Genomic DNA, 72089 nt, shown 5'->3' with positions numbered 1-72089 from the left:
AAGGTATTTGCATTCCCTGATAAACTAATATAGAGTTACCGATGATAACCTCAGAGACGTCTGAACGAACCCCAATGTGTTGATCCAATCGACCTAGGCCTTGATATTGACCTAACCCTCCCGCAAGGAGAGGTTACTGACCTAATCTAAAAGGGATACTTCAAAGCATAACTTGTACTTTACGTATGTATGTATTATTACTGTTTATCTAGCGCGCTTTTAATTAAAACACCGGTTATTGTTATAACTCTGCCTCTGGTCTACTATTCTTTTAATTGTGCATATTACTCCTCGTCGCATTCGAACCTAGAACTGTGCCCGTGGCAAACAGCTGTTACTGTTATTAACACAAGTGCTACATAAATTTGGCGAGCCAGCCAGGAGGAGTATATCACAGTTAACTGGATTATTAGCCTTTAAGGCAGAAGGTTAAAAAGCGGGTAGCGATGGAAGTAGTTCAAACTAGCAGCGTGAGACTCACTAATTCAATCATAGTCCGCGGTATAGACGATATTACCTCTGACACTAAATTGAATGAATATCTGATGGTTATTTGTACCCTTTAAATGCCAGTGTTTGTGATGGTATCACAAATTATTGTTAAAAAACAGGCTAGCATATGTATGATTAGCAACAACACAGATTTTTATGGATTTTCAGTTTTTTTGTAATTGATAAAAAATACAATCTTATTAAACTTCAGCCCTGATCATAACACCACATATTCATTTTATAATTCTAACCCTTTAAATGCCAGTGTGTGTGATGGCATATATTTGCAATATATCAAATGCAAAGTAGATTTTTCTGGGGGGGATTATTACAGGCTAGCATGTGTCAATGATTGGCAGTTCACACTCACATGCGGCTCCCTTGTGTGTGTGTGAGAGCAAGAGAGAGAGAGAGATAGTTCTCCAACTTGTGTGAGTTGCAGTGATCTCCTGGTTGTTCCCCACCTAGGTTATCTAACTATTGCGCTGGTGCAACTAGAAACACTGGCCTGGCCTGCTTCTAAGTTCAGTGGCCTGACTGCATAAAAAAAAATCTTTTTGTGATTTTTTCTTCTTCAAATCATCTGGCAACCCCCCCCCCCCCGTGCGCGCCGGCTCGCGACCCAACTGGGGGTCGCGATCCCGACTTTGGGAACCCCTGCAGTAGACAACAGTATCATCCGCATAAAGATGAGCCTGACAACCTGCTAGTGTTGAAAGACTAGAAACAATATGATTAATATAGATTGTAAAGAGGACCGGCTCCAATACCGAACCCTGTGGTACACCCTTAGACAATGGCAGGAAATCAGATTGAAAGTTACCTGCATTCCCAGATGTATACCCTATTGGTCATAGTATAAGTTACAATAAATATAGACAATATAAAATTTTGACTAAAAGTAAACAGTATACACAAAGGTGCAGATGATGGTCTGTCTATCAGGCATAATATGCGTTATAGTCCATGCAGGGTTTAGTGGTTAAGAGTCACACATTCCTAACGGTTCTCAAGTTCTGCAGCTGTTAGTTCTCCAGCTGCTGGCAGCAGTCTGTGCCCCTGGTTGTGGAGCCTGATGGCCACTGGCTTGAAGAACTGGCAGACGGGCACACAGACACACACACGTTGTTGACCTAGTAACGTTAGTGCCAGCTTGCTTGCTGTTGCTGTGGCCTGGTGTTTTGAAAAGCGCTCCAGTCCTTACCTAGCGGTGAGGAGGATCTGAGGGTGATCCGGGCTTGTTCAGTAGTGGTAGAAATCTGTTATCCAACTGTTGAATTATCTGTGGTGACCATCCATGGCTGTTCTTTTATATTATTATTAGCTGCGGCAGCCTCAGATATTGGCCCTTCATTAGCAAAATCCAGAACTAATGTTAGCTTAGCAGTGTTTCTCATTTGTTTATCTGACAAACATTATCATAGTTTAGCTTGGCTTAGGAGTCCATGGTAAAGTTGTATTATTTGCAGTTTACCAAACAATTATTTTCCAATCTTCTGTAGATGTCCATAGATATTGCATTTAGTTGTATTCTCATTTAATGTAGTGTACTTTCTGACATGTACGTGGTCTTAGTTCTCAATAAGCCTCTAGGCTTCTAACTTCTCCTTCACAATATGGTTATAACTTATTATGTATTTTTTTTAACTTTGGTTTAACTGTGTTAATAAATAAATACAAAAAAAATACAAAATACTTAGTTAGTTGGCCATCAAATGAAATGCAATATCATAGGCTTATATTCATAGATCAGAACTATAGCAGTGCATCTGTCTATATATACACCCATGTGTTTTCAGTTCTTATGTAAATCTTCCTGTCAGGATTTTCCTTCCTTTCCAATTTGTTAGCCTAGGAAAAGAGCGCTGCCTGTATAGCTGCATGAATGTAAAATGTACTGATATTTCTTTCCTTATTTTCCCCCCAAGATTCGTCTGAATATGACTACCCCTCATAGCCACTCACACCTTGGTTTGAGAGAACTGTCGGTCTGTTTGGAGGACTGCATGAAACCGTCCAGCTGTTTAGACTGCATGGAAACAAGTATGGACATTTTTACTTTAAGCTGTAAACATTATGACTTTATAAGTGTTGACTTTAACCTATTAAGCCAGACTCTAAATTCGCCTAAAATACATACCCAAGTAAAAGGAACATTGCTCCACTTCTTCCAGGTCCACTTGCATGTTCTTGGTATCTAGGGACATCTATGCACCTCAGGGAATGTATTCCCAGTGTCATAAATATTGTGTCTGTTACTATTCTTGAGTAAATTGTAATGAACCAAAGGAGAATATAATTTATTATTATTCGTTTATTTTTTTTTCATCTTTGAAGGTGAATAACACCATGCTAACATTGAAATAGTTGACATTGAAATAGTCTACCCATATAATAGATGTTAGCAAGATGTTTGGACCATCTGTGAAAAAATGTATTACCAATAGCTTTCTTCACCAAAGTGTTCCTATAGGTGTCTACTAACACCTCTCAATTTATTCAAACCCAAATCCTCTGGGAAAATTCTGGAGAGCCAATCAAAGTTAAGGAGCCCAGGGGGCTTGGGCGAAAAATATGAAAAAAATAAAAATCAAATATTAATGTGTGGGGTGACTAACTAGGGGTTTTCAGGGGTGCTGAATCTATTCCAACCATTCGTTTTGAGTAAAATTGGCTCCCTGGCCATAAAATATTGGTATACCCAGAGGGCTTGGGTGAAAAATATGAAAAATCAAATATTAACTTGTGGGGTGTCTAACTAGTGTTTTTCAGGGCCAAGACTCTGGACAGCAAGATGCCACAGAGACAGACAGCAGCAGCCAAGACTCTGGACAGCAAGATGCCACAGAGACAGACAGCAGCAGCCAAGACTCTGGACAGCAAGATGCCACAGAGAAAGGCAGCAGCAGCAGCCAAGACTCTGGACAGCAAGATGCCACAGAGACAGACAGCAGCAGCCAAGACTCTGGACAGCAAGAGAGCACCAAAGAGACAATTGCAGGGACCAAATGGTGGCCCACTGGCCAAGCACTGCAGAGGCAGGAAGGGACCAGTGGCAGAGGAAGGGGGTCCAGGGACCTCACGTGTCAGACCCAGGTTTGAGTCGCTGGAGTCCATCTCACCGGAGCAAGGTATCTTCGAACGTACGTAATCTCCGTCCGCCACCTGCCCCCCCTAGAGCTATTATTTTAACATTTATTTATTAAAAAGAAAAAATATTATAAACTAAACAATTTTTTAATTGATGGTGATTTCCTTCATATTTTCCTAGTGTTGCTAGTTCCACTTGTCTGTGTTGCACTGTATCTATCTGTGTCTGTGTCTTCCAGGCAGGCTACATATAGACGAGACCTCACTGTCATCAGACCTGTCGATTGATCTCAGCAAGATGCCACAGAGACAGACAGCAGCAGCAGCCAAGACTCTGGGCAGCAAGATGCCACAGAGAAAGACGGCAGCAGCCAAGACTCTGGGCAGCAAGATGCCACAGAGAAAGGCAGCAGCAGCCAAGACTCTGGGCAGCAATATGCCACAGAGAAAGGCAGCAGCAGCCAAGACTCTGGGCAGCAAGATGCCACAGAGAAAGGCAGCAGCAGCCAAGACTCTGGGCAGCAAGATGCCACAGAGAAAGGCAGCAGCCAAGACTCTGGACAGCAAGATGCCACAGAGAAAGGCAGCAGCAGCAGCCAAGACTCTGGGCAGCAAGATGCCACAGAGTAAGACAGCAGCAGCAGCAGCCAAGACTCTGGGCAGCAAGATGCCACAGAGAAAGGCAGCAGCCAAGACTCTGGACAGCAAGATGCCACAGAGAAAGGCAGCAGCAGCAGCCAAGACTCTGGACAGCAAGATGCCACAGAGACAGACAGCAGCAGCCAAGACTCTGGACAGCAAGATGCCACAGAGACAGACAGCAGCAGCCAAGACTCTGGACAGCAAGAGAGCACCAAAGAGACAATTGCAGGGACCAAATGGTGGCCCACTGGCCAAGCACTGCAGAGGCAGGAAGGGACCAGTGGCAGAGGAAGGGGGTCCAGGGACCTCACGTGTCAGACCCAGGTTTGAGTCGCTGGAGTCCATCTCACCGGAGCAAGGTATCTTCGAACGTACGTAATCTCCGTGCGCCACCTGCCCCCCCTAGAGCTATTATTTTAACATTTATTTATTAAAAAGAAAAAATATTATAAACTAAACAATTTTTTAATTGATGGTGATTTCCTTCATATTTTCCTAGTGTTGCTAGTTCCACTTGTCTGTGTTGCACTGTATCTATCTGTGTCTGTGTCTTCCAGGCAGGCTACATATAGACGAGACCTCACTGTCATCAGACCTGTCGATTGATCTCAGCCGCCAGGATGACCTGACCTCCCTCACCACACAGGAAGGAGGGGATGAGGAAGATGAGGAACTACCCAGTTTCCTAATACAGATGGACAAAGGTGAGAAATACTCAAGTTAACTGAATGTAAATTAGCCTGTACAGAATAGACGTGGATTTGCTTGGTTTCTGTGGGTTATTCTCGTGGTGCAGTCTTATTATTCTACCGCTGGGCGCCATGTACGCACGGTTTGAGCCGTGCGTAGATATACGCACATTCACACAATCTCAAGCACACGTTCAAGTTGATAAGTCCCACACTTTGCTTAGAAATGATCGTACGCACGGTTTACGCACATATCTGTGCGTACGCACCATTGATAAATGAGGGCCCTGGTGTTATCATAGGGAATGAGTCTGAGATCGCAAAAGTACAATACCGGCCGCATCCTACCAGGTGGCGGTATCGAGCACCCTTTGAAACCTTGTGTCTTGGGCTCTGCGTCGACTATATGGGTCCGGGTCGGCTATTTTCCTCCGGGCAAGACGAGCGGTTATAACGCTCGGATTGAGAAGAATCAAATGCTCCCGATGCATGTTGTGTGGTGGATTATGTTTGCGACGCGATGGACATCAATACTTGGAATGGCGATCAGATAATTGGAATATTATTTTTGTGGTACATCCAGTGATGCCAGTAACTAGTTACTCTAATCTGATTACTTTTTCAGTAAATAGTAATCTAATTTACTTACTTTTTACAAGCCAGTAATCTGATTACAGTTACTTTTCTAAGTGGCTGTGCATTACTATTTAGTTACTAATACTATCTCATAATGCTGATGATAAGAGAGCCACGGGTACAGACAGCTAGACCGGAGATGGGACGTGTGCTCGTGCACGCAGGCACACAGCCACATGATTTTAGAATGGCTTCAGCATGAAGTTAAATCAACTATCCAGTTCATTTTATAGTGTAATTTGGCTACTTGAGAGAGAGTGAGAGATGTTATGTGCGACTTGCAGAGTGGAGTACGCACTGAGTCCGTTGTCTCAGAATGGATTTGGTAGAGAGAGAGCAACAAAACTGTTCTCATTCTCATTCTTATGTTGTGGCAGCAGCAGGGGGGACGACGACCACTTCGTAACACAGTTACTTTGAAAGTAACTAAGTTACTTTGATAATCAAGTAATCAGTAAAGTAACTAGATTACTTTTTAAAGGAGTAATCAGTAATCAGATACCACGCTATAACTATACTTATATTTACCACGGTATAACACGTATGGATGGACACATTTATTCTTTTTCACATATTGAACGATCGATATTTGATGTCAAATGGGCCATAGTATTGTATCCATAGCTATAATATAGAATATAATATAGCCCTGCAAACAAGGTGACGAAGTCCTATGTTTTAATGCTTGGCCTAACTACCACGGGCCCAGACTAGTCCCTGGCGCAGAATGTTTTAATACTAGGGCTGGGACTTTATCGCATTCATTTCGATTAATTAACTACAGAAAGAATTAAAAGTAAAAAAAAATTATGCATTTAATCGCATGATGATTTTTCTTTATTGTGTAAGAATGTTACCTTTCGGGCGCTCCAGTAGCACACCACATAGGGCGCTGAGTCGCGAAGCGGTTGTCCCGGGTTAATTTCCCAGTCCCGGCGACCATTTGCATCTTCCCTGCCTCTCCTCCCGTTCTCCCTCTATCGGCCCTGCGTGGCCAGAAAAAGCTGAAAATGCTATAAATAAAAGTAAAAAAAAAAGAAAAAATTTTACCTTTCAAAGGAGACCAGACTCATGCATGTGCTATAAGTATAAAGTATAATAAATCGCTAATGACTTTTTTCTTAGTCTGGTTTGTTCATAAAAAAAATTAAATAAGAGAAATTGAGATCAATCAAGATTTTTATTTTTTCAATGGTCAACTGTTGTTGAAAGTACTGCGTTTTACTTTTACCTCAAGTGTTTGAGTTTACAAAAGGTCCTTTGCGCTATATATTAGGGCTGACCTTCAAAGCTTTTTTTGGCAATCGAAGCTTCAGGGCCAAGCTTAGATTTTAATTCGAAGCTTAGATTTTTTTTTTTTTTTCTTTAATTATAATATTTTTTTTATCTTATGTTGTGGCACTTGTACAGCACTTTCGTAAACTTTGTTGTTTTTAAATGTGCTCTATAAATAAAGTGGATTGGATTAATTAATTAAGTAGCCCCTTTCGTGACTGTGACGCAGCCAACAAGGTTTCACTCGGCTGCGCTGCCTGGGTGCAGTGGGGCTGCTCTCACAGCCAACGACATGACATTTAGGGATGGGTACCTTTCACATTTGAACCGATACCGATACCGGTACCTGTGAATCGATACCGGTACCCAACGGTACCTTTTTTCGGTACTTTAGTCTCAAGAAATTTAATTTACCTACCTCAGTCGTAAAAAAAAAAATCCAAACTTCAAATAACTACAATTTCGACAGTTTTCGGCTTGTCATTGCTCCAACTGCTTTGTTGTTGAATCAAGTCAAATCCTAGGTAAGCATATAATATTGTGCGTGTGAACGTTGTCATGAAAAAATTCGGTTTCTCACTTGATTCGATACTCGGTAGTACCGACGTGTTTCGGTTCGGTGCCTCAAAAGTACCGAATTCGGTACCCATCCCTAATGACATTACATAATTATGTTGCAACCTTCGTCTATCAAGCAAACAATTATATTATATTTAATTTATAATTTATAATTATATCAGACAATGCACCTACAAAAGCAGATGATTACAATTAAATTAGCCAACTTGGTAACACATTAGTCATAGCAGCATAGGCATAGCCTTATTAATGTTTTGTGTGGCATCGCCGTCGTGTACAACGATACTTACGTTTTTTAGGTGATTTGACAAAGTTGTTGTAGAGTTGTGATATGCCATTTTCTTCTGGCATATCTGGCACTCTGCTTTTTGGGCATTGTCTTTGCATATTTTAAAGTGTAACCACACGTCTGATGATTTCTTCGTCGACATGTCTGCTGCACATGTCCTTGTTGTTTTCAACACAGATAATCTCCATGTGCTTGTTGTAGAGAGGTGGAGTTGAGGCGCCGCTTACTTTCGTTTTAATTGGAATGGAGGCAAAAGAAATAAAGAAGCTTCGAAGTATTTAAGACAGCCCTACTATATATATATATTATTCCTAAAATTGCTGCACTTTGTTAAAAATTGCATTGATCTGTTGGTCTGGCTGTAGTAGCTAATACAGGATTTTGCTGCTTAAACGTATGTATAATGTATATCGCTGTGGATAACTGGAATGGCGATCAGATAATTGGATTTTTTGCATTACATCAGAGACCAGGTAAGGACTCTATATATCCAATCTTGCGTTTATCTGATATTTTTCTCTCCCGCGATTGAAGCTGACTGTGTGTGGCTGTTTACCGTTGGGTGCAGGAGGGGGGGGGGGGGAGTGCCGCGCTCCGGGGACCATTTCATGTATGCACGAGGAGACATAATAATGATAATCTAGCGTTGATTTCAGGAAGATTCGATAATCAGGTGAAAAATGACAACCTGATTAGTGGATTCCACTAAAACGCTATTTTCGCGTATTTTCCCTGGAATTAAAAAAGAAAAAATAATCAGTTTTTTGCACGTTGACCAGAAGCAACTCACTGACAATCAACGGTGTTATTAGATCCAGCCGCTAGTTCAGTGTCTTAGGTTTTTATTTGATTAAAAAGGTCTTAAAAGGTATCTTTTAATTAACTTGTTGAAACCTGCAGATTTGAGAGTTATATTTGAGAATGTATTTCTTATTTCTTTTAGGTCCTTCAGAGCCGCCCTCCATTACAGAAGGGATGTGTGTCTGGTGCAAGTTTAGAATGTATCCCTTTTGGCCTGCAGTGGTAAGTGGAGATATTTTGGTTGACTGAGTGTCGGTCTCATACTGTAACTTACACATACATGTTGACTGAGTGTGTCGGTCTCATACTGTAACTTACACATACATGTTGACTGAGTGTCGGTCTCATACTGTAACTTACACATACATGTTGACTGAGCGTGTCGGTCTCATACTGTAACTTACACATACATGTTGACTGAGTGTGTGTCTCATACTGTAACTTACACATACATCTCTGACTATTTCCTACTTTGTCGATTGGTAAGAATCCTTTGTCCAATCCTTATGTTCTCTTTTTTTGTTTTGTTTTATTATAATATTTTTTTCCATTTCATTGCTAGAGATCAATGATTTGTTTTTGTTTTATATTGTTTGTATTAGGGATGCTCGATATTGGCTTTTTTACCTATACCGATATTGTCCAACTCTTAATTTCCGATACCGATATCAACCGATACCGATATATGCAGGGTTTACCCCCCCAAAAAACGGAATAATTTCAGGTAATTAACATTACATATCTCTTGTTGTGGAATTAACACAACAGTATGCATACTTTTGACAATAAATAAAATCAGAATTTGTTCTTACTTGCTTGCCTGGGTAAATAAAGGTTATTATGTAAAAAAGAAATACCGATACCGATATTTTCCGATATCACATTTTAATGCAGATATCAGCCGATAATATCGGTAGGCCGATAATATCGGACATCCCTAGTTTGTATTTACATGTTCGAATTAAAGATACTTTTTTTGTATCTAATCAAATCCTTTCAAAGCACAATCCATGCCGTTTTTCATACTGGATACGTGCAGCTCCGTTTAGCTTGGATTAGATTCAATTGTATTGTCATCATACAGCACAACACTACAGTACAATTCAAATAAGTTTGGCATCTAACCAAAGTGCAAAACAGTAAAGTGAAATAGCAATATACAATGTACAGGTGATTAAACTGGATATAAATTAGGACTACTGAGTAATCATGGTGCTAATCAGATGTATGTACAGAGTTGTTGTATTTTGTGGGATATGTATAACTACAGATATAGTATCATACAAAAATGATTATATGCAGGTATGTACAGACAGATGTGGATATAGTAAGAATAAATATATACAGAATTATTGTACATGCTATCATATAGAGTTATATGCAGGTGTATAAGTAGTTATATAGAATAATTATATGCAGGTATATTTGGACAGATATCGATAGATGGGTATATTGGTTAGCCACAAACTAATGCAAAGTCAATGGGGACAGGCTCCTGTCTGTACAAGTTGACTGAAACTAAATGAAACCTGCTCCACTGCACACAAACCACATTTCAGTTAGTTTTGGTCAGCTTACTGGAGTTTCCCCCCATTGACTGCATTAGTTTAGTGGCTAGCTAAGTTGAGCTGCGAGTGTCTAGTATGAAGAACATCATGGATCGTGCTGAGAAAGGACTCTTTATCTGTGGACAACATCACTGGTGAGTAGGAAATACAATTGTTACTGTGGCGCTCTGCAGGTTGAAAGTGTGAACTATTCCTTTAAATATGTTACTGTGGCGCTCTGCAGGTGAAATGTGTGAACTATTCCTTTAAATATGTTACTGTGGTGCTCTGCAGGTGAAACATGTGAACTATTCCTTTAAATATGTTACTGTCGCGCTCTGCAGGTCGAAAGTGTGAACTATTCCTTTAAATATGTTACTGTGGCGCTCTGCAGGTCAAAAGTGTGAACTATTCCTTTAAATATGTTACTGTGGTGCTCTGCAGGTGAAACATGTGAACTATTCCTTTAAATATGTTACTGTGGCGCTCTGCAGGTCAAAAGTGTGAACTATTCAATTATCACAAAAACAAGGACACCTAGAGAAGGCATGTGTCAGTGGAGTGGGATGTTCTGAATCCAGATTGGAATTTGTAGATTAGATTATTTTCCCCGCAAGGTACTTTTCGACCTGTTCATAGACTATTTTTTCCATAATTGAAATGACGTACATTAGATATGACAGAAATAGTCAACAAAATCTGCCCGAAGGGGAGAAATGAATAAACGAGCCTTGGCTAGGCGTGTTATTGTTATGTCTTTCACACCAGATGCTCCTAACCTTGATTTGTCGTTAAAGAGACAGTCAGAACTGTAGCCTAGTGTCTGCTGTAGTCAGACTAGTTTACTAGTTGGTCGTATTAAACTAGTCAAGCTGTACAGAGATTTAAAGGTCCCCTGTCTTATAAATAGCCTTTTCCAGTGTTTAGCATTGTTTTCTAGCAATGTGGGGTTGTACCAAGCCTTTTCCAGTGTTTAGCATTGTTTTCTAGCAATGTGGGGTTGTACCAACACTGATTTGATGTGAAATCTCTAGCTGCTCCCGTTTCTTCAGTTCAGCTCAGACAAGAACCTCCCCCACTGAACCAAGCCATTCAGAATTGACTCGCTATCAGGGTTAGAAATAAACTTTTTTTTTTCTGGGCTTTTTTTGCCCCCCTTAACACTTTGATCGCCATGGTTCAAATTCATAATTTACCATCCCTAGCCAGCTCTATTTGTCTATGGAGAAGTTCCCCTTCTTTGCAGGGCTATAACTTTTTAAATTCTATTGCTAAATTGCCATTATTATGGCCCATTCAATGTCCTATATCCATTGTTCAGGGTGTAGCAACGATATACTTTTTCATTCACATATTCATACTAAAATATGGTCTAAAGTATAAGTATGTTTTTATCGTTTTCTGCAACTTTCTTCAGAACGTGATTTAAAGCCCCAAATGCATTATATGCATGATGAAATACAGTTTGATAGCGATCTGTGCCAGATAATAAATTTCAACTGGAGGTACTTCTAGAAGTTACTACGCATCATCTGACCGGATGGGCGGGGGGTCGTTTATAATTCCGTGGGCAGCGTTAGATGATTCATCCAGTGTGGTCATATGATCATCATAGCAGTTTATATGGAACACGTTAGAATATAACGCTGCAACTCACCGTGGCTTCCTCGCGCCGCTGGCAGATGAGCGTGGAACAGAATTTTTTCTATTATGGGATGGAGAAATGCCCGATCCATTTCCAGGTTGTATAATATTATATACGTCCAAATCATGTTGTTTTTTCGAGTTATTTGCACCGATCGATGTTCACTGTGTCAAGACGGAGTCTCTAACGATAGCGAGTGCCCGGACGACATATGGATGAGCACTTCCGGTTCGACGAGTCATTTCCTGTTGGCGATCTGCCGATCGGCCACCAGATGGCGCTCTTGAACCGCTAGAGAGTTGAGTGGAGCTTTGCAGTATATCTCAGGGCCCCGGAGGGAAAATATGATTTCGATCACAGATTTTTGAAATATTGATATCAAAGACGAGTTACGGCGTCTTCGGCAGAATGAGCATGGCTAGGAATGACGTCTAAACACGTCATCGGCGATTAAAGTGTTAATTAATTTTCGGGGGCTTTTTTTGTATTTCGGGGGCACTGAACTTTTATGATGAAAAAGGTTATTAAACATCCGTATCATTTAAAAAAATACAACCATTTTGTGGCTAAGGCTGTCCTGGTGGTGCAAAGCGCTGTATTTCTTTACAGTCTTCGTCCTGCCGACAAAAACATCCACGCAAACTGCTCCTTGCACACTACCAGCCAGGCAGATTTTTTACCAGCCAAAAATTCTAAAACTAATTTGTGTTGCATATATATAAAACATTTCAGTACATTTCAGGTAGATAAGGTATTACGTTCAAGTAGATAAAGAATACACACTTAAATAAGAGGCCAGAGTAACATTTTAAGCAAATTATTTTAATATATTGATTGATGATTGATTAATCAATACAAGTCAATCTTAAGTTTATTTGTAACCTAACCTAATCATCAGACTCCTCACTCTAGCCTCTTTGCAGGATTTAACAGAACATAATAAAATGTGAAGGTTTTGTAAACCTAACTTAAACCTCCTCTCAATCATGTCCTCATCACAGTCCACAATCTCATTGATTTACTACAGATGACTGTGGTGTTATGTTAATGTGTTTGCGTTATACAACAGAGTGTACAGGCCACCGTACTCGGGGTCAAGGGGCAGGTACGGGAGGGGCGATAGAGATACACCTGTGTGATGTTGCTACGGAGTTAAGCTAATAAAGGATACTCGTCACAACCACAGCAGCGGACTCACGTATTTGTACTGTGAAGTAACACGACAACGACAAACGTGGTGTTTCTGTTTTTCTTTTTTACATACTTACGGAACAAGTTAACAACTCACCACTGTCTACAGCCCCCGCATCATACTGTAGCCTAGCCAGTCTCTTGAAACTATCTTCAAACTTCCACTGCTCTGGAAACGTTCTTTTGTCAGGTGGTCCCACTCATCCTTTTCGTCTGAGAAAGCCGCGGTGGGTTTTCTTTTTATCGGCCGGCTTACTCCTTCCATATGGTTCCACATATTTATAACCCATTAACGTTATTAAGCTAACGTTAGCTAATCGGGCATAACGTTTACAGTGCAAGCAGTGTAAACAAGGAGAGATTGAGGGCTGCAAAAAAGGCGACTGTCCTTTAATTTACATGACTATTTTGTTCAAATCTGCCCGCCATTGGAGCTTTGCAGGTGCTTATTTTGTTCCCTGTATATATATATATAATTGGTAAACTGTCTGGGGCTTTTTTTGCCCCCCTTAACTGATTTTCGAGGGCATTTGGTAAATTTGAGGACATCCCAAGCCCCTGTTAATTTCGACCCCTGCTCGCTATCCTACGTAGCAAGGCGCTGATCTGGTTGTAGTCACCGCCCACAATCAACAATTCGCTCAACAACGGAGCAGTGGGAATAATGCGTAAGCGGTCTCCCTGTCCCTGACTCTCCCTCTCTCTCTCTCTCCCTCTCTTCACCTGCATTTTGCACACAATTGCGAGGAGCCGCTCACACATGCGCACGAGGCGATCTATCCTCTCTCTCTTCCTCTCTCCACCTGCATTTTACACACAATCGCGAGGAGCCGCTCACACAGCGCACTGGCGCGATCTATTCTTTCTCTCTCTCCACCTGCATTTTACACACAATCGCGAGGAGCTGCTCACACGCGCGCACGGAGCGATCTATCCTCTCTCTCTTGCTCGCTCGTTCTCTCTCTCGTATGTATCACGCTGTGTGGGTGACTGTCACTCAAAGCGCTTATGGGCGGAGCCCAGCCCAAAACAACTTGAAATCTTGAAGTGGAAAAATGCTGCTTTAGAGTACTTGATTAGAAATACAAAACAATGAATTTTTGTGAAAAAAACCTTACAGATGTGTTCCATAGACTCATGAATTGTGTAAAATTGCCCAAATAGTGAAAGGAATAGCAAAACATGGGACCTTTAACACAGATGGATTGGACATGTATAACATTTCCATTACACTATGTTACTGTGGCGCTATGCAGGTCAAAAGTGAACTATTCCTTTAAATATGTTACTGTGGTGCTCTGAAGGTCGAACGTGTGAACTATTCCTTTAAATATGTTACTGTGGCGCTCTACAGGTCAAACGTGTGAACTATTCCTTTAAATATGTTACTGTGGTGCTCTGCAGGTCAAACGTGTGAACTATTCCTTTAAATATGTTACTGTGGCGCTCTGCAGGTCAAACGTGTGAACTATTCCTTTAAATATGTTACTGTGGTGCTCTGCAGGTCAAACGTGTGAACTATTCCTTTAAATATGTTACTGTGGTGCTCTGCAGGTCAAACGTGTGAACTATTCCTTTAAATATGTTACTGTGGTGCTCTGCAGGTCAAACGTGTGAACTATTCCTTTAAATATGTTACTGTGGTGCTCTGCAGGTCAAACGTGTGAACTATTCCTTTAAATATGTTACTGTGGTGCTCTGCAGGTCAAACGTGTGAACTATTCCTTTAAATATGTTACTGTGGTGCTCTGCAGGTCAAACGTGTGAACTATTCCTTTAAATATGTTACTGTGGTGCTCTGCAGGTCAAACGTGTGAACCGCAAGCAGAAGAAAGCCAGCATTCTGTTCATGGAAGACCTGCTCTCCAACCAGAGCAGAAACGGGTATGCAAGCTTTGTTTCTCTCTCCTTGTCTTTAGTTAAATGAATCACCTGCACCTTGTCACATGTGAGACGAGGGGCTGCTGTAGGTCACCCTCTATATTGGAAGTTGGTGAACTGCTCCTCCCCCTCATCTTTTTATGCCCACACCAATGATCTTGTTCACTCAGACTTGGAGCCATGTACTGTGTTCCTCCTTAAAGGAAGTCACCATCATAAAACAACATAAATCTCAATCTAGTACAGCCTTAGGTCGCTTTCACATATAGTTTGGTGGACTCGGTGCGATTCGGGGGGGGGGTGAAGTTGCAACATTGTTGCATTCTTCATTTGGTTCGGTTTGCTTTCACACTGCAATTTGTCAAGTGCACCAAACTTTCTGAACAATGTCACACGATCGAAAAGGGCGCTCGTCTATTGGATATATAGAATCCCAAAAACAGGCTTTGGGGACAACTCTACAGTGCACACACACACACACCACATTATTCTGTGAAGCAGCCCAGCACACACACACACACACCACATTATTCTGCGAAGCAGCCCAGCACACATACACACACACCACATTATTCTGTGAAGCAGCCCAGCACACATACACACACACCACATTATTCTGCGAAGCAGCCCAGCACACATACACACACACCACATTATTCTGCGAAGCAGCCCAGCCCACATACACACACACCACATTATTCTGTGAAGCAGCCCAGCACACATACACACACACCACATTATTCTGCGAAGCAGCCCAGCACACATACACACACACCACATTATTCTGCGAAGCAGCCCAGCCCACATACACACACACCACATTATTCTGTGAAGCAGCCCAGCACACATACACACACACCACATTATTCTGCGAAGCAGCCCAGCACACATACACACACACCACATTATTCTGCGAAGCAGCCCAGCCCACATACACACACACCACATTATTCTGCGAAGCAGCCCAGCCCACATACACACACACCACATTATTCTGCGAAGCAGCCCAGCCCAGCCCAGCGCACACACACACACCACATTATTCTGCGAAGCAGCCCAGCCCAGCGCACACACATACACACACACACCACATTATTCTGCGACGCAGCCCAGCGCACACACATACACACTAGTGATGTTAAGATTCACCGATTCGCATCGGTGCACCGGCATAAACGTTCAAGATGAGAGTGCATCGGTGGAAAAAGTGCGCATCGGCTACAATTCAGGTTGAACTCGCGATGCATCTGTTGTAGCGCCTTTGCATCGGTCAAAACCCTGAATCGCATTATGTTGAATCAAATCGTATCGAACTGTAGCTCAACAGGGGTGAATCGCATCGCCCGGTGCTTCAAATGTATCGTTAATGTATCGTATCGTTGGCAACGTATCGAGATGCGCATCGCATCGGCCTCAGTGATGGAGATGCAGTCATATAATTTCCTCTCATCCACTTCTGTCAGCAGTGCACTGCACACAGCAGAGACTATCTTTGCTTTGCTACTACGGAAGGCGAGAGCCGTGTCACAGTTATCAACAAACAGGGAAGTCGAGGAGAAAGAGACACAGCGCACTGAAAAGTACACTACATACAAATCAAATGTTTGGCAATACTTCGGATTTTTCAAGAAAGACGGACAACTTGACAAATCGCAAGCAATTTGCGAACGATGCCGTGCCCCTATAAAGTACACAAGTAGTACGACAAACTTAGTGATGGACATAAACAGGCGACATGGTGTGGATACTACGTTTGCGGCTGCCTCCCCGGATTCAGCTGTAGCTAACCCGGCCAGCGGCAGCAAGACTGGTGAGCAACATATAGCAGCTTTTTTTTTTCACACTCCGCTGGCTAACAAGTCTACCCGTTCAAAATCAATAACAAACGCTATCGGAAAAACCTGAAAGTAAGACATATGAGTTAAATCACTCAGTGAGGTGTTATGTCCGTGAGAGTGGTGTTTAGTTTACAGCAGCCTATGAATGAATGAATTAATGAATGAGAACTTTATTTAACAGATTGTAGAATGGGTACAGTACAGCTCAATACACACAATTGTTAAGGGGATGCAGACCAGAGAAAGACGTTTGTCTTGTTTACATCAGGGTCCCCCATTTTCTATTTATATATGACTGCCAATAATAGTTTAAATGTCTTCCTTACAATTGTAAGCAGTTATGAAAGACCCGTTTGTGAAAGGCTATTTTTTATTGTTCATATAGAAATCACACCACTGCTTTCTGCTCACTGCTGAGTTAGTCTACCTGCTGAAAGAGTGTTAAGCACATCAGCCTGGCAGACAGTAGTATGGGCATTGCACTATGGTAATTGTATTTTTGCACATTGTTAATCCTGGGCAATGCATCCTTAAATTGTTCAACTGTGAGGTGTTATAAAAGTGTACTGGAGACGGAGAACAATTTTTAAGGTAAAAAAGAAACGGCATAATGGGATGTGCAGTCCTAGTACACTGTAAATAATGTGACTAGTGTTTACTTTAAAAAATTAAGGCAACAAAGGGACACGTCATATAATTGAATAGATTTTAATCACATACATTTGATTAAAATTGATTGAATAAGTGAACTGAATTTAAACCAAAAACTTCAAGTGCATGTTAATAATAATAACAGTTAAAATGTGTTGGATTTAGTAATAACATGCCAAATCATGAGTTAATATAGCCCAACATTTTAAGTAAATTAAAATCAATTTCCCTTGTGAAATTGAGTTGTACTTGCAAAAAGAAATTGGGCTATATTAACTCATGATTTGGCATGTTATTACTAAATCCAACACATTTTAACTGTTATTATTAATAACATGCACTTAAGTTTTTGGTTTAAATTTAGTTTAAACTTATGTGATTAAAATCTATTCAATTATATGAAGTTTCCCTTAGTTAACTTAATTTTTTTAAGTAAACACTACACAGTACATTTCGCAGAGTAAATTTTTCTCAAACTGAGTACATTTTACTCAGTTTGAGTAAAATGTACTCAGTTTGAGTAAAATTTACTCTGTGAAATTTACTGTGTATACACATTATTTACAACACATGGCAATTCTTATTTACCTGCTCTAATGAATAATGCAAATGTGTTTTAATTGGCATTATAGGACTTCAATAACACTGAATGTCACTGTTCCCATAATTTCTTAATTTCTATACCCAATATCATGTCTTCTTGCGGTGCATGGTTTACTTGAATTGGGTCAACAGATTACCATGCATATTAAAAAGAATACCAGGTAAACATGTATTTATGCAAAATCAAAACATTTTATTGCAAGTTTATTGCAAGTTTAAACATAAAAATTAAGCACAACATAACCCCACACCCCCCACTTGACCGTGCCTCCCCTCACCCCCACCCTTGACCTTTCTTAAGCCAGTAGCTTATTCTTGAGGTTGGTCACTTTTGGAGACAGCCTTGTCCAATCCAGCTCCAGGAAGAGTTTCTGGAAGACTTCGAATGTGTACCTGAGACCAAAGAGAGGAAGAAAACCAATGTCTGGTGCTTAAAATGAAATGGACAACAGTCTCACAACATTGTAAATGCCCCAACACTTGACCTTGCCTCACCCCACAAGGTAAAGTGTACACATGGTGCACATTATAAACAAACTGTTCTGTGCCAATATTCAAAACCATGAAGCCTCTCCGCTCAAATGAGTGACTATTTTGGACAAATCTGAGATGAAACAACTACTTACAGTAACCGGATCACTGAAACTCAAATTTAACCAGAACTTGAAGGAAACAATGTTATTTTTGACAGTGACTTTTCCCTTCACTCTGCAAGGGTCACCCTTTTAAGCCAGTAGCTTATTCTTGAGGTTGGTAACTTTTGGAGACAGCCTTGTACAATCCAGCTCCAGGAAGAGTTTCTGGAAGACTTCGAATGTGTACCTGAGACCAAAGAGAGGAAGAAAACCAATGTCTGGTGCTTAAAATGAAATGGACAACAGTCTCACAACATTGTAAATGCCCCAACACTTGACCTTGCCTCACCCCACAAGGTAAAGTGTACACATGGTGCACATTATAAACAAACTGTTCTGTGCCAATATTCAAAACCATGAAGCCTCTCCGCTCAAATGAGTGACTATTTTGGACAAATCTGAGATGAAACAACTACTTACAGTAACCGGATCACTGAAACTCAAATTTAACCAGAACTTGAAGGAAACAATGTTATTTTTGACAGTGACTTTTCCCTTCACTCTGCAAGGGTCACCTTTTTAAGCCAGTAGCTTATTCTTGAGGTTGGTAACTTTTGGAGACAGCCTTGTACAATCCAGCTCCAGGAAGAGTTTCTGGAAGACTTCGAATGTGTACCTGAGACCAAAGAGAGGAAGAAAACCAATGTCGGGTGCTTAAAATTAAATGGACAACAGTCTCACAACATTGTAAATGCCCCAACACTTGACCTTGCCTCACCCCGCAAGGTAAAGTGTACACAAGGTGCACATTTTTTTTTTTTTATTCTTTTTCCCCCTCCATTTTCCTCCGATTTTTCTCCCATCCCAATGTTAGTCGTTATGCCAATTCCCAATCCCCTTCCTGGTCGCTACGCACTTACCCCCCACAGTCGGTCTTGGAGAGTGGAGGCTATCACGTGCTTCCTCCGACACACGTCCAGCCAATCAACCGCTTCTTTTCACCTGGCAGCGCGGATTCTCATTGAGAGGGCGTAGCGTGTGGAAGGATCACACTATCCCACTCAAGTCCTATCCGCGCTTAGCAGGCGCCCCGACCGAACTGTAGGAGTTTACAACGACCCGGACCCACCCCGCCAGCTTCTCCCACCCTCTAATACTGCCAATTGTATTAGTGTGAACGGCCAGCCAAGCTGTTGACAACCCCGGAGCTGTGAGCTGGATTCGAACAGGCGAATCTAGCCGCTCCGGGGTTTGGTGACGAACGCAATCTCCGTTACGCCACCTGACCGCCCACAAGGTGCACATTATAAACAAACTGTTCTGTGCCAATATTCAAAACCATGAAGCCTCTCCGCTCAAATAAGTATGGCTATTTGGACAAATCTGAGATGAAACAACTACAGTAACCGGATCAATGAAACTCACATTTAACCAAAACTTGAAGGAAACGATGACTTTTCCCTTTCACTCCGCAAGGGTCACCTTTCTTACCAGTATCTTATTCTTGAGGTTGGTCACTTTTGGAGACAGCCTTGTACAATCCAGCTCCAGGAAGAGTTTCTGGAAGACTTCGAATGTGTACCTGAGACCAAAGAGAGGAAGAGAACCAAAGAAAATGGCATAAATAATACAGGTTCACTCAAGGTAGGTTAGAAAAATGTAAAGGCCTTTAATTCTGTGTACCTTAGTTCCTTGGGATAGGCAAGATTCACTGCATATGCCAACCCAACTAGCATGGAGCAAGCCCATGGGAAATTACCCAGAGCAGTCAGAACTTTCACGCCCTCTATGACGATACCGATGTCGTCGGGACCCTCTGATGTTTCCTTCTTGATCGTGTAGATTTTTGTTGTTTGTACAGCAAGGACCTGCGACACACCATCTCCATCAGCATCCTGAAAGGGCAAGAAACTTTAGACTGTACAGCCACAGGAGAAGGTCCTATAATTGAACATCTCCCAAATTCCTTCCTTCCAACCTTTGGACAAGAAAACCAATGGCCGTATTCACAAAACATCCTCAGGCTTAAAGTTGCCCCCAACCCTTTTCTCTCTTTTAACATGTGCTTCAACTTACATCATACTCCTTTAAGAGCTGATCTGTAGATTCCCCAAGGTACATCACCAAGCCCCGAATGGCAACATCTCTGGTGATGTTGATGCTCGGAGCCTGAAATGACACAAATAATCATTATTCTTCAGTATATTGCAGTGTGGAGGATGTGAGCAACTGCATCAACTGTGGGCCTATGGACGCCTTTACCTACTTCCTTACTGTTCATTGACTAGTTCAGCTTTTAACACCATAACCCCCCATACTAGTCACCAAACTCGGGGACATTCACATATTTTCAGAGTACATAATTATGAAATGAGTTTGTGTTTTGTCGCCTCACGCACACACACGTGTGTTGTGTGTAATTACCTTCCATGGTCCAGTAATTATTATTAGAACTCCGAGCACCAAAACTTTGCAATTGGTTATGAATCCAAACCAGTGGAGTTCTCAATAAGCTGGTCAAATAAGAGTCCATCTCAAAATAAACAGAAATTAACCAAATACAATTTGAAAACTATTTTCCAACCAGGTGCCCCACATTAACCAACCGCCAACTGTGTATTTAAAAGATCTGCAACTATTTCATACTCTGTTGTAGAGAGAATGACAAGCGAACAATACCTGCTGTATATTTCATATAAGCAATGATATTCCAGCAGTTTGACCACAACATCCCTGAAAATATTAGCAAACAGAAAAGTCATTGAAGAATACCTCAAGTAGGATAGCCTTCAACCTCATCCCCACGGCGCCACCCTTGGACTGGAAGAGGGCCAACAGCTTGGGAGTGTATTCATCCAGCTTGGACATGAACTGTGATTCAAGGTGCACCATTGTGATTCTTTGAAACTCATCCTGGAGCTGAAAGACAAAAAGGAACATTGAAGCCTCAAATGGTACAAGTACATTTCTAAAAACTGTATAACCATGAAATAAATAAAAACACAAAATCCATCCTCCTCACCATCACTGGCCTCTGGTAGGCCTACATCAGAATGGTCAACAGTCTGATTATGGTGACTCGCAAACACGTCTTGCTTAAAATCACTCAAAGAATAGCCTATATGGCTTCTGTTTTTGTGTTTGAGAAATGTATTGTATATATTTGTGCAAAAGTCACAACCTTTAAATACACAAGACAGTTTCGTGCCTCTTCAGATGCCTTCCAATATGCTGAAAGTAGTCCTTCACTGTAGGACAATGGCGACTGCAAACTAAACACTTAAAATTAATAATTCCTGGCCTTGAACTTTCTCCTGCTGCATGGTATCTGGATAAATGTGTGCGAAGGGCACCCTGTGTTTTGAATGTGCAAGGACAACCGTCATGTAGACATGGCTGGGGTTGTGCACTACCGAATGTTGCGTGTTGTAGTCTGTAATGCTTCAGTAGATTCCTCCTTGTAGTAGACAATGATTTGCAGATCTTACAGTTCCACCTCATAGTCCAAGCCTAAGATAAGGAAAAAAGTTATTCATTTACATACCCAAGTAAATGGAAGATTGTGCCACTTCTACAAGAAATATTCACAAAAAGAAAATAGGGAAATTACACCGTGTTGTGGCTGATAACGTTACAGCTTAGCTAGCACGATAGCTAGTTAGCAAGAACTGGTTGGCTAATATAGGCTAGCTAGCTAGCATGCGAGCCGACAGCATGGTGCCTGGCTGTTGCCACGTTTTAATCTTAACAGGTGGGTTACCGTGTCGGACCCGTGCACTGAACACACACACAAGTCGCGGCACTTTGCGAGCGTCTAGAGGCTCTGGTTGCATTTTTCGCCCAACATATAAATACTGTTCGAAAGATCTATTTTTTGCCGTTCTAATGCAACCTCACTCTACCAATTCCGTGCCTCGGTTCTCGTGTTACATGACTGTCAGCCGAGCGTCTTTTTAGCAAGAACTGGTTGGCTAGTATAGGCTAGCTAGCTAGCATGCGAGCCGACAGCATGGTGCCTGGCTGTTGCCACGTTTTAATCTTAACAGGTGGGTTACCGTGTCGGGCCCGCGCACTGAACACACATACAAGTCGCGGCACTTTGCGAGCGTCTAGAGGTTCTGGTTGCATTTTTCGCCCAACATATAAATACTGTTCGAAAGATCTATTTTTTGCCGTTCTAATGCAACCTCACTCTACCAATTCCGTGCCTCGGTTCTCGAGTTACATGACTGTCAGGCGAGCGTCTTTTTAGCAAGAACTGGTTGGCTAGTATAGGCTAGCTATAGCAAGCATGCAAGCCATGTAGACGCATTAGCGAACCAAGATAAGATAGTGAAGGGGGAGTCGGAATTGCATGCACTCTCCTACAACAGTCGGAAAAAAATTCTCCTGAAATGTAAAACTTAATGGGCTACTTTTAGCAGCATGTTACATGAATAAAAACAGTGGTACTGCATTAACTTGAGAACAGGCAACAGATTAAATGTACTCGTAATTATTACTCACCTGGGTCCGTGTGCATGTACCACACTCGCTGTCTTTGGATATAATGGCAATAGCATGATCCTTGCATGTGATTGGCCGCATCATCCACGTGGTGTCAAAATAAGGTCTCATTAGTTGGGCGAAAGTGCCAGGTGATTAAAACCAAAGACCTCCTAATGAGTAAAATCTATCAATTTTCTGCATCTCTGACATTGCTGATAAAATATAATTAAAATCGACTCAATGTATCACAGCTAATTTTATTCAACAAAAATTGTGTAAAATGCAATTAATAAATTGTTCAAATTCGTTGAATTCAGCCCAATTTTATTGCATACGGCAGTCTTTTTTATTATGTATAAGTTACTAATAATTATTTAATAAATATGAATTAACCCCAATCCCAGTTTTGAGTGTAGAGAGAACCAAATATGTAAATCCCTTTTTGTTAAATTATGATTTGCTGCATACCGTAATTCCTCTAATAGTGACCCGGGCTTGTATTTGCTTAAACTGTAGCGGGTACCAGGCTTTTATTAGGAGGAGGCATGTATAAGAGAGAGGCCTATATTTCTAATTTTCAAACTGATCATAATGAATAAATCAACATTTTGTGTCAGTTTGAACCCAGTAAAATGTACTGGGTTCATTTATTGAAACCAAGTACTGTATGAAATAGTAAACAGTGCAATTACAGGTGGTCACTGGTCATTTCAACATTTTCAAAGTGAAATCAAGTAACTTTACCTTAGCAGCTCAGTATGCAGCTCAGTATATTAGTAACCCGGCTTGTATTAGGTCGGCTTATAATTGCTTAGCTCAAGAGCGCACCCGGCCATTAATAGATACCCGGTTTGTAATTGAATACCGGTCACTATTAGAGGAATTACGGTATATAAGTTATAAAACCAAATCCTATGTCATACCATAGAATTGTATCATTATTTTGCATCGTGTTGAATCGCATCGTATCGCCCTGAATCGCATTATGTTGAATCAAATCGTATCGAACTATCAACAGGGGTGAATCGCATCGCATCGCCCGGTGCTTCAAATGTATCGTATCGTTGGCAACCAGGGCACGAAATTGGAGCCCGCCACCCACCATTGGCGGGCAGATTATTTTGAAAATCCTGTGTGGGTCTCATTTCCGCCCCAAGCGCAGCTCCAGTCATAATATCGATGGCTCCGGCAGTTAGCAACGTTCGGTTCATATGATACTCTTTGAAAACCCGTGGCAACGAGTCATATCCGCCCCAGTCCGTGCTTCTGCTCGCATCAACACAGAGGCTCCTATTGCCTCGGGCAGTCTGCTCTAGTCTAGTGTGGACCTCCGTGAGCTAACGTTACTGTTTAAACAATGACCCAGTCAACTATTCACTTTTAGTTTAATACATGAGGCATTGTCTAACGGTATCTAGCTGGCTAGCTACTGATAGCTGCTGATATCAACAAATTCTCCAGCAATAGTCGAGTGCATGATACCTCTGTTCGCTCGGTAGGCAACGTTAGCTCACGTTAGCTCTATATGTCCCAGTAAACTAAATAGTTCACTGAGGCGTTGTCTTAACGTTATCTAGCCGGCTAGCAGTAGCTACAGATAGCTCCTGATATCAATGTCTTATAACATTGATTCGATGTGTATTCCCAGCCCAGCACACACACATACCACATTATTCTGCGAAGCAGCCCAGCCCAGCACACACATTATTCTCATATTGCTGAAATGCTGACACAGTTTTTTTACTTTGTGACATTGGTCGATTGTTCGATTGAAGCTCATTGCCATCATTCTCTCGCTAAACAACTTGTACACCTCTTTGTTTTTGTGAGTGGCCACAAGCAGCTGTTTAATTAACTCGTCTGACCATATTTCTATCAGGGCTTTTACCTCCTCATTCGCCCACGTCTGTCCATGAGACATGTTCCACGCGTGCTTGTTTTGCAGTGCGCGCCGTGGTGTTTGTTTTGTTTCCTTCTACTCAAGATGCAGTTTATCGGGTCACTTCCTATATTTGGTCTTGCGTTTGGTCCGATGAGCATTCACACCACAAAAGTACGCACCAGGGTTCACTTGGAAGCGAACTGAGACCTAAGTTTTCAGGCGGACCAGAGTTAGCTTTTTTGGTCCGCACCAGAGTTTGAATGAGCTTTCACACCAGCCCAAACCAAGCGGACAATCCGAGGAAACGAACTCTGGTGCGTTTAAAGCGGACCAAACGGCTCTGGTGTGAATGCGACCATAGGCCAACACACATATGACACTTGTGAATGTAACATATCAACGGCACTGTAAATTTGTTTAACTACTCGGTGTATATATCGAGTATAAATGAAGATTGAATGAACATAATGTCAGTAGTACAGATTTGAAACGCACACGTTCACACACGACCCCCAAAAATATAAAAGATGAACTGAAACCTAAGGCTCTGTTTTCTAGGACCTCCACTAAGTAAGGGATAATGTATAGCTACGAGGTCATTGTCGCAAAATAATTTACCGACACAGAGTTTAAAATACCAAGGCGCAGCGCAGAGGTGTTTTAAACGTCAGTGAAGGTAAATTATTTTGTGACAATGATCGAGTATAGCTATACATTATCCCGCTTATTACATGGCTAACTTACTAACAATATACCGAATTCATTTTACATCGACAAGACGAGATCAAATGCAGACGCAGTTCTGTTCTGGCTCCGCTGTCATCATCAGACACTCCGCTGTCAGTGCAGCCAGCAGGTGTGTCTGATTGGCTGCACTGATGCAGTGTGTCAGTGGCCTTGATTGCGAACAGCTGCGCACAGCGGTCATTATTGTTCCACAGAGGTCCGTTATCGAGTAATATCGGACCTCTGACGAGCGCTGACGAGCGCTATTGACCAATCACAAGCAAGCATTTCGGCGAATGTGAAAACGCCATGTAATAACGACTACTAACGACCTCTTTCCTATGTTTTGTTGAAGCTTGACTGTGGCTTTAAAAACATTGAAGCCTTTCAACTGTGAAGACGCAGATCAGTTAGTGGTAAGAAACAAAAAAAAAGATTGCTTCTATAAGTATACACTACTCTTCCATATGGTGTACTGTACTCATGGACGTGTTTGTCATGTTGCAGAGTGAAGCCAAAGTGAAGTATAACGCTGCCATCAGCTGGTGTCTGGAGCTCATAGCAGACTACAGGATCCGTATTGGTGAGCACTGCCTTCCTACAGAGGGACTCCATACACCATTATTTAATTTTTAATTAATTCATGGGTGTGTGTATATATATATATATATATGGGATATTATGCTGTATTATACAACCTATAGTTTAATTTAATTTCAAACCTTTATTTAAACTCAAACTGAGCATTATTAAATTAAAACATGTACAACTTGATTGACAAAAGGTTGGGGAGAATCTGAACCTTTTTTAAGGGCTGTTGGCTGAGCTAGAGGGGCATCATGGCAAATGCAGATTTACCCTGTTCAGAGCAAATGGTGTTATTGGGGCCGTAGTGTCAGTTTGGATAACATGCTCATGGTGGACGTGGCTGATTATTGTGGCGGACCGTTGAAAATTAGGTTGAGGAAAGCTTGGAGTAACATATTGGTGTTTTGTATCAACTTTGCAGGATGCGGCTCGTTCACCGGCTCCTTCATCCAATACTTTGCCGGCGACATCAGTAAGTTCAAAATAGTAGAATTCTAACCAGTATCGTTATTTTCCCAACCTCCGCGAGAGCTCCTCCTGACCACCATGACACCTTATACTCTCTCCACCTCCTCTCCTCCAGGCTATCCCGTGAGGAGGATGTACCCCCGGGGCACCTCCGAGGAGCACGCCTTCCCCTGCAAGCTGATGATGGAGGACCAGCTTGAGCTCCAGGAGAGGGAGAGCGTCCGCGTCAAGTTCAGCCCCATCAAGTTTCTGCCCGACCCCGAGGAGCACGCCTTCCCCTGCAAGCTGATGATGGAGGACCAGCTTGAGCTCCAGGAGAGGGAGAGCGTCCGCGTCAAGTTCAGCCCCATCAAGTTTCTGCCCGACCGCACGCACGCCGTCCGCACACGCTTCAACGAGAAGCTGGTGCAGCACATCGTCAGGCGGCGCATGGTGGAGACTCACCTCCTGGTATGAACGACACGGATGCTCTCGACTGCTACCCAATACTATATAGCGCTCCACATGGCACACGTGTTCCACATAGACGGTCACTGGACAGAAATGATGATCTAATCCAGTTTTCACAATTTGAGAAGCATCTATCTGTGGGCCAGAAATGCAGAGGAACATTGCTTTGATTTGTGATATGATGCACGGATTGTATTTACTGTTGGATCATTGGTGTTGGGGAAATCATGGATATTCAGTTTTGAGCCTGGTAGCAGCCTGATATCTGATCTCATTGTTATTGACACATCCCTAGCTATTTGCACATGCTGGCATGGACTCTGCACAGACTGTTGCAAAGAATACATTTGTGATATGACACATGCCCTCTAGTGGTAGCTCTTAGAAATGCATGTGCCACACTAAAACAAATGGTAAATGAACTGCATTTTATATAGCGTTTTTATCCAAAGTGCTTTTGGCCAGGTCTTGCTCGAAAAAGAGATATTTGATCTCAAGCGACTACCTGGTAAAATAAAATAAAAGTGTCTTGCTCAAGGACACTTTGACGCGCTGCCGGGAGGAGCCAGAATCAAACCTTCTGATTACCAGATGACTGCTCTACCTCCTGAGCCACTGTTAGACATCCCATGATTGGCGGAAGTAAAGGGATGCACGATTAATAAAAAAGAAAAAAACAAGTCATAGACCTATGCAATCTCATTTCTAAATTATGACTATAAAAAATAATAATTACTTCGAAAATATTTTTTTACTTTTTACTTAACTTTTTTAAATGATGACAAAAAATAAGAATCGTGAGAGAATCGTGATCTCAATTCTTAAGAGAAAAAAAAATCATGATTCACATTTTAGCAAGAATCATGCAGCCCTAGCATCAATCGTAAGAAATCATAATAGGTTATGAAGGTATGCATCTTTTGCCTCCTACCTACTAGCCTCCCAGGTTGAGAACGACTCCTCGCTTTAGACCGTGCTTTTTACTAAAGACCTTGTCCTTCAGACTAGCTGTAGGGCAGTGCTGTCTCTAGTTACTATATTCACAAACTGTCCTCAGTTATAGGGATCTTCTTCTCCCTCCTTTCCTCTCGCTCTATTCTTGTCTCTGTCTCTCTCTCTCTCTCTCAGGCTGTGATCAGCGGTCAGCAGCAGTCCAGGTGGCTGCGCTCCTTCCTCCAGGCCAGCTGCAGGATGGTGAACGTGTACCTGGAGGACAACGGCCAGCTGGACCAGGTCTACTACTACCTGCAGGAGCTGTACAACACGGCGCCCGCCACCGCGCCCTCCCTGGCCACGGTGGACCACATCCGCTTCGTCCTGGAGGTGCTGCTGCCCGAGGTGAGCTCTATGGTTTTTTAATAAGCGTATTTTTTTTCTCTTGAAATCGCCGTCGGTTGTGTGATAGTAAAGGGTTAACCTTCTGTCGTGTGACAGTGAAAGGGTTAACCGACGTATTTTTTTTTATTGAAATCGCCGTCTGTTGTGTGATAGTAAAGGGTTAACCTTCTGTCGTGTGACAGTGAAAGGGTTAACCGGCTGTTGTGTGGCAGTGAAAGGGTTAACCGTTTTGGTAGTGCGACAGTGAAAGGGTTAACGACCGATGGAGAGAGAACCGTTGCTTACAGTACATGCCGTCATTACTCTCGTCAGTGTGGTGAGAGTTGCTCGTTGTCTTGCAGGCCGTTATCTACGCCATAGCTGGAGTGGACGCGTTGTCCATAAAAAAGGCAGAGGAAAAGTACCTGAAAGGTCCGCCTATAAGCAAAAGGTAAGTTCGTTCTGAGTGGACCTCTCTTCTGCTGAGTGATGTTGATTGTAGGTCTTATTTAGGGTGTGTCCTATTCAGCTCATTGAGTCTCCTAGATGTTAAATGAACCCTGTGTTCCAGAATATTGATGTTGGATTTGTGTTTTATTGCAGAGAAAGAAGAGATTTTGAGAGTAAGTACACGATTTATTTACTATTTGAAGTTACACTATTTTTACTTTTATCATGATTGTGGTGATGATCATTATGCTTATTACTGTTCTGTATTATTATTGCCATTGTTCAGGCACTTCAAAATGGTAGGGCCAAGAATTTGGCTTTGGGGGGGGGGGGGGGGGGGGGGGGGCTTCATGGGAGAATCATTCAAAATAGAGTACTTGATCTAACAAGCCAGTATGGTATTTCTTGACCAGTATCGGCACATTCTAAATGTGGAATTCTATCACTCTGACTCTACATGAAGGCTATTCCAAAACATGACATTATGATGATGGTTATTTGTTTATTAATTATGGACGTAATAAATAATTTTTTTTTGATGGATCATGATAACAATTTGCTTGCTGTCAAATGTCAGTATAAAACTCTGCACTCAAAATAGTCTTCCTTCTACTTACTTGTAATGCTTAGTTCACTTTGCAGGCTTTGTTTTTTACAATATAAAATATATAAACCAATCAACGTATGTGTGCAACATTCTGGACAGCAGTCTTAGTGAAAATGTAGTCCGTTTTAATCATGAGTTTGGTCCATGTGAAACCAACAGTGTTGTCGTCCTCATAAAGAGTGCTCGTCTTCTACAAGGTAAAGAGGTTCCCCCAAAAAAGTCACAAATTAGACAATCAAGTATTTTGTCCTGGTCCAGATTGGCACAAGCACAGTCCAGTAGGAATGTAGGCACAAGCACAGTCCAGTAGGAATGTAGAAGAGCCTATGATTGGCACAACGCACAGTCCAGTAGGAATGTAGAAGAGCCTATGATTGGCACAACGCACAGTCCAGTAGGAATGTAGAAGAGCCTATGATTGGCACAACGCACAGTCCAGTAGGAATGTAGAAGAGCCTATGATTGGCACAACGCACAGTCCAGTAGGAATGTAGAAGAGCCTATGATTGGCACAACGCACAGTCCAGTAGGAATGTAGAAGAGCCTATGATTGGCACAACGCACAGTCCAGTAGGAATGTAGAACAGCTTATGATTGGCACAACGCACAGTCCAGTAGGAATGTAGAACAGCTTATGATTGGCACAACGCACAGTCCAGTAGGAATGTAGAACAGCTTATGATTGGCACAACGCACAGTCCAGTAGGAATGTAGAAGAGTCTATGATTGGCACAACGCACAGTCCAGTAGGAATGTAGAACAGCCTATGACTCCTTCAGAGAGTTGATGTAGGCGCAGAGTATGAGGGCGGGCCCCAGTTTGAGGCTCATGGTGCTGACAAGGTGGTCCTCTGTGAGTAAGAGCAAAGCCTGTCCATCGATCTCCTGGGAGCGGAACTCCTCCGCTACCTGCTCACACCCTGGAGAGAGAGAGAGAGAGAGAGAGAGAGAGAGAGAGAGAGAGAGAGAGAGAGAGAGAGAGAGAGAGAGAGAGAGAGAGAGAGAGAGAGAGAGAGAGAGAGAGAATACTTTTTCAGTTATTTGTCAAATTAAAGTGAACTTTTTTCATATGGATGCCTCACACTCATACCAACCAAATTCTTCTCATTTTGAACAGTACAAAGTTAATAATTTACAATAATTTCTGTTATCTGGCTAAATTTGTAATTCTGGGTCTAGAAGTTGATCCAGGGTCCCTTATGTCTGTGCACTGTAGCAATGCATTTATGAAAGAAAGCTTATTACTGTATTCTGATGTATGTTGTCACAACTTCATCTCACCATATTGTATTTACTTAAAGGGATAGGTCTGCATTTTTTTTTTAACCATAGCCATGTTTCTTATTTACCGATGTTGATTGATATAGAGTAATTTCTCCTCATACAGTTGGCTAGTTAGCCACAAGCCAATGCAAAGTCTGTACAAGCTGACTGAAATCTCCTTTGTGTTCACTCTGGAGCTCAACTCCATTGACCTTGCATTGGTTTGACCAAAAAAAAACACTAACCTTCTTACCGTCTTATACTATCATGCACTCTTCCTATTTTACTAAATATGTCTCTACTCTCTACTACTATGCACTCAACACTGCAGGATAAAAAGCATCAGCTAAATGACAAAATGTCATTTGTTTGTGGCTAACTAGCCACAGCTAGTATGAAGAACAGCATGGATTGTGCTGAGGAAGGATTCGACCGAACATCATTGGTAAGTAAGGAATAGCAATAGGGTTTCCAACCTAATGTGGTCATTTGTCTGTTGTTTCAGTGGCATTACCTCGTAGAGAGTTGATGTAGGAGTAGACTTGCTCCACGCTCCACTGCGATGGATTGGGGAGGTCTCCCTTCTCCCCGTCAGAGCTGCTGTGTGTTTCAGTCACCCTCTGCTCCTCCTCCTCGCCCTCCCTCTCTCGCCTCCGGAGCCGTGTGATCATGGGGACATGGGGTTCGTCGTCCTCCTCCAACTCCTCCCCGCCCCTCAGTGAGCCTCTCTGGTTCTCCTCCTGGACCAATGAAGAAAAAGAACACGTCTGGTATCATGTGTAAATGAGGGCTTGTTTACCTTGTGATCGACTGAAGCCTAACGGACTCGCATCGCTCCTTGTCTGAATGGTTCAGTTAAGATTCAAAGTAGTACAGTGCAGCCCGGTAAGTTGTTGGACAAAGTTTTTTTTTTTGGGTCACTTGAAATTTTTTTTTTTTTTTTAAAGAAAGTTGTTTTTTTCCCAATGAAGGTAACATTAAATTAATCAGAAATACACTCTATACATTGTTAATGTGGTAAATGACTATTCTAACTGCAAACGTCTGGTTTTTAATGTAATATCTACATGGGTGTATAGAGGCCCATTTCCAGCAACCATCACTCCAGTGTTGGTACATTGTGTTTGCTAATCGTGTTAGAAAGCTAATGGATGATTATAAAAACCTTGAAAACCCTTGTGCAATTACGTTAGCACAGCTGAAAACGGGTTTGCTGGTCTATAAAACTGCCCTTCCTTTGAGCTAGTTGAGTATCTGGAGCATCACACTTGTGAGTTCGATTATACTCTCAAAATGGCCAGAAAAAGAGGACTTTCATATGAAACTCGACAGTCTATTCTTGTTATTAGAAATGAAGGCTATCCCATGTGAGAAATTGCCAAGAAACTGAACATTTCCTACAACGGTGTACTGTGTACTACTCCCTTCAGAGAACAGCACAAACGGGCTCTAATCAGTAGAAAGAGAAGTGGGAGGCCCCAGTGCACAACTAAGCAAGAAGACAAATACATAGTTTTTAGTTTGAGAAATAGACTCCTCACAGGTCCTGAACTGGCAGCTTCATTAACCTCTAACACCCGTGCAGTCCGGGGCCGGACCGCAAATGACATCGCGTCATAAATCAAGCTCTGCAGACTGTCTTGACATAATTATCGTTCTTTCCCCCCAAACGTATTCAAGAATAAACATAACCATGTCAGAACAGCAGTTATAATGTATATTTTCATCAATACGTTTGTTTACCATACCAATAGGTTAACGTGTTATTAGTGAGATTTTAGTTGAATGATGGAAAATGTAGTAATTTTGAGAACGAGGACATCCAGAGCTTTCAATTTTTCAAAACGACACTTCCCAAAGGCCTCTAGCTATCGGCAAGCAAATTACTTCCTGATAATTTATTTTTTATTTTTTTATTATTATTATGTTGTGGAAAATGTGTATACGAGGGTGGAGGTAGGAAAGGGGTTAGTCTTGACTAGTTTAATATAGGTCAACTAGCAGGGCTCAAAGACACTAGGGCGACAGTCTGGCTGATGTTCTTAAAACAGCCTCAAGATAGCAGATGGACATTTCAGTACATCATATCGTGTGCTCTAATCTTGTGTCTTTTCTCTCTTTCATACATACACAGCACACACACACAGACACAGCACACACACACAGACACACAGACACACACATACACAGCACACACACACAGGACACACAGACACAACATACACAGCACACACACACAGACACAGCACACACACACAGACACACAGACACACACAGTCACACGACACACACACACACACACACCAGCACACACAGTCGCACAGACATACACACCGACACACACACACACACACATTCCCTGTGTCACAATACACACATACAATACACACACGTCTGTACACAGACGCACACACACACAGACACACACACACAATACACACATACAATACACACACGTCTGTACACAGACGCACACACACAGACACACACACACATACACACACACACACACACAAACACACACACACACACACACATCTCACTCTCTCTTCGATGTTCTTAATGTTTTACATCATATCGTGTGTGTACATCATATCTTGTTTATCTCTCTTCGATGTTCTTAATGTTTTATCTAAATCTATGTTCTTCTTAATGTCTTTATCTCTCTTCATGTTCTTAATGTTTTTATCTCTCTCCGATGTTAAATCTACGTATCATCTTAATGTACGTCATGTCAGATCTGACATGATATGATACGTCATCATATCTGTCATGGGGGCAGGACTGAGAGGGGATTTAGGGGACAAGCAGAGGGATTGAGAGTGAGAGTGTTTTTTGTTCAAGCTGTGGTGATCCTCTGCTCGATCCATAGCTTTTGCTGTTAAGAACTTCTTTTCCTAAATAATTACCTACTTGTTACAATTGGAAATATCGTCTCCTGCTGGTTAAAACAACCATCAGCCACAACAATTACTCTGGATTATATACCACAAAACTGAACTTCATTGGCATATATTTGAGTGCAGTTAGTTTGTCTACCCCATTTTGATCATTTAGCAAACATACGATTGAAATCGGTTTCAAAATGGCGGAGCTCTGGCAAGAATAAGAAACCTACTTACATACAGTAGATTTCATTCTTTCTTATGCACGCCTGGTGATACTAAATCCAAATTGAACTCGGCCATTTGAAAGATAAGATTTGGCCCAATCCATAAATGTGCGAATTGGCTATAATAAAGTAATTTATAGGCTTGCTTGCTATTCTATAATATTATTTCAAATAGCATTGTCCGGATGGGAGAATTCAGTACTGTATCTACAAACCTTCTGTTAATCATCTTCCCTTTATTCATTTCCTTAGATGTCTTGTACACGTGATCTCAAGAAGGTACTGAACGAGTTCATTGGCAGTTTTTCATGTCTGGTCATTTTTAGCATGGTGTTATTCACTGTCAAAGATGCAAAGAAAAATCATTCATATTCTCCTTTGTTTCATCACAATTTAAGCAAGCCTAGTAATAGACACAATATTTCTGACACTGGGAATACATTCACTGAGGTCCATAGATGTCCCTAGATACCAAGAACAAGCAAATGGACTTGTAGAAGTGGAGCAATATTCCATTTACATATGTATTTTAGGTGGATTTTCTGAAAATAGGGCTCCGGGCTTAACACATTGGGTGCCAGCAACGAGAAATCTCGTTGTTGGCCGCTATGCGTTGAGTGCCAATGATGAGAAATCGTTATTTAATCGTTATTTCTTTTATTAGCGATATCCATAACATTTTCATCCATCCAGCCTCACGTTATCATTGGACTGTCTGAGCTCGAAAATGGCAAATACCGCCCCCTATCGTCTCCGGATGGTATTGCACCCATTGGAATGGACTCAATGGAATGCATGGGGGAAAAACTCTGTATTCCACATTTTACTACTCAGGCATGTAACCTGAGACTATTGCATTCATTGAGGGACTGGAAACAGCGTGGATTATGTGTTTCTGTATTAGACATAGTTCGCAAATATCCCCGTCCTCTCATTGACTAAAGCGCTGGCACTCAAGCGATTAAATAGGGAACCCCCTGCTGGCAATCAAAGTGTTAAAGGTTAAATTGTACCCGCAAACGCCAGTGTCAACGTCTACAGTGAAGAGGCGACTGGGATGCTGGCCTTCTAGGCAGAGTGGCAAAGAAAAAGCCATATCTGAGACTGCCAATAAAAGGAAAAGATTAATATGGGCAAAAGAAAGACATTGGACAGAGGAAGATTGGAAAAAAGTCTTATGGACAGACAAATCGAAGTTTGAGGTGTTTGGATCACAAGAACATTTGTGAGATGCAGAACAAGTGAAAAGATGCTGGAAGAGTGCCTGACGCCATCTGTCAAGCATGGTGGATGTAATGTGATGGTCTGGGGCTGCTTTGGTGCTGGTAAAGTTGGAGATTTGTACAAGATAAAAGGATTTTGAATAAGGAAGGTATCACTCAATTTTGCAACACCATGCCTGTGGACAGTGCTTGGTTGGAGCCAATTTCCTCCTACAACAGGACAATGACCCAAAGCACACCTCCAATTATGCAAGAACTATTTAGGGAAGAAGCAGGCAGCTGGTGTTCTGTCTGTAATGGAGTGGCCAGGCGCAGTCACCAGATCTCAACCCCATTGAGCTGTTGTGGGAGCAGCTTGACCGTATGGTATGCAAGAAGTTCCCATCAAGCCAATCCAATTTGTGGGAGGTGCTTCAGGAAGCGTGGGGTGAAATCTCTTCAGATTCCCTCAACAAATGAACAGCTAGAATGCCAAAGGTCTGCAATGCTGTAATTGCTGCAAAGGGAGCATTCTTTAACGAAAGCAAAGTTTGAAGGAAAAACCTTTCTAACCTTGTCAATGTCTTTTCCAAACAAATTTGATAAATAAGTGAGTTTTCATGGAAACACGAAATTGTCTGACCCCAAACTTTTGAACAGTAGTGTATATATTTGTTAATCCTCAATTAATTCTACAAAGAGCCAAAGGCAGTAGACTTGTACACCCATGTACAATACACAGTACTCTCCTAGTGTACCTGATGCAACTCTTCACATTCAAAATAAAAATGTCCCCTTTTGTATCAGTTATTGTATATCGGTTATTGTAGATACAATTCTAATAAAAGGTAAACATGGGGGGGAAAGATCTACATGTTTTCTTAAATTCATAGTTGGATTAAGGAAAATGTACATAAAACGAAGATTTTGTATCTGCACACACAAGCTATAAGATTAAAGGCTATCGTGGACTTGCCAGTTGTGATTGGAGGATCAAGACTAAAGAGGGCGGGGTTTGAGATGGGGCCATTATGTACTGCAAACAAAGCCTTTTTCTGATTATAGATTCTATTTCATAGGCATAAAATATGTAATTTTCCCCTATTTCCTTTTCTTAAATTGTAAACTAAATGCGCATTATAGTAACATGTTGTAACCTAATCATCAAATGAACGATGTTTAGCTGAGACACTCAGGGTAGTTTTATTTTATTAAACTTATCTGAGGAGCCTCGTATTGTGAGTTTCTTAAGTTGAGATGCTGCATCACATCTCTCAGCCAGAGTTCAGCTCGGTGGGGAGGAGATTTCCAGTGAAGCAGCTTAAAAAAATACTAGGGCTTTCAGTTATCGCGTTAATTAGATTAATTAATTACACAGCAGATTATCGCGTTATGAAAATTAACTCAAAATGAATTACAAAAAATTCAAATCTTTTTTAATTTTTTTTTTTATCTCATTCAAGAACGTAGAATACACATTTACAGACTTTTTTTTTATATGGTCATTTGCATGTTCTTGGTATCTGATTCTCGGGACATCTATGGATCTCAGGGAATGTATTCCCAGTGTCAGAAATACTGTGTCTGTTACTAGGCTTGAGTAAATTGTAATGAACCAAATGAGAATATCAATTACATTTCTTTCCTTGACTGAATAACACTATGCTCAAATGACCAGACCTGAAAAATCTAAGCAAATTAATAGATGGAAGATGATTAAACAGACGTTTTTGTAGATACAGTACTGAATTCTGCCATCTGGGACACATGCAATTTGAAATATGATTATAGAATATCGGGCATAAAATGGTTATGCGATTAATTAATTACAAATCCTGTAATTAAAAAAATCGCCTGACAGCACTAACAAATACACATGAGAAATATAGAAATGAGTAATGCGGATAAACAAAGTTAGGTTATATTGTGTTATGCAGTGTTGTATTGTATTTACTGCCGTCAGCGACTCAGGGTTTTTCTTTTTGTACTAAGTAAAAGTACATTATATAAGTATAATTATACTAAATGATGTTATATCAAGTCAAATTAATGGAAGAACAATGTAAATGTAAGGGGGTAGGGATCAATTGGCTTAGCTTCCATCTACATGTCAACTAACTTAAGTACATTGCTCTTGACTTTTTGTTTATAATTTCTTTTTCATTATGATTGTTCTGTTTTACGGAGCTTGATATTGTGATTGGAGGAATGTGGAGAATACATGTTACAAAATAAACGTTTCATTCATTCCACCGTTATTAATCTGCTCTTCACCATTTTGTTCCACTCACTAGCTTGGCAGTTATTTGCCCTTATTGTTCCCTGGTTTATTTGTTTCTGGCTGGAATCTGTTTGGTCCACGTCTATTCTTTTACCAACGGATTTCCAGTTCCGGGTTCGCGTTCTGCGATCTGATTGGCCACTGACGTACGCTAGTTCTGCCCCCCGGTAAGTTATCTACGCCAGTGCCAACTCTGCAGTAAACAGCTATGACTTTAAATTAGGGATGCTCGATATTGGCTTTTTACCTATACCGATATTGTCCAACTCTTAATTTCCGATACTGATATATGCAGGGTCCCCCCCCCCCCCCCCCCCCCCCCCCAAAAATTGAATAATTTCAGGTAATTAACATTACCATATCTCTTGTTCTGGAATTAACAACATTATGCATACTTTTGACAATAAATAAAATCAGAATTTGTTCTTACTTGCTTGTCTGGGTAAATAAAGGTTATAGAAATGTAAAAAAAAATTAAATCATTTAATGCCTATCGGCCGATAATATCGGTAGGCCGATAATATCGGACATCCCTACTTTAAATGCTTTGTCTAATAAACTAGATTAAATATAGCCTATAGCACAGATTTTTACAGCCTAATCTAAAACAGATTTTTTTACACATTGGTTCAAACATGATCACGGAAGGTGACAACCCTAACATGTCATGTTGTGTCACAACAGAATGAGTAGGTGAGTGTTAGGCCTATAGAAAGTGTAATCTATTGATTGACTTGCATGACTTAGTCAATTCGGTAGAAGAGTCTGGTGGGCGAGATTATGCATGACCAGCCTGTGATCTAAAGAGCATATTACCTACATAGTTTTTAGGCTATTCTTATGCCATGCTCACTCCGGCGTTAGAAGGTAGCCTAATAACTGGCATGTTTCAACACCTGTCGTCTGATGTGGCTGCCGTTCGCGCAATAATGAGGTCGTGTTTTGAACATTTGAGCAGGCTGTTAGTAGAGTTGTGTGGAATCACGTTAATAGAGAGATGAAAACAATACGTTATTTGATTGATATGAATTGGATAATGCAGCGTGAGCAGGTGAACCCGGAACTGGAAATCCGTTGGTAAAAGAACAAGACGCGTTTGGTCCCTGCCACCTTAATGCCTTTCACAGCTTCACTCCATTTATTAATTGGCCTAAGCCCTAAGGGTTCAATAAATCAAGAGGAGAGGGGAAATTGGGCAGCCCGTCTTGGTCTCTCTTCAAAACAAAACAACCAGAAAGTTCCTCGTCACTTTCACACCTCTTTGGTCCGCTTTAAATAGGGATGTTCGATATTGGCTTTTTTTTTTTACCGATATCCGAATACCGATATTGTCCAACTCTTAATTTCCGATACCGATATCAACCGATACCGATATGCGGGGTTTCCCCCCCCAAAAAACGGAATAATTTTAGGTAATTACCATTACATATCTCTTGTCATGGACTTAACACAACATTATGCATACTTGACAATAAATAAAATAAGATGTTCTTGCTTGCCTGGGTAAATAAAGGTTAAAAAGATTTTTTTTAAACAGATACCGATAATTTCCGACATTACATTTAATGCCAATATCGGTAGGCCGATAATATCAGACATCCCTACTTTAAAATCTATAACAAACTGATTAAACAAACACCTTGCATGCATGATTCAGGTCACAGTAGTCTAGACAGTGCCGCATAATTAAATACGGACAGTGAATTGGAAAACCTATTGTATTTCATAACATTTGTGCACATTCTTTTGTACATTTTATTTCAAACCTTTATCTATACTCTAAAGGCAACTGAGGTTTCCCTAATTTACAGTCACGTCGGGTGTACATACAGAAAATATATAATCTCTTATCTTGTGATGCAGCTGGATTCGGGAGATCATAAGATTATGTATAACAAACCACCTGGCACATCAGATTATATTATCTCCCGTTTACCAAAACGTTTTTGATTAAGTTGTAGTGACATGAATGAAATCGGGCTTTGTATGTGTTGCCAGATTAAATTGAGAGTCTTATACACTACATTTAATAATTCCTGCACATCCTGGGTTGTAAACGTACATCTACAAAAATGAAAGAAATATTCCTGAAAAATGTAAGCCCCTTTTTCACAGCCCACTAATGTCGGCAGGTATGGGATGGGATTCAAAACGATGTCCAATAAAAGGCTGACCCGTGCGATCACATGGCTTTGTTTAGAAGGTTTGGTGTGCGGCTCGACAATGTGCAGTGTGAATGCCAACTGTGGGGTGGTGCAGTCTGACCTGTCTGAGGAGGAGTTTTCTGGACGGTGGTCGACCCCTCCTGCCCACGGGTCTGTGGGCCCCGCGACCCTGTGCTCTGTCTGCCCGCAACATGCTGAGACGCTTGGTGCAGCTCACATTGAACCTGATCAGAGGGGAGGGGGGAGATTTGTTCTTCACATTTGACCCACTCACTCACATTCACACACCGACAGCAGAGGCAACCATTCAAGCTGCCAGTTAGGGGTAACGGCACGCGTCTTGCTCAAGGACACTTCGACACGCTGCCCGGGAGGAGAGGGAATCGAACCCGGGAACCTCTGGATTACCAGACGACTGCTCTCCCCTCCTGATCCACTGTCGCCCCACTGATCTTGGAGCGGCAGGGTAGCTTGGTGGTTGGAGAGACTGACCGGGAAGGTGACACGTTCGATCCCCCGTGACACCCAATGTACCCATGATCCCGACTGGAAGTGTCCTTGAGAAATGCTCCCTTCCTGCTCCAGGGGTGCCGTAAAATGGCAGACTCTGTGCTTCTGACCCATCAGGTGAAATAGATGCATATTTCTCGTGGAGGGGGGGGGGGGGGGGGGGGGGGGGGTGTCCTTGCCCCCCAAGGAAGCACTACAAATAAAAACCTTCATCAAACCACAATAAAAACCTTTGATTTGATTTGAAATCTTTATTTGGAACATGTAAATGAATAAACAAAATAAATAACTAAACAAAATCAAAACATAACTCAAACAAAATAACTAAAAAAAAGCAAAACATAACTCAATTTACATGTTTGAAAAGGAGTAGGAAGACGTATACACTTATTTAATCCTACCCCTTTTCCACTACTCAAATGAGTACTATTTTAAAACATAAAAAAAAAAAAATATACTATACTATACTATGCAAAACAAAAAAACAAACTATATATGTAAAACATGAAAGAAATCAAATAAAAATGTAAACACCCGTGAATATCAAGTCCCTTCCTCATCCCTGTACCTCGTGAACATCATTTCCTTATACATCAGTTTGAATTGTCTCATGTTTGGACATATATGAATATGTTTGTGTGATAACCTGCAATGTGAACTATCCTTATGGCCCTTTTTTGGAGTATAAAAAGTGGTTGTGTAGAATTATAAGTGTTTCCCCAGACTTCAGCACAGTAATTTAGTTCAAGTTTCAAGTTTCTTTAATAGTTGTCATACACAGTGGTGCAGTGGCAAATTGACAGTAGGTCAAACGCTCCACGCGCGTGCATGCACAGTTTTTTTTGGCTGCTCTCGTCCTGCAGCTGGATACTATTGCCTCACAGCGCGGCCGTCAGCGCGCGGCCCAGAGAGCGTCGCTGGCTCTGCGGCTCTGCAGCTGCATGCTTCTCCGGGAGTCCGGTTGGATAATGCCATGTAAAAAGCGATTGCGCGTACTTCAGCCTCAGTGACCGAGGTATAACGCCGTTATACCGAGTTATACCAGCACTGCACCACTGGTCATACAGAAGTACAGAATACTTTTATACAAAATGCTTCTTACTGTTACGCTCCAGAGACTGTGCAAGACAAGATAAGTATGAAATAAAATAACATAGTATAGCATGTAAATTAGAGTAAAAAAAAATGAGGTCACAGTGTTCAGTATAGACATATGTACAATGTTCGATGCAGAATAGACGTAACTGAGTTACCATATAATATACAATACTGTGTAGTGTACTAATATACAATACTATATAGTGCAAGGCAGAAATAGGATGAGGTGCAATTTAGGTACGATTTACAGTAGGTGTACGAGTTGTAGTGCAAATCCTTTATCAATAAATATAAAGTGTGTTTGTGTGATCTAAAGTGTGGAGAGTGGGTGCTGCAGTGTGTTGTTTGTTTAAGTGAGTGTGTGGGTGTGTGTGCTGTGTGCATTTGATGGTTGTTGCATAGTGTTTATTGTTCGTTTAGCAGCCTGATGGCCTGGGGATAGAAGCTTCTTCTGAGTCTTTCTGTGCTCGCCTTAAGACTCCGGTATCGCTTGCCTGACCGCAGCAGTTCAAAGAGGCAGTTGTTCGGGTGGCTCGAGTCCTTAATAATTCTCTTAGCCTTCCCCTTGCACCGCTTGTTGTAAATGTTCTGGAGGGTGGGAAGCCCCCCTCCAATTGTGCGTTCGGCTGAACGTGTCACTCTTTGTACTTTGTAGTCTGCTACGGTCTTGTGCAGTGCTATTCCCAAACCAGGAGGTGATGTTGCCAGTCAGGATGCTCTCTATTGTACATGAGTAGAAGTTCCTAAGGATCTTCTGACTGACTTGGAACTTCCTTAGGCGCCTGAGGAAGTAGAGGCGTTGTCGTGCCTTCTTCACAACACTGTCAATGTGTGTGGTCCATGTCAAATCCTCGGATATGTGGGCTCCGAGGTACTTGAAACTGTTCACTCTCTCTCTTAAATATGGTAAAACTAGTGAACAGTAGAGAATGTAGAGTGATTTTCTATCCAGAATGTGCTTTACTTTACTCATGACTGAAAGGCTTCTTGACAGTTGTCTTATGTCCTATCGTGATTGTTGATCATGACATTGACCAATAAATTATGCGAGTGTAATCTAGAAATGTGATACCAATCATCCAGTCCTGAATGAGGACAGTTGGCAGAGTATTTGCCAGTGGAGCAGTCCACTGATAGACAACATCTGGAGCTCCAAAGCCCCCATGCCTTTGATGGCATCGTGGGCAGAGGAAGGGCACCTGGGAGTGATTAGACATGTAAAGGTTCTCTTAGCGACACAAGTGACTATGGGATCCAGATGTTGTGTTCCAGGAAAAACACTCTTATTGTGCATGAAGATAAATAAATACATAAAATAAACATAAGTGTGTGTTTTGTAACAAGCAATGGAACTATAAAGCATTGCATGTATTTCAAGGGAAGGGTCAGGGGTCAAACTTGGACAGTCAATGAAAATGATGATCCACCACTATTGAATTTTTTTTCTTTTCTTTTTTCTCAAAGATTGACTGCACAGGTCAAAGTAAAGATTTTACTCATTGGTGTAAATTATTGCAGTGCCTGTTTGGAATGTGTGCCTGTTCATAAAGGGCTGATTGCTTGGCTACCAGTATTGCCGCTTGCAGCGTTGTCAGGCATGCCCGTTTGGAGTGTGTGGCCATTTGGAATGGATTGATTGGCCCTCGGAAGTGCTTCTTGCAGCGTTGTGGAGACCTGTGGTCTGACTGCTTGCAGCGTTGTGGAGACCCGTGGTATGACTGCTTGCAGCATTGTGGAGACCCGTGGTATGACTGCTTGCAGCGTTGTGGAGACCCGTGGTATGACTGCTTGCAGCGTTGTGGAGACCCGTGGTATGACTGCTTGCAGCGTTGTGGAGACCCGTGGTATGACTGCTTGCAGCGTTGTGGAGACCCGTGGTATGACTGCTTGCAGCGTTGTGGAGACCTGTGGTATGACTGCTTGCAGCGTTGTGGAGACCCGTGGTATGGCTGCTTGACCTGTGGTATGGCTGCTTGACCTGTGGTATGGCTGCTTGACCTGTGGTATGGCTGCTTGACCTGTGGTATGGCTGCTTGACCTGTGGTATGGCTGCTTGACCTGTGGTATGGCTGCTTGACCCGTGGTATGGCTGCTTGACCCGTGGTATGGCTGCTTGACCTGTGGGATGGCTGCTTGACCTGTGGTATGGCTGCTTGACCCGTGGAATGGCTGCTTGACCCGTGGTATGGCTGCTTGACCCGTGGAATGGCTGCTTGACCTGTGGTATGGCTGCTTGACCCGTGGAATGGCTGCTTGACCTGTGGTATGGCTGCTCGTAGTGTTCAAGAACACTGCACTCCCCTGGGTCCTCAGCAATACAACCACCAAGTGTGAAGTTCGCGATATCTGTAAAAGAAGTTGTATCATCCTCAGACTGATGTTTTCAGAGGTTAAACCAAACCATCATCAAACGGCTGAGCCACAGAGTGTCATTGCCTATGTTCTCCATGTGGGGGAGAAACTGGAGAAAATGGCTGCACTGGCTCAGCAGAATGTGATGGAGGAACCAAAAGTTTTTCCCTACTCAGTTGTAGTGGAGTGAGGGGGCAGCATGCTTTCAAGGACCTCTAGGATGCGCCGAGTAAGAACTCTGTTCTGTGTAGTCCTGACTTGACTATCCTAAGACTAAAGACTTCCTGTTGCCGTCCAACCTCACTGTAGTGGGAAAATAGGGACGTAAATCGATGATGATGATGTTGCAAACTGGTGCCTCAGAGCGAGGTTTGAGAGCTGTGCTTTTGCAGGGAGAGTCCAAGGATCGTCACACCAGTGGCTTACATCAGCAGGAAGTTGTTCCCAGGGGAGACTCGTTATTCCACTGTGGAGGGAGAATGCCTGGCAGCGGAATGGGCCCTGGACACCCTCGGGTATTCCCTTCTAGGAAGAGAGTTCATCCTGGAAACCGACGGAAGGGATGAAAGATGCTGACGGCCGCATCACCTGCTGGTAGGTACCCGGCGGTGCAGCCGTATCACCTCACCGTCCAGCACATTCCAGGAAGAGGCAACGCCACAGACGACTTTTTAATCACACTCTCACGGTGTGATACCAGAAGGAGGAGGAGAGTGTGTGGCGGTTGCAACTACCAGCCAACCAGGTATCAAGAAGGTGATATTTTCCCACTTCCTTTGTTAACACCAAGGAAACTATAAAAGAAGGAAGGGTTATCACGTCACCGTGTAGAGCGTGAACACACATTGGTTTCAAGTGTGGAAACTTTCAGTTTTTACGCCATTTGCTATTTCTACAACAGGCTTCAATAGAACTGGCACCAAAGTCCGACACCAAGCAGAGCATAGAGCGTGTTCTGACGCGATGACCCATCCTTCTTTTATAGTGTCCTTGGTTAACACCAGGATACAAGACGACAAACACTTTTCTAGGCCCACTTTATTTTTCTGGATTGGGTGAAAAACAATCGAGTTAGATTCAGTCAGATGTTAATATGAAGTGCTATATAAACAACTTCCCTGTCAGTGTCTTGTAGCCAAACATCCTCCTGGCAAACTGGCAAAGACTTGAGCTGCTGCATCACACCAGCCTAAGTAGATGGGGCCGGGTGATCGGACTGTGCCATTCTGCTACAGCCAGAGGGGTGTTCTCAGGAGCTGCTTCATCTACGCCACACCTTTTTAAAAAGGGGAGGAATGTCTTCTCTCCCCTGCCATTTACTATGGATTGGCCAGCATAGAAGAGATAGAGGAAGTGTCTCTTGGTCAGAGGAGCTCACGGTTACTTTAACCATGTTTTGTTCCGTTTAGTTTATCTATATTTAGACGCTAGTGCAGTTCTCCAGAATTTATATGCAGTTATACTTTCCCCCCCACTTTTGCTAGATTTTATTACCCATCTTAAATTGTGTAAATACTTGGGTGAATAAAACACTTTTCCACCTTCACCTGCTCTCCCAGTTGTATTCTTACCCTGGTCCTTCACACAAGTGTAGACTACCATCATCGATAGCCACGTGTGCTGTATACTGGGATGTAGCTGGTGAGCTTCTTACCTTCTGACGGAGGTCATAGAGCAGAAGCGTTTGGAGCCGAGGAAGGTGTGAGCGTAACCCATCTTCCCACAGAACTCACACTCCAGCATGTCTGCAACATTAGAGGCCCAGCTGTTATACACGCACAAACACAGACATTCGGCATTCGTGACACGCACAAACACACACACACACACACACACACACACACACACACACACACACACACACACACACACACACACACACACACACAGACACGTTGTGATCGCTATGAAAAAACATCTGATTAACCCAATACTGGTAAAATAGAGTCCTTACCTCACATCAGATGTTCTGCAAAAAGATGAATCCACTTCCTGATCGCCATTCCAAATATTGATCGCGTTTATTGATCCAACGTTATAGTCCGAAACACATAATCGACGCTGCTCTGAGGGTCCTCAGTCAATCTGGTAACACGATACTGCTGGCCAGAGATGGAAAAACCCCGGACCGGACTTTTTTTCTGATGCACATGGCCACCCAATCCAATCCAATGATGTGCATTACCATCCGGGAGACGATAGGCGGCGGTATTTGCCCTTTTCAAGCTCAGACCCATTCACAATGATAACGTCAGGCTGGATGGATGAAAAATGTATGGATATCGCTAATAAAAGAAATAACGATTAAAAGACGAGAAAACTCGTCATTGGCACTCAACGCATGGCGAGTTAGCACGACTAATCTCGTCGTTGGCACTCAAAGTGTTAATGATAAAGTAAAATCAAACTCAAAAACTTTGAAATGACAACCAGTTCTTTCCCAACCCTGTGGTGTCCCTCCTGTGAGAATAATGCAGATATTGTTGCTGCCCAAACACACACACACCCAAGCACACACTGTACATACATTTGATGCCATGTTACATGGTGTGCCACAGCATGGTTGTTGTTTGTTTGGACCACCATGTTTTTTGGCTAACTTGCTGGTATCGTCAAGTACTAGTCCCCTCCTTCCCACTGGTTCTCCTGAGCCAGCCTTCGAGAAACTTCTTGTTTTGAGGTTAAATATGAAAGAACTTTGCTCAAATTGTTCTGGAGAGTCCACACACTCTCTATCTCTCTCTTTCAAAGAGACCACAGGAATAACATTTGTGGGGGACAAAGGAAATGGAATTTCCATAAACAGAGGGTTTCATTCCCCACAGGTTGTTAAAATGGCCAACAACCCATAAGGGACCTGCAACAAGATGAAAACAACCAACTCTCCCTCTCCACTCTCTCTCTCTCTCTCTCGCACGCGCTCGCTCGCTCGCACGCACGCACGCACGCACGCACGCACGCACGCACGCACGCACGCACGCACGCACGCACGCACGCACGCACGCACGCACGCACGCACGCACACACACACACACACACACACACACACACACACACACACACACACACACACACACACACACACACACACACACACACACACACACACACACACACACACACACACACACACACACACACACACACACACACACACACACACACACACACACACTCAGTTAAAATGTTTTCACACAATAGTCCTCTTGAGTTTCCTGGAAACTCATTTGAATTCTGAAAACACATTAATACCATGACCCCGCCCGCTTCAACTGATGAAGGTTTGTACTCAAACTTCACAGCTGCATACTTGAGTGGCAAACAAGAACATAAGGTGGTGTGTGCAAGATGCACAATCACAATTTGTGAAATTAAGAAGCATTCATCAACATATTTCGTTAGTTGGTATGCATATTAAGCATAATCTTGGACATGCCAAATTTGGCTTAGACATCCAACTTAGTTGGAGCAGTTGAACCCACTCTCCTATGCAGAGGACTGGAGAGCATTCTGTGCTCTAATAGATAGTAAACTAACCGGCACTACACATTATATACTCCTTGGGTACAAAGTTGGCCGCACTCAAAATCACCGTCCCATTTATGCTTTCTGAGATGCCCATGAGAATCACACTCACAGTTTTTTAATGATGGATTTGATGAGTGCAATCCACATGGGAGTGCTTGCGAGGGGACATCAGCCCATCTCCCTCTCTCAGTCACAGAGGACATGGAAACAAGGCTATGCCAAAATAATTATGTTACAGGTTGAAATTAGGACCTTTTCCCTTGGCAAATTTTACTAAATGACAGTAATTTCCCTTCACACAAATCCTCAGCCTAGTCATCGACTGAAGCGATGGCATTGCATCAGCCAGGAGAGATGTGGCTCTCTAAAGCCATGTTCTCATTTCCTGTTTGACCATGTCCGTATCACCCGCAAAGCAATAAGATGATGGTGAAGCAACGAGTTCTGACCTAATCCATCGGCTTGAACGCGATGCTTTCAATGTGATTTGTATGCCAGTTGCACTCACTGTACCATTTATTTGACATTGTAATGGTTTGCATTAACTCGTCATACCGGACAAATACATTAGTCATCTATGATTGTGCATTGATTGTGCTTGTGAAATGACAGTCACACATTCAAACACATAATGGAATGATGTGCCACTGAGGGAGTCAGGTGTTGTATTATGGATCGGGTGAAATATGGATCACTTTCGGATAATTTTTTTTATACAACCAGGATATGGAGAAATCACATAAAACCAAATTAAAATATATCATGATATATATATATATATATATGTTATCTCGATATAACAAAGTCCCATTTCTTGTTATAATGACTTATTATTTCATTATCTCGATATAACCAAGTCCGTTTTCTCGTGATAACGAGAAACATGGCGTTTTCACATTCGCCGAAATGCTTGCTTGTGATTGGTCAATAGCGCTCGTCAGAGGTCCGATATTACTCGATAACGGACCTCTGTGGAACAATAATGACCGCTGTGCGCAGCTGTTCGCAATCAAGCCCCACTGACACACACTGTTTCAGTGCAATTAGACACACCTGCCGGGCTGCCACCGGCGATAATAATAATCACTTTATTTGGGCTGAGAGAGCCACAGAACAACTGCGTCTGCATTTGATCTCGTCTTGTCGATTTTGTAAAATGAATTAGGTATATTGTTAGTAAGTTAGCCATGTAATAAGCGGGATAAGGTATAGCTATACTCGGTCATCATCGCAAAATAATTGACCTTCACTGACGTTTAAAACACCTGGCTGAGGCGGCTCGGTATTTTAAACTCCGCATCGGTCAATTATTTTGCGACAATGACCTCGTAGCTATACATTATCCCTTACATAACAAAGATTGTTTTCTTGTGATAACGGATTCATTTATTTCAGTAAGTTGTTTAGTACAGTACAGCAGCCAGTGGCAGCTCTTGGAGGCTCAAATCAGGACGGCGTGATCACATGAACCAGCTCGCAATCATCTCTGAGTTCTGCACATGGTTTTAGATAATTATCAAAATATAATTACAAAGGTCTTCTGTTATATCGAGATAATGAAATATATAATCTGTTATCACGAGAAAACGGACTTTGTTATATCGAGATAACTGAATAATAAGTCATTATCACGAGAAAACAAACTTTGTTATAGCGAGATAACGAAATAATAAAGTTGTTATCACGAGAAAACGGCAATAAAATAATAAATAAAGACGTGGCCGTTCTCGGCTTCCGTAGAAAGCAGATTGGATATCTGAAATGGTTTGGTTCTGTTGATATCCAGGGGGATAGAGATCAAAGGGCTTAGTCATCATCAACAAGAACAACAACAGTTCTGTTAAACCTACCTTCTGTTAAAAAATGCAATGAGATTTAATTTATTCATTTAAGTTTGCTGATTGTCAACTGTTATGTTGCTAACAGGATGTTCAACTGGAGCAACAATGATGTTACCAAGCAACTGAAAATGTAATTACTTATACAGTATTATCCACACATTGGGTTTTTATCTTTTTGGTCTTTGAGGCCAAAAGGAGACTTGTTGCTGCCACCTTTATGTCTATGATTTATGGTGATGTTATATACACATGCATGCATCTTCACAATGCCTATATGCACTGGATACTGTCTATAGAGCACTTAGGTTTATTACACATTTTAAAGCCCTTACTGTTAGGGTGGTGTCTACATTAAAAAAAGAAAAAAATCGTTGGATTTACTTAAAAATGTTATGTCGCCTTTTTCCACACAACTGTGTTGAGTAAATGTAACTTATCTTTATTTCTTAATATGGACTCAATGAAATCAAATAAATTATACATGAGTGAATTGAGTAAATGTAACTGAACTTTATTTCTTAATATGGACTCAATGAAATCAAATAAATTATACATGAGTGAGCAGCTTAATTTGTCATATGAAAATGTCGGACTTAAATAAAGAATGCTAATGTTAATGAACAAAAAGGAGTCACACACTGTCTTCACAACATTAGGTGAAAGAATGATGGCTGAGGACAAGTGATTGCCATGCAATGAACCTGGAGGTAAATTATCTGTCTAGCAAACTAACGTTACCCGTGAACCTTGACAAAATAAATGTCAAGTATATCTAAATATTATATTTGATAAAACAATATTGTAAAATAATTTTTTTTATTTATATATTTTCAATGGGAAAACTTTTTTCTTTCAATATTTGCCCCAAAAAGTTAGTGCGTCTTATATACCGGATTTAACTTATTTTTTTGGTCTGGGAAGACCAAAACATCATACACAGGAGAGAGACGGAGAGTTGGAGGCGGCAATCTGTAGTCAGAGTCGCAAGCGACTTGACGGAACATACAGTAAAACAGTAAACAGTTTAAAGGAGATGTTCGGTATATAGCATTATAAGCCCTGCTAATGGGCATGTCCAAAATCCTTCAAAAAACACCATAAACTCATTTTCAAAGACGGGAAACTCACCAAGTGGTTGATGACGTTGATGACGTTGACTCAGGGGATGAGAGTATATCTGTGTCCATAGAAGAAGGGGAGCTGGATTTCCCTGAGTCACAGAGAACTCTTAACACTTTGAGTGCCAGCGATGAGATTTATCGTTAGTGTAAGAGCCAAACCTTGAAAGTTTATATTTTGAATATACTTGTATTTTATATATTTAGAAAACGAGCAGTAGTTTAATTTGTAATGCTGTGGTATGCTATAAGCCATATTTATAGTTTAGTTGCGAATTATTTCGAAGAATTAACATTACATGTACGTTAGATGTGTTACTGCGCATGTGCGAGAGTCTTTATATGCAGTGAACTTGAAGTGCCTAGTTAGTAGTGAGACAGTGCCCATGCAGTATGGAAGCACATAACTTTTTGACCGTAGTCCAAAACGTAGTCCACCGATCCTAATTCGATCTATATCCTGTTGAAGAATGATGTTGTATATTGTGTGACTGCCCAAAGAAAGTAAAGAACCTTCAAACGTAATCCTGGAGTCCGTGAGTATACATCATAACTGTGGATACAGATTTGTATTAGCCATTGGACACAAGTCTGAAACTTTTTTGCTGCACGCACTGAAAACGAAATGGTAAACGAAACTCCGAAGAAATTCTGCCATTACATTAGTCAAAAAGTTGTCTAACCAAGAGGAAATATTGCTATTGACATCGTTATCAAGAAAATAAACTGGCTATTGGAAGAGTTAGTTAAAGAAGCCCCTCGTTGATGACGAAAGCAGGAGCTAGCAACGATCAGCATGTGGACTCGTGACGTGACGTCAGCTTTAGAAACTAACGTTACTTTGCTGAGCTAAACTGGATGACGACGTTGCAAAAACGAAACAAATAAGAACATTGTGCATGTCAACTGAATAAAAGAAGTGTCTAGTGTCTCATGTGACACCTGAAGAACTCAAAGAGTTAAATCATTACTGTTCTCTTCTCACGTTGTATCTTCTCATCAATAACAACAAAGATGGACGGTGAAACTGCAACGAAACTCACGGAGCCTGAGCCAGAGGGTGCAGTTACACAGAATGTCCGCAAGAGGGAGCTAACACCCAAGGGATTAGAGGACAAGCTGACTGGGCTTATAAAAGCCAGAAGATGCAAGCTAGGACAATTAACTGCAAAGTCAAACGAAATAGAAAGTCTTCTGGCAAATGAAGAAGAACAAGCCCCTGATATAACTATTGTGCAAAGGGAAATAAGAATGTATGACACATTCTATCAAGAATTTACACACGTCAATCACTTGGTGCTGTTATATCTCAGTGATGAAGAAGAAAAGAATGCTGATCAAGACCTGTGGTTTCAGCCTAAAGCAGATAAATGTGAACAATTTATCACAAAGATACAAGAATGGATTCAGGCTGCAATATGTAACAATGAGGTGACAAGTAAGGTGTCTAATGCAGCCACAGGTGCTTCTACTACAAGTTCAGCACGCATTAAAGAAGAAGCAACCAGAGCTGCCCTCATGGCACAGAAGACAGCCCTGACAGAAATGCAGGCATTAGACAAAAAAGAAGCAAAGCTTAAAGCTGAACGGGAACAGTTAGAGATCAATACAGCTCTAGCAGTATCCAATGCAAAGATCAAAGTGTATCAGGAATGTGAGGAACAGCGGAGCAATGTGAGCAGGAACAAACGTGTGTCGACTACGCTGCGCCAGGTAAAATCGGAGTCTGGAGCTGGGTATGGCTGCACGAGTGGCTCCCAACCCGCCAAGCCACAAAAGAAAGAAATTTCCACGTTTCCAGTGAAAAGTACTTCCAAGCAAAAACATACTCATCTGAGACCTGATACAGAACAATGTGATGATCATCAACTACACGATGACAGTCCGCAACAAATGGACAGTGCTAGAGAAATGTATCGGCTCATGCAGCGACAGACAGACCTCGCTGAAATGCTCGCAAAGAACCAGGAGCTCTCTCGTTTGCCACAAAGAGACGTGCCAGTGTTCAGTGGAGAACCATTAGAGTTCAGATCCTTCATGAGAGCTTTCAATCATGCTATTGATGCACGAGCCGACAGCAGCGCTGACAAACTGTACTTCTTAGAGCAGTACACCAGAGGGGAACCACAGGACCTCGTGAAGAGCTGCCACCACATGACTGCAGTGCGTGGATATGCAGAGGCAGTGAGACTGCTTCATGAACGTTACGGAGACCCGCTGAAGATCGCAGACTCTTTGATCAACAAGGCTTGCAAGTGGACTGTCTCTACGCCTACTACACTGGCGCTGCGCTGATGGCTGCCTTTCTGATCGCTCCGTCGAGACTGTGCTTTCTTTTGTTAATTTTTATAGTATTAGGAGTTTTATTTGCACCAACTGTTGGTGCATTATATGTGTATGACCGTCAGTCAATCATTGACATTGGATTAAGGAAAACTTACCGTTTGGATTGCTCTCTGGATCGGATCGCTGAACAGCAGAAATGGCCCGCCGAGATCCTTTGTTATGCCGGCCATGGCCAAGACCAGGAGAAGCCGCCGCGAAGACGAGGAAAGAGAGCCGGGGTCCGAAACAGACTGAGGTCCAAACGACACAGAACCACATTGCCCAGCATATTGTTGGCCAATGTGCAATCGATAGGAAACAAACTGGACGACATCAGAGCACGGATCCAATTCCAGAGGGACATTCGGGATTGTAACGTCCTCTGTTTCACAGAAACTTGGCTGAGTCCAGATGTCCCGAATCACGCAATAGAACCGGCAGACCACTTCTTCGTTCTCCGCAAGGACCGGACGGCAGAAGAGTCACTAAAGAAGAAAGGAGGCGGCATTGCCTTCATGATAAACAAGGAGTGGTGCGATTTAGGCAACACAAAGGAACTGTCTAACCACTGCTCCCCAGACCTGGAGTTTATCACGATAAAATGTCGACCCTTCTTCCTCCCAAGAGAGTTAACGTCCATCATCCTCATCGGAGTGTACATTCCACCACACGCGAACACTGGGGTCGCACTTTCAAAACTTCACGACGAGGTAAACAAACTCCAAGCAGCTAATGTTGACGCTGCCATTTTGGTTCTGGGTGATTTCAACAGCGCGCGCCTTAAAAAGGTGTTGCCGAATTTCTATCAGCATGTGACCTGTCCCACCAGAGGCGAGAACATATTAGACCATGTATACTCGCAATTTAAGAATGGGTACAAGTCACAGGCTCTTAGTCCATTTGGTAAAAGCGATCACGCCGCCATCTTTCTTTTGCCAAAGTACAAACAAAGTCTCAAGCGAACGCCGGTGGTCTCGCGAGAGGTTAAGTGTTGGGCCGTGACGTCAGAGGAGTCACTCCAAGCTGTACTGGAATGCACAGACTGGAGTGTATTCCGTGATAACACAGCCAATATTAACGAATACACCGAAACGGTGATTGACTATGTCTGTACTATGGTAGAAGAAACAATCCCCTCCACCAAAATTAAAATCTACCCAAATCAAAAGCCCTGGGTAGACAAATCCGTCCGTGAGGCTCTGAAAGTGCGCACATCAGCATACAACACCGGGCTGGTGACAGGCAACATGGAAGAACACAAGATGGCAAGATACAACGTCAGGAGAGCAGTAATAGAGGCAAAACGGCGTTACAGGGATAAAGTTGAACTTCAGTTTGAACAGGCTGACTCTAGAGGCATGTGGCAGGGCCTCAGAACAATGACAGACTACAAAGGCACCCCCCTCAAACTGAACAGTGACATCTCCTTAGCAAATTATCTCAATTCCTTCTATGCGAGGTTTGAGGCTGTGAATAACAACACCAGCCTACAAACCACGGCAATGGGGGGGGGGGGGTCTGCTGATGGAGACTCAGTGTTCAGGGTAACAGAGCACGAGGTGAGACAGATCTTTAAAAAAGTGAATATCAGGAAGGCAGCAGGACCGGACGGCATCCCCGGCCGCGTCCTAAAAGTCTGTGCCGACCAACTGGCCCCGGTATTCACTGACATCTTCAACCTGTCCTTGGAACAGGCTGTCATCCCCACCTGCCTGAAGAAGTCCACCATCATCCCTGTACCCAAAAAATCTACGCCCGCTTGCCTCAACGACTACCGCCCTGTAGCCCTCACCTCCATAGCCATGAAGTGCTTTGAGAAGCTAGTGAAGGGCTACATCTGTTCCTCCCTCCCCATCAACCTGGACCCTCTGCAATTTGCATATCGCCCCAACAGGTCCACGGAGGACGCCATAGCCCATGTGCTGCACACAGCAGCATCACACCTGGACAAGAGGCAGGGGAACTATGTGAGAATGCTGTTCATCGACTACAGCTCAGCATTCAATACCATAGTCCCCTCCAAACTCATAGCCAAGCTCAGGGACCTGGGCTTGAACTATGACCTCTGCCAGTGGGTCTTGGACTTCCTGACGGGCAGACCCCAGGTGGTAAGAGCCGGCAACTGCACCTCCTCATCCATCACGCTCAACATAGGGGCCCCCCAGGGCTGTGTTCTGAGCCCCCTCCTCTACTCCCTGTACACACATGACTGCGTAGCACAGCGGAACAACAACACCATCATCAAATTTGCTGATGACACAGTAGTGGTGGGCCTGATCTCTGCCAATGACGAAAGGGCCTACCTGGAAGAGGTAGAGAACCTGTCACAGTGGTGTCAGGAGAACTGCCTCTCCCTGAATGTCAGCAAAACAAAAGAGATGATTGTGGACTTCAGGAGGTCGGGGGTCGAGGACTACAGCCCCCTCAGCATCGACGGGGCACCGGTGGCGGGAGAGTGAACAGTTTCAAGTACCTCGGAGCCCACATATCCGAGGACTTGACATGGACCACACACATTGACAGTGTTGTGAAGAAGGCACGACAACGCCTCTACTTCCTCAGGCGCCTAAGGAAGTTCCAAGTCAGTCAGAAGATCCTTAGGAACTTCTACTCATGTACAATAGAGAGCATCCTGACCGGCAACATCACCTCCTGGTTTGGGAATAGCACTGCACAAGACCGTAGCAGACTACAAAGAGTGACACGTTCAGCCGAACGCACAATTGGAGGGGGGCTTCCCACCCTCCAGAACATTTACAACAAGCGGTGCAAGGGGAAGGCTAAGAGAATTATTAAGGACTCGAGCCACCCGAACAACTGCCTCTTTGAACTGCTGCGGTCAGGCAAGCGATACCGGAGTCTTAAGGCGAGCACAGAAAGACTCAGAAGAAGCTTCTATCCCCAGGCCATCAGGCTGCTAAACGAACAATAATCGCTAAACGAACAATAATCACTATGCAACAACCATCAAATGCACACAGCACACACACCCACACGCACACACTCATTCAAACAAACAACACACTGCAGCACCCACTCTCCACACTTTAGATCACACAAACACACTTACACTTTATATTTATTGATAAAGGATTTGCACTACAACTCGTACACCTACTGTGAATTGTACCTAAATTGCACCTCGTCCCATTTCTCCATTTCTGCCTTGCACTATATAGTATTGTATATTAGTACACTGCACAGTATTGTATATTGTATGGTAACTACGTCTATTCTGCATCGAACATTGTACATATGTCTAAACTGAACACTGTGACCTCATTTTTTACTTCTAATTTTACTATGTTATTTTATTTCATACTTATCTTGTCTTGCACAGTCTCTGGAGCGCAACAGTAAGAAGCATTTTGTATAAAAGTATTCTGTACTTCTGTATGACAACTATTAAAGAAACTTGAAACTTGAAACTTGGCCGTTGATAAAGTCAGAGGATGGGAAAGCCCTCAGCGCCTTTTCAGTGTTTCTTGTGAGCTGTCGCAACGCTATGGAAGATGTCGATTACATGGAAGAGATGGACAATCCGACGACCATGAGGGCGGTTGTTGCTAAGCTGCCATTCAAGATGAGAGAGAGATGGAGAGTTCATGCATATGACCTTCAAGAACGCCGTCGGAGGCGAGCCAAGTTTACAGATCTGGTGAGCTTCGTAGATCGCCAAGCAAAGATCACATCTGACCCTCTCTTTGGAGATCTCGACTCTGCAACAGCGGACAAGAAAGATACAAAGAAACCTCAGCACGGAAAGAAAGATCAAAGAGAAGCTAAAAGGGGAAGCAGCTTCGCTACCAGTGCTGAACAAGTGGATGATGAAAAAGGTGAATCATCAAAATCAAAGGATGCTACATACTTCAACCGTGCCTTTACAAAGCCATGTGTGTTCTGTGAGAAAGGTCACACCCTGGAAGAATGTCGCAAGCTAAGAGACAAACCACATAAGGAAAGAGTGGAGTTTCTGAAGAGGAACAGCTTCTGTTTCGGCTGCCTGGTGAAAGGCCACCTTAGCAAGGAGTGTAAAAAGAAAATGACATGTGAACACTGTTCCATGAAGCATCCCAGCATGCTACATTTTGCAAGGCAAGACAAAGGTGCAAAGGAGAAGACAACAGAAGTTGCCTCAAAAGAAGATGAACCCGCCTCCCAAGCCAGTACAGAGGAAAACAAAGTGTTAAGTGCCTGCACTGGGGCCGGAGACAACTGCGTGCTCGCCATAGTTCCAGTCAGAGTAAAGAACAAGAAAAGCAACAAAGCTGTGGAGGTCTATGCATTCATGGACCCAGGCAGCTCTGCAACGTTTTGTACAGAGACACTGGCAGAGCGATTGAACATTCAAGGCAGAAAGACGGAGCTAGTGCTAAGCACCATCAATGCAAAGAAGCGAGTGGAGAGTTACATCCTCACTGACTTGGAAGTTAGTGGGTTAGAGGAGAATAACTTCATTGAACTGTCCAAGGTGTTCACACAGAGGAACATCCCTGTCTCCGTGAAGAACGTTCCACAACAAAAGGATGTTGACAAATGGCCGTACCTCAACGAAGTCAGGTTGCCACGCATCAACGCCGAAGTGGAGCTTCTCATTGGAACAAGAGAACACAAGCTGCTAGAGCCATGGAAAGTGATCCACAGCCAAGCAAACGGACCATATGCGGTCAAAACTGCTCTTGGGTGGATTCTGAATGGTCCACTGGAAGAGCCAACGGACACTACAGCACGTGACGGTGAACAATCAAGTGCTGCAGTGAACAGAATTGCTGTCGAGACTGATGATATAGAACGGCTTCTTCTCCAGCAATATAACCATGACTTTCCTGAACGAAACTGTGATGACAAGTTAGAGATGTCACAAGAGGACCATCGTTTCATGGACTTTGTGTCAGGCTCTGCACGCTATGTGGATGGACATTACTACATAAATCTTCCGCTGAAGAGAGCGAGTGTCCAAATGTCAAACAATCGAAGTGCTGCTATGCAGCGAGCACTAAACCTCAAGACCAAGCTGAAGAGGAATCCTGAATTCCATGCAGAGTACACCAGCTTCATGTGTGACATGATTAACGCAGGATATGCAGTGAAAGTACCAACAAGACTGTTAAGTCGTCAGGATGGAAAAGTATGGTACCTTCCCCATCATGGAGTCTTCCACCCACAGAAGAAAAGGATTCGTGTGGTGTTTGACTGTGGCGCCAGCTACCAAGGAGTCTCATTGAACAGTGAGCTTCTACAAGGACCAGACCTAACGAACACCCTGGTCGGAGTGTTGACTTGCTTCAGACAGGAGCCGGTCGCCATGATGGCTGACATCGAAAAGATGTACTACCAAGTGCGCGTGCCTGATGAAGACACCGATCTCTTGCGCTTCCTGTGGTGGCCCGAGGGAGACATCACCCAGGACATCGCTGAGTACAAGATGGTTGTGCACCTCTTCGGTGCGACCTCCTCACCCAGCTGCGCCACATTTGCTCTACAGAGGACAGCACAAGAGAATAGGAGCAAGGCTCCACCTGAGGCTGTAGACACAGTTCTCAAGAACTTTTATGTAGACGACTGTCTAAAGTCAGTCTCCAACGAAACTCAAGCTATCGCCCTACGAGCAGACCTCACCGCATTGTGCGCCGACGGAGGTTTTCACCTGACCAAATGGACAAGTAACAGTCGCAGGCTGCTTGCGTCTGTCCCAGACAACGAAAGAGCAAACGAACTGAGAGACCTGGATCTGACCAACGATGCTCTTCCTGTGGAAAGGGTCTTAGGAGTGTTGTGGTGCATCGAGTCCGACTCATTCAAGTTCAGGATCAATCTTAAAGACAGACCCGTCACAAGACGAGGAATCCTTTCAGTAACCAGCTCTATCTACGACCCTCTGGGTTTCCTTGCCCCAGCAATCCTCCCTGCAAAGATGCTCATGCAGCAGCTGTGCAAAGAAAGGCTTGCATGGGACGACGAAATTCCTAAAAAGTTTGCCCAAAAATGGACAACGTGGCTGCAAGAGCTTCACCAACTGTCAGAAGTGGGTGTGACCAGATGTGTAAGACCAGTGGACTTCGGACCTGTTGCAGAAGCACAGCTTCATCACTTTTCTGACGCGTCTGAAAATGGATACGGGACAGTCTCCTACCTCAGACTGACAAGCGGCAATGGACAGGTTCACTGCGCCTTCATGATGGGACGAGCCCGTGTTGCTCCAACAAAGCAAACTACTATTCCACGAATGGAATTGACAGCAGCGGTAGTGGCCGTGAACACTGACAAGATGTTGAGACGAGAGCTCCAGATGGACCTTCATGACTCGACATTCTGGACTGACAGCACAACCGTGTTGAGATATATAGAGAATGAAACACTGCGTTTCAAGACCTTCGTTGCCAACCGTGTCGCCACCATCAGAGATGCAACGAAGGCGCACCAATGGAAGTATGTCAATACCTCAATCAACCCTTCCGACTGTGCTTCCAGGGGGCTTACACCTACCAAGTTCATGGAGAGCCCTAGCTGGTTTCATGGTCCAGCTTTCCTTCGAGAACCAGAGAGTCAATGGCCGGACAGACCTGCCGAGATGAAGGTCGAAGAGGACGACAGCGAGGTGAGACACGTACACCTTACACACGCAGTCGAAGACACAGACGCTGATCAACCACTATTCCAGCTGGTACAGATTGAAAAGAGCCGTCGCCTGGATTCTCCGACTGAAGGATATGCTGCTACAGCGCTGTAGGAAGAAGAAGACAGATCTACAAACAGATCCCGATCGTCAAACAAGAAATGACAACCAGAACGACAACAAGATGATGCCAGACGTGGGCACCTTGACAGTTGAATGTCTAACGAGAGCTGAGATGGAGATCATCAGATTCACTCAAACCCAGCATTTCCCTGAAGAAGTACTCATGCTGGAGAAAGGAAGCAACGTGAAGAAGAGCAGTCATCTAACAAAGCTTGACCCAGTGATCCAGGATGGAGTTCTGAGGGTCGGAGGCCGTCTCTGTGCATCTGCTATGCCGGAGCATGTGAAGCATCCGGTCATCATCCCAAAGGATTCGCACGTCACTACACTGATTCTGAGAGACACTCATGAGAAAATCGGACACTGTGGAAGAAACTATATGCTCTCACGTTTGCGTCAAAGGTATTGGATCCCCTCAGCGAACTCAATGGTGAGGAAGTTCTTGTCAAGATGTGTGGTCTGCAGAAAAGTCAAAGGCAAGACCCTCGGACAAAAGATGGCAAACTTGCCTCCAGACAGGCTGGAACCTGACAAGCCCCCTTTCACTAACGTAGGGGTGGATTACTTTGGTCCGTTTGACGTGAAGCAGGGCCGCAGCACTGTGAAGAGATATGGCGTCCTGTTTACCTGTCTCACTACGCGAGCAGTACACCTTGAAGTAGCGCACTCGCTTGACACCGACTCGTGTGTGAATGCAATCCGTCGTTTTCTGTGCAGGAGAGGACAAGTAGCAATTATGCGCTCAGACAATGGGACAAATTTCGTAGCCGCTGAGCGTGAGCTGCGAGAGTCGATTCAGCAGTGGAATCAAACAAAGATTCAAGATGCACTGATGCAAAGAGGAATCAAATGGGTTTTCAACCCACCTGCAGGCTCACATTTTGGAGGAGTCTGGGAGAGACAGATCCGATCTGTACGGAAAGTAATGAGATCTGTGCTGAAGGAACAAACAGTCAGTGATGAGTGTCTACACACATTGCTGTGTGAAGTGGAATACATACTAAATGACAGACCACTCACAACAACAACAGACGACCCTTCAGACCTCGAAGCATTGACCCCTAACCACTTACTACTGATGAAGAAGCAGCCAGTCATGCCGCCTGGACTGTTCAGCAAGGAGGATTCATACGCACGCAGAAGATGGAAGCAGATACAATATCTCGCCGACTTATTCTGGAAGCGATGGGTGCGTGAGTTCCTTCCCCAGTTGCAAGAGCGTCAGCGATGGACCCAGATCAAGAAGAATCTGTCAATTGGAGATGTCGTCATGATCTTGGATGAATCAGCGCCACGGAGCTCATGGTTGCTGGGAAGAGTCGCTCAGATCACTCCCGATGCAAACTTGTGAGGCGTGTGCTGGTCAAGATGAAGACGAACACCCTTGAAAGACCTGTCGACAAGCTGTGTCTCATCTATGAGAAGGACAGTTAAACAAAAGAACTTTGATCTACGTATCCTTTGTACGTTCATTACATTCACGCTAGAATTTGATTAGCATATAGGATAATGCTTTATGTTTGGAAATTTACGTTGGCTCTAGTTTGTTTATTGAGTAATTGGCAGCCTGCTTGTCTTCCAATTAGAGGCCGGCAATGTAAGAGCCAAACCTTGAAAGTTTATATTTTGAATATACTTGTATTTTATATATTTAGAAAACGAGCAGTAGTTTAATTTGTAATGCTGTGGTATGCTATAAGCCATATTTATAGTTTAGTTGCGAATTATTTCGAAGAATTAACATTACATGTACGTTAGATGTGTTACTGTGCATGTGCGAGAGTCTTTATATGCAGTGAACTTGAAGTGCCTAGTTAGTAGTGAGACAGTGCCCATGCAGTATGGAAGCACATAACTTTTTGACCGTAGTCCAAAACGTAGTCCAAAACGTAGTCCACCGATCCTAATTCGATCTATATCCTGTTGAAGAATGATGTTGTATATTGTGTGACTGCCCAAAGAAAGTAAAGAACTGTAATCCTGGAGTCCGTGAGTGTACATCATAACTGTGGATACAGATTTGTATTAGCCATTGGACACGAGTCTGAAACTTTTTTGCTGCACGCACTGAAAATGAAATGGTAAACGAAACTCTGAAGAAATTCTGCCATTACAGTTAGTTCATGCCAACCGTTGAGTGCCAGCGACGATAAATCTTGCTTTTTTTTTCTTTTTTTTTTGAATTTATATTTCATCAATCTAGTCTCACGTTAGTGCTGCAAACTCTCTCTGAGCTCCATTGGGAAAATACCACCCCCTATCGTCTCTCCCTGTTGTACTGCACCCCATTGGATTAGACTGAATGAAACACATGGGGGGGGGGTCCAGCGTCCTCATTTTACTTCTCGGGCAAGCCACCCGAGAGGATCCAAGTCATTGCAGAGCCGCAAAACAGTGTGGAATACATATTTCCAGTACCCAGTGCTGGATCAATAAACGCGATCGATATTTGGAATGGCGATTTTTCACAGAGATATCAGCGTGTGCCATATGTGTGTGTGTGTGTGTGTGTGTGTGTGTGTGTGTGTGTGTGTGTGTGTGTGTGTGTCTGTGCGATCAGGAAATAAGAGATTTGATTTTTCAGCCCGCTTATATAGCGTGCATAAGTACACATACTATCGATAATCTAGCGTTTATTTGAAAACGATTCATTATAGGCAGAAAAATTACAACGTTTTTTGTGTATTCCAGAATATTCCAGTAAAGCGCGTTTATCACAGAATCTTTATATTTTCCTGAAACTTTCAAAAAACGAGTTTTTCAAAATGGTATAAAACGGAAATGAACCGATTAAAAAACAATCCGTTTCTACAATGTTGACTGCAAACAAGTCATTGATAAGCGACGGCCAGATTAGACACATAGCCATAATTTAAGACATAGTTTATGTGTTTGCAAATATGAGAGCTCTATCATTGAAGTGGGTGGTGGCATTCAACGGGGGTAAGGCACTGAAAAAAAAGGCACTGAAAAAAAAGAGTTCGTTGGATTTACTTGATTTTAATGTGTACATTGGTTCCACACATAGGCGGAGTTTGAACTTGACGCCAGGGGGTGCGACTGCTTGGCGAGCTATACCCGCGCGCACGCGCAGCGGGCGTGCGCGATTTTTTTTGACCTTTATTTTATTATTTTAGCGTTTTTACAATGCCCTAACCCCTAATTTTTTCTTTTATTTAGGTAGTACAGCAGCACACACACACACTCACACACACAGCACTACGGGGGATCATTTTTAACTGACTTAGGCTCTAATTATTATTATTCATAGAGACTCTCGAGCAATAATAATTATTACAGCCTCCATTTTTCGTGGACGAAAAATATACCAGGCTATAGATATCAATTTTCCCGAAATAACGCTACCTGCCTCGACAAAATTCGTGCATTGGTTATCCAGATACATTAATTATCATCTCAGAATAAGTGGCTTTGTATCGCGCTGCTGCTGCTGCTGCTGGCCGCTCGTTGCCGTTAACCCTTTCACTGCCACACTACAGAAGGTTCGCCTTATAATGTGACATGATTACTACTATAAAATGAATGTATTGTAAAACAAAACATAATAGAATTCAGATTTGTTTCTCACAATTATTATAATTTTATTAAAATAAAAATAATCTTGATTTAAAAAAAAAAAAAAAAAAAAAAAAGGCAATTTCACCCCCGGCCACCAGGGGGTGCAATGCACCCCCTGAACCCCCATAAACTCCGCCCATGGTTCCACATGATCAGAATATGTCCAACTGACATACTTTTCCTCGTTCTCCTTACTAACTTATTGCTTGTGAACCCAACATATTGCATTCACATTAAGATTACTTAAAATAAACATGTTGATTCAACATATTTGTCGTTACAGTAAACACAATTTAATTGTGTAATGTTAACATATTTTAATGATGTTCAACACTAACTCCAACTTGATTTCTTAATGTAAATCTAACATGATTTGTTCAAAACCCAACTTGATTTCTTAATGTAAATCTAACTTGATTTGTTCAAAACACAACTTGATTTCTTAATGTAAATCTAACTTGATTTGTTCAAAACACAACTTGATTTCTTAATGTAAATCTAACTTGATTTGTTCAAGTTAACACAACTTGATTTCTTAAAGTGAATCTAACTTGATTTGTTCAAGTTCATACAATCTTACATGTTTTGGCATTGAAAAAAAAGGCAAAGAGTCAGAGTTATGTACCAAAAATGTTTAACATTTTATTGACCATGAGGTAGGTGAACAACAGCAGTGGCTATATATAGTCAATATATAATAATAGATAGTCAATGTTTCTAAAACTGTTCGGGACAGTTGACTATCAAAGTTGAAATACAAAATACAACAAGTAAACCCTGCATCGACAGCATATAAATACTGCTGGGAATGTAACAGAAACTATCAAGTAGGTCCAAGCTTAAGAGTCAGAGTTATGTACCAAAAATGTTTAACATTTTATTGACCATGAGGTAGGTGAACAACAGCAGTGGCTATATATAGTCAATATATAATAATAGATAGTCAATGTTTCTAAAACTGTTCGGGACAGTTGACTATCAAAGTTGAAATACAAAATACAACAAGTAAACCCTGCATCGACAGCATATAAATACTGCTGGGAATGTAACAGAAACTATCAAGTAGGTCCAAGCTTTTGCATCACTACGATTAAGGCATCACAACACATTAAAACACATTTTGCTGGTTAGTGTTTGTCCTTGTATTTAAAGATATATCCATTAATTATGAATTGATAGCACTAGTACATTTCCATAATGTTTTGAATTGTTAGTGTTTTAATTCTCTTTTAATTTAGTTGTTTAAGAACTCCTGGTAAGTTAGTGTGATAGAAATGTGTTTGTATTTTGCGTGTATGTGTCTTGGTGTGATCAAAATGTGTGCGTATGTTGCATGTATGTGTCTTGGTGTTATACAAATGTGTGTGTATGTTATGTGTCTTGGTGTGTTTGAAGCTCTGCAATGTAGTTTTGGGAACAAAAACATGACCTGTAGTATAATGTTTCAGTGGTTCTCTATAAAGTGCATATGCTCACTGTAAAAGGCAAATACAAAATACTGTGAACTGTTACCACAAACAAATGAAAATAAGGGAAAAGAAACTACTGTTGATATACATCTGGTGTAAGATTAAGTAATGGATGAAGAGAAATACAAAATACAACAAGTAAACCCTGCATCGACAGCATATAGTCAATGTTTCTAAAACTGTTCGGGACAGTTGACTATCAAAGTTGAAATACAAAATACAACAACTAAACCCTGCATCGACAGCATATAAATACTGCTGGGAATGTAACAGAAACTATCAAGTAGGTCCAAGCTTTTGCATCATTACGATTAAGGCATCATAACACATTAAAACACATTTTGCTGGTTAGTGTTTGTCCTTGTATTTAAAGATATATCCATTAATTATGAATTGATAGCACTAGTACATTTCCATAATGTTTTGAATTGGTTAGTGCAGTAGATATTTTTATTATAATTATAGATCAGAGCTTTAATAATGTAACTAATGGACTTGATTTGTCACTCATGTGCTCAGTGATGCACAGTGATCAGACTATATATGCATCACTGTGCCTCACTGCATCACTGAGCACAGAGTGACGGTTACCATCTTCCTGGACTTTTACTTTTAAAACAACATTGTCAATATTACACTTATAAACTTAATGTAGATCTCTATTTTTTACTGTATTTATATTAGCATGTACATACATTACATAGGAAATGTGAATCCCGAACCGTATTTTATTTTATTCTTTATTCTTAGGCAATTTTTTGTTCTTATTTGTGATTTGTTTTGTCTACCTAAATGTTTACTGTGAACAATTTGTAGTGCCAAATTTCCCTCGGGATGATTAAAGTATTTCTATTCTATTCTATTTATCTTACAGGGTTAGGTGCTGGGAATGTAACAGAAACTATCAAGTAGGTCCAAGCTTTTGCATCACTACAGATTAAGGCATTCTTTAACAGCATAAACAGGATTTAAAAGGCAAATACAAAATACTGTGAACTGTTACCACAAACAAATGAAAATAAGGAAAAAAAACTACTGTTGATACACATCTGGTGTAAGATTAAGTAATGGATGAAGAGAAATACAAAATACAACAAGTAACTTGAACTTACTTGAACAACAAGTAAACCCTGCATCGACAGCATAGGTAAATACTTCACCTATAAACATAATACTGTTCTGACAGCACAACAGTATTGGTGTAATGAAGAGATTTGCTGAAAAATAGAAAAACTTTAAGTGCGTATGTTTATAAAAAGCAATGAAATAAATTATGTAATAACAACAGACGGCGAGGTGGTGCAGGTTTGATTGAGACATTTTGATAGCAGGTGATCTTAAAGGAAAACTCAAACATTTTGGGAAATTAGCTTATTTAACATCTTCCCTCGAGTTAGACAAGAAGATATATACCTTTTTCGTCTCTCTGCATGCATTGGGCTTAGGGAACGCCTGGACCGTTAGCCTAGCTTAGCTTCATCACTGGAAGTGGGGCAGACATCTAGCCTAGTTCACTACAGTCAGGAAATATACTCCAAATACAATCAAAATACAACTCCCAAACGTTCCTGTAAACATGTTGTGACCTGTGTATTTACCACGTCTCCCAGTCACACAAGTCTCCCAGTCACACAAGTCTCCCAGTCACACAAGTCTCCCAGTCACACAAGTCTCCAAGTCACACAAGTCACACGAGTCTCCCAGTCACACAAGTCTCCAAGTCGCACAAGTCACACGAGTCTCCAAGTCACACAAGTCACACAAGTCTCCAAGTCGCACAAGTCACATGAGTCTCCAAGTCACACAAGTTTCCAAGTCACACAAGTCTCCAAGTCACACAAGTCTCCCAGTCACACAAGTCTCCAAGTCACACAAGTCACATGAGTCTCCCAGTCACACAAGTCTCCAAGTCGCACAAGTCACATGAGTCTCCAAGTCACACAAGTCACACAAGTCTCCAAGTCACACAAGTCTCCAAGTCACACAAGTCTCCCAGTCACACAAGTCTCCAAGTCACACAAGTCACACGAGTCTCCCAGTTACACAAGTCTCCAAGTCACACAAGTCACACGAGTCTCCAAGTCACACAAGTCACACAAGTCTCCTATTCACACAAGTCTCCAAGTCACACAAGTCTCCCAGTCACACAAGTCTCCAAGTCACACAAGTCACACGAGTCTCCTATTCACACAAGTCTCCAAGTCACACAAGTCTCCCAGTCACACGAGTCTCCAAGTCACACAAGTCACACGAGTCTCCCAGTCACACAAGTCTTCAAGTCACACAAGTCTCCCAGTCACACGAGTCTCCAAGTCACACAAGTCTCCCAGTCACACGAGTCTCCAAGTCACACAAGTCACACGAGTCTCCAAGTCACACAAGTCACACAAGTCTCCAATCACACAAGTCTCCCAGTCACACAAGTGACTGGGACTCTGGGAGACTTGTGTGACTGGGAGACTCGTGTGACTGGGAGACGTGGTAAATACACAGGTCACAACATGTTTACAGGAACATTTGGGAGTTGTATTTGGAGTATATTTCCTGACTGTAGTGAACTAGGCTATGTCTGCCCCACTTCCAGTGATGAAGCTAAGCTAGGCTAACGGTCCAGGCGTTCTCTAAGCCCAATGCATGCAGAGAGACGAAAAAGGTATGTATCTTCTTGTCCAACTCCAGGGAAGATGTTGGAGTTTTACTTTAAGATGCCTCGGCGGCGCATAGAATAAGTGGGCCCAATGTCTATCACTGTCTGTCTGTCTCTGTTTGTTTCTCTCCGTCGGTCAACACGTTTTTAGCTAATTAACATTTTCAACATGCTTTCACTGAAAGAGCCTGTTTTTTAGAGCGAGTGCCTTGTTTGAAAGTTTACCTCCATCCAGTTCCATGAAAATCTTTTGGATTACCTCAAAGGTGTAGCGGAGCTGCGAAGGGTAGCTGAGGTTTAAGACATACATCAGTCCGAACAGCATTGCAACAGCTAATGCGCCATTATCCAGACCTTCCAATATCTTGGTGCCTTCGAGGATAATTCCTATGTTCTCTGGTTCGTCACTTGAAGCATGATCTTTAAGAACATAAATCCCCACAGTGGTGTCTTCAATGGCCTTGTTGATGACGTCTTCTTCCATGCCCTGTAGAAAACAGACAAAGGTTAAACAAAGGCAAACACCTTATATTGATTGATTGAAAACCTTTATTTATCCCTGAGGGGAGATTCAGATGTCCATTACAGCATAACAGCAATTTAAAAACAGTAAAAACAGTAAATACATAACATACACTTATTAGTATGTGTTAAAAACAAGATGGACAAATACATAGGGATAAAAAGAGCTAAAATAGGGCTAAAATAGAGCTATAAGTGGTGAAAAGAAAAATAAACAAGTCCAATCATGATGTTAAATAATTCAATTAAATTAATTGGTTACAGTCCACAACCCAGCTCCTCCAGTCCACAGCAGTTAGCCCGTGGTATGTCGGGGGGGGGGGTAAGTCTGTGGCTAAATATGTCTCAGCCCTGACAAACAGACAGTGGCATCAATATAAACATAAAAGCTGCTGATGGAGACTCAGTGTTCAGGGTAACAGAGCATGAGGTGAGGCGGACCTTTAAAAAAGTGAATATCAGGAAGGCAGCAGGTCCGGACGGCATCCCCGGCCGCGTCCTAAAAGTCTGTGCCGACCAACTAGCCCCGGTATTCACTGACATATTTAACTTGTCCTTAGAACAGGCTGTCATCCCCACCTGCCTGAAGAAGTCCACTATTATCCCTGTACCCAAAAAATCCAAGCCTGCTTGCCTCAACGACTACCGCCCTGTAGCTCTCACCTCCATAGCCATGAAGTGCTTTGAGAAGCTAGTAAAGGGCTACATCTGCTCCTCCCTCCCCATCAACATGGACCCCCTGCAATTTGCATACCGCCCCAACAGGTCCACGGAGGACGCCATAGCCCATGTGCTGCACACAGCAGCATCACACCTGGACAAGAGGCAGGGGAACTATGTGAGAATGCTATTCATCGACTACAGCTCGGCATTCAATACCATAGTCCCCTCCATACTCATAGCCAAGCTCAGGGACCTGGGCTTGAACTATGACCTCTGCCAGTGGGTCTTGGACTTCCTGACTGGCAGACCCCAGGTGGTGAGAGCAGGCAACTGCACCTCCTCATCCATCACCCTCAACATAGGGGCCCCCCAGGGCTGTGTTCTGAGTCCCCTCCTCTACTCCCTGTACACACACGACTGTGTGGCTCAGCGGAGTAGCAATACAATCATCAAATTTGCTGACGACACAGTGGTGGTGGGCCTGATCTCTGCCAACGACGAGAGGGCCTACCTGGAAGAGGTCAAGGTCCTGGCGGGATGGTGCCAGGATAACAGCCTCTCCCTGAACGTCAGCAAAACAAAGGAGATGATTGTGGACTTCAGGAGGTCGGGGGTCAAGGACTACAGCCCCCTCAGCATCGACGGGGCACCGGTTGAGAGAGTCAACAGCTTTAAGTACCTCGGAGCCTACATATCCGAGGACTTGACATGGACCACACACATTGACAGTGTTGTGAAGAAGGCACGACAACGCCTCTACTTCCTCAGGCGCCTAAGGAAGTTCCAAGTCAGTCAGAAGATCCTTAAGAACTTCTACTCATGTACAATAGAGAGCATCTTGACTGGCAACATCACCTCCTGGTTTGGGAATAGCACTGCACAAGACCGAAGCAGACTACAAAGAGTGACACGTTCAGCCGAACGCACAATTGGAGGGGGGCTCCCCACCCTCCAGAACATTTACAACAAGCGTTGCAAGGGCAAGGCTAAGAGAATCATTAAAGACTCCAGTCACCCGAACAACTGCCTCTTTGAACTGCTGCGGTCAGGCAAGCGATACCGGAGTCTCAAGGCGAGCACAGAAAGACTCAGAAGAAGCTTCTATCCCCAGGCCATCAGACTGCTAAACGAACAATGAACACTACACAACAACAACCACCAAACGCACATAGCACACACATCCACACGCACACACTCACTTTAAACAGACACACTGTAGCACCCACTCCACACACTTTATAGCACACACCCACTTTAAACAAACACACTGTAGCACCCACTCCCCACACTTTATATTTATTGATGAAGGATTGCACTACAACTCGTACACCTTACTGTAAATTGTACCTAAATTGTACCTCATCCCATTTCTGCTTTGCACTATATAGTACTGTACATTAGTACACTGCATAGTATTGTATATTATATGGTAACTCAGAACATTGTACATATGTCTATACCGAACACTGTGACCTCATTTTCTTCTTCTAAATTACATTGTTACATCCCAATGTATATATTCCCCAGTGTGTGTCTCCATGTGTGTGTGTTCTCCATTTTGTTTCCTCCCTCCAGCCATTGTTCCCTTCCCCATTGGTCCCTGCCAGGCCAATCCTTCCATTATTGCAACACAGCAGTGATTGGTGGTTGGCTTTCCAGACTCCAACACTCAATCCACACCCCCCAATCATGGATCACCCCACACCTGTTAAAACATGGCTTTCTCCCTTCAGTCTTTCTCTCTCTCTGGCATGAGGCTAGGCCTAGTGTTATTTTGTGGCATTGTACTTTGATAATATCCCTTTTTGTTTATAGGCCTTTGTAAGAGTGAAAGTGCCTTTGTGATTGTATGGCCGCAGAGAGAGCATTGTTAAGTTATAGTTTGTTTTTGTATATATTCTGCTTTTGTTTCTGTATAATTAATGTGTTTTTTCTCTCTTTCTCAGGAAGCACAGATGGGGTGAGCTGCCATTTCCTTTGGACATTGTTTTCTCCTGTTTTGGTTAGGTAAGAGTAGTTTAGGTAATGTAATCTCTTTTACCATAGATTAGATTGTGTTTATTTGGAGTATAGTGGTGTTTGTTTGTTGTTTTGGCCTGGGCTCACCCCTGAGCTACATGTGCTTCCTTTGCATCTACCAATAAATATCATTGTTGTTTACAAATGTGGTCCATCTTTTCTGTCAACCAACTGTTATGTTACAGCCCTTTACCCTTAGACACACAGGGGTCGTAACATAAATGGGGGCTCTGCCTGGATTTTGTAACCCGTGTTCAATTGTTGGTTGATGGATTTGGTGAACTGTGTTTGTTTACACTTGTATAGTTATTAATTACTTTGTGTAAAAATGGCATTTGTGTAAGAAAAAATAATGGCAGTTAGTACTTTTGATCTGGGGAAATTCTTGAGCAATCCTACTTGGGAAGCGCTAGATAGCTGCCGCAAAGCAGACTTAGTGGAGATTGCCACACATTTTCAACTCTCGGTTCAACAAAAGCATCTTAAGCAGGATATCAGGTGTCTTGTGGTAGATAAGCTGTTGGAGCAGGGGACGCTTGTTTTACCTGCGGTCTCTGATGAACATGCAAGTCCTCCTGGTGAACCTACAGAAGCACCGCCTTCTGAGGAGCAAGCCCATGGTGCTGAAAAGGCAGGTGTGAACGTCACATTGCCACATTTTCACTTGACCTCTCCTGTGTCAACTGGGTCTCGAGAAGGGGCCCAGGTCAAGGTTAGAATAGCCCGTCTCCAGATGGAGGCTCAGGAGAAGGCACAAGCACGTGAGGCGGAGTATCGGCTTCGTAGAATGGAGCTTGACGCAGAAAATGAAAGGGCTGTTAACATTCGTAGGTTGGAGCTTGAGCATGAAGTGGAAAAAGAGCTCAGACTGCGGAGGTTGGAGCTGGAAGTCCTAAGGAGTGAATCCAACTCTGCTACACCGACTCCTCCACAAGGCCCGGGTATGTCCTCCTCCACAGCTTATTCATCACACACTTTTGATATAAGTAAACACATTGCTTTGGTGCCTCCGTTCCGAGAGACAGAAGTTGATACTTATTTTAATGTGTTTGAGCGTATTGCTGCTTCATTGCGCTGGCCAAGAGAGGTCTGGCCTTTGTTGCTTCAATGCAAATTGACTGGTAAAGCCCAAGAGGTTTGTTCAACACTTTCCCTAGAAGATAGTCTATTGTATGATACTGTGAAGGCTGCCATCCTTCGTGCATATGAGCTTGTGCCCGAAGCTTATAGGCAGAGGTTTCGCAGTCACAAGAGAGCTGTCAACCAGACCTTTGTAGAGTTTGCTAGAGAGAAGGGAACTCTCTTTGATAAATGGTGTGCAGCAAGCAAGGCCTCAGATCTTAACTCTCTCAGAGAACTCATTCTATTAGAAGAGTTTAAGAATCGTTTGCCAGAGCGTATTGTAATTTACCTGAGTGAGCAGAAAGTGTCCACTCTGCAGCAAGCTGCTGTATTAGCTGATGAGTTTGCGCTAACCCATAAAACTGTGTTTGTAGATAGGCGTGACTCGTTTCTCCCCCATGATTTCTCTCAGAGACCTTCTGTCCCCAACCATTCACAATTCACACACCCCCGACCAAGAATGTCACCTCCACGCTCAAAAGAGGAGCGGACATGTTACTACTGTCATAAATCTGGTCATGTTATTTCTGACTGTTTAACATTGAAACGTAAGCAGCAACCGTCCTCTCAGAACTTTAGGCAACCCAAAGGGGTTGGTCTGATTAAAATGGCACCTGATTCCGATCAACAGATGCACAATGATCAGGATGTTCTCGATCCTTGTTTCAGGCCATTTACTTCCAAGGGTTTAGTTTCCTTGACAGGGGATCCAAAAGATCAGTGTACAGTTCAGATCTTACGAGATACTGGAGCCTCACAATCCTTTATCCTCTCTGATGTACTACCTCTGTCTGAGAAATCTTCCTGTGGTTCTAGTGTCCTAGTTCAAGGTATTGAGATGGGTTTCGTGCCAGCCCCGTTACACTGTATTCATGTACAATCTGATTTGGTCACTGGTTTCTTTAAAATAGGGGTGAGACCTTCCTTGCCAGTTAAAGGCATTGCCTTTATCATGGGAAATGATTTAGCTGGAGGACAGGTGAACGCTGTGCTGGAAGTGTTGGATCACCCAGACACAGATTCTCTGCCTGATGACTTGTCACAGAACTTCCCTGAAGTTTTTTCTGCAAGTGTTGTCACTCGGGCTCAATTGAAAAAGAGAGGTGATGAAATTAATTTGTCTGACTCTGTTTTT

At 42.6% G+C, this 72089-nt stretch overlaps 2 protein-coding genes across 2 annotated transcripts; one reads left to right on the top strand and one right to left on the bottom strand.

Moving 5' to 3' along the window:
* Positions 1-26003: 26003 nt before the first annotated feature.
* LOC311248223 (PWWP domain-containing DNA repair factor 3B-like) lies at positions 26004-28990 on the top strand (the record flags this gene model as incomplete). The annotated part of the gene is made up of 5 exons (XM_084339146.1): positions 26004-26103; positions 26530-26580; positions 26692-27026; positions 28155-28364; positions 28706-28990. The coding sequence occupies 5 exons, from the start codon at positions 26004-26006 to the stop codon at positions 28796-28798; spliced, it is 789 nt and encodes a 262-aa protein (XP_084195272.1). The 3' UTR covers positions 28799-28990.
* Positions 28991-30032: 1042 nt separating this feature from the next.
* Positions 30033-45125, bottom strand: LOC311248222 (polyhomeotic-like protein 3; the record flags this gene model as incomplete). Its single annotated transcript, XM_084339145.1, has 4 exons — positions 30033-30319; positions 31177-31402; positions 39523-39646; positions 45037-45125. The coding sequence occupies 4 exons, from the start codon at positions 45123-45125 to the stop codon at positions 30165-30167; spliced, it is 594 nt and encodes a 197-aa protein (XP_084195271.1). The 3' UTR covers positions 30033-30164.
* Positions 45126-72089: the final 26964 nt, after the last annotated feature.

Source organism: Notolepis coatsorum (assembly GCF_963971535.1).
Source record: "Notolepis coatsorum genome assembly, contig: SCAFFOLD_320, whole genome shotgun sequence".
NCBI lineage: Eukaryota > Metazoa > Chordata > Actinopteri > Aulopiformes > Paralepididae > Notolepis > Notolepis coatsorum.
Note: the sequence above shows the minus strand (reverse complement) of the source record. Positions and strands in the feature narration are given on the sequence as shown.